This window comes from Notothenia rossii (genome assembly GCF_949606895.1).
Source record: "Notothenia rossii genome assembly, chromosome: 3".
Taxonomy (NCBI): Eukaryota; Metazoa; Chordata; class Actinopteri; order Perciformes; family Nototheniidae; genus Notothenia; species Notothenia rossii.
In genome coordinates this window covers 49017794-49080697 of record NC_136901.1, presented here as the reverse complement: position 1 = coordinate 49080697, position 62904 = coordinate 49017794, and the positions used below count along the sequence as shown (strand labels likewise).

At 42.7% G+C, this 62904-nt stretch overlaps 3 protein-coding genes across 3 annotated transcripts; all 3 read right to left on the bottom strand.

The window, feature by feature from the left end:
* Positions 1-17661: 17661 nt before the first annotated feature.
* LOC307032948 (uncharacterized protein) lies at positions 17662-34984 on the bottom strand (the record flags this gene model as incomplete). Its single annotated transcript, XM_079671221.1, has 6 exons — positions 17662-17986; positions 18140-18297; positions 26935-27106; positions 32213-32340; positions 34610-34712; positions 34840-34984. The coding sequence occupies 6 exons, from the start codon at positions 34982-34984 to the stop codon at positions 17739-17741; spliced, it is 954 nt and encodes a 317-aa protein (XP_079527347.1). The 3' UTR covers positions 17662-17738.
* On the bottom strand, positions 19140-22235 carry LOC307034525 (uncharacterized protein; the record flags this gene model as incomplete). Its single annotated transcript, XM_079673351.1, has 5 exons — positions 19140-19719; positions 19921-20089; positions 20811-21516; positions 21656-21885; positions 22025-22235. 5 exons carry the CDS (start codon positions 22233-22235, stop codon positions 19590-19592), a joined length of 1446 nt encoding a protein of 481 aa, XP_079529477.1. The 3' UTR covers positions 19140-19589.
* Positions 34985-35656: 672 nt separating the features above from the next.
* LOC307033291 (general transcription factor II-I repeat domain-containing protein 2B-like) lies at positions 35657-38054 on the bottom strand. The gene is made up of 2 exons (XM_079671689.1): positions 36283-38054; positions 35657-36159 (listed from the first exon to the last, which is right to left on the bottom strand). Coding segments are annotated over exons 1-2 (1068 nt in total). The 5' UTR covers positions 37350-38054; the 3' UTR covers positions 35657-36158.
* Positions 38055-62904: the final 24850 nt, after the last annotated feature.

The window sequence follows — 62904 nt, the reverse complement described above, 5'->3', positions numbered from 1 at the left end:
TGTGTCTGTCACTTTGAAAAAAGTATTGATAATCCATAATTCAATTTGTATGCAAAAATCGGAAGATAAAAATTAGCTGCTAATGGTAGCCACTAGAGTGTCACAACTCCGGTTTTGGCAACACGTCACTCTCACTCCTTATTTGGTAACCTGTGTGTGTATGTGGAACTTCCCCTTCGATTATATTGGCTCTGACGGTTAGAAAGAGATGTCAATCAGCAAAATCGACCGAGGGGGCCAGAGATATGGAAAATCCACCCAAATGAACCCAGAAGTGTTTGTTTTTTGCTAAATCTCTATAAAGGTCAAATATCAGTTGTTTTGCATCAATCTTGATACAGGGTACTTATTATATGTTGTACTTTGGATTCCTAAAGCTTTTAGTCTACCATACCATCATCCAAGGATGGTTTTCACTATAATAAAAAAAAAAGTTTTAGGACGTACACTATAATTTGCAGTTTTTTACTACACTGAACAAAAATATAAATGCAACACTTTTGTTTTTGCTCCCATTTTTCATGAGATGAACTCAAAGATCTAAAACATTTTCTATATACACCAAATAACCATTTCTCTCAAATATTGTTCACAAATCTGAAGAAATCTGTGTAAGTGAGCACTTCTCCTTTGCCGAGATAATCCATCCCATCTCACAGGTGTGGCATATCAAGATGCTGATTAGACAGCATGATTATTGCACAGGTGTGCCTTAGGCTGGCCACAATAAAAGGCAACTCTGAAACATGCTTTATTGGGGGGGTCTGGGGGGGGTTCGAAAACCCTAGGGTTAAACCCTAACCCTAAAATGTCACCCATTGAGCATGTTTGGGATTCTCTGGATTGGCGTACGACAGCGTGTTCCAGTTCCTGCCAATATCCAGCAACTTCGCACAGCCATTGAAGAGGACCAACATTCCACAGGCACCAATCAACAACCTGATCAACTCTATGCGAAGGAGATGTGTTGCACTGCGTGAGGCAAATGGTGGTCACACCAGATACTGACTGGTTTTCAGACCACCCCAGTCCACCCCCAATAAAGCAAAACTGCACGTTTCAGAGTGGCCTTTTATTGTGGCCAGCCTAAGGCACACCTGTGCAATAATCATGCTGTCTAATCAGCATCTTGATATGCCACACCTGTGAGGTGGGATGGATTATCTCGGCAAAGGAGAAGTGCTCACTATCACAGATTTGTGAACAATATTTGTGAGAAATTGTTATTTTGTGTATTTAGAAAATGTTTTAGATCTTTGAATTCATCTCATGAAAAATGGGAGCAAAAACAAAAGTGTTGCATTTATATTTTTGTTCAGTGTATGTTCAATCTGAATTTTCTTTAAAATAAGAAACATCTATATTGATTCTGACTCTTCTACATCCAACTCACAGGTTTATCATTACTTTGAGAAAAAAGATTATTAATTTCCCCCATTTAGAAGTGAAGATATTATGGTCATTTTTTGGGGGAATGTCATTTTCGAGCCTGAGACCTGAACAACAGGGATGGGGTTCAACAGGTTAAATGCTGTTAACTTTTAAATGAGCTTCCTTGGACTCTTTTCAGCTAATCCTGCTCTCTGGGCTAAGAATTATTTACATTGGTTTGTTTTGGAAGGAAGTGATTGGTTCCGATAGACCTACTAGCTCCAAGAATATTTTAGCCAGGATCACATTTTATCCTGAACTAACCATATCTGTTTATCAAATGTTGCAAATAAGCTACAGCACAATGTGTAACTTGCCAAAAAATACAGTATGTTAATTTGGACATTTCGTACGAGACCTTCTTCAGTCCAAACATTATTACTGAAACGTCACAAATAAATATATGTTGTTGCAAGCTAGACATTGTTCGAAAGCTTATTTTGCAATTCTTGACCTATGAGCTTGTAGCTGCAGTCAGTGGCGTAACTATCGACGGTGCACCCATGCAAAAAAAATTATGTATTCTTTTATTTTGTAATATATATATATTTTTTCGGGGCCCCAATTTCATTGGCCGGTTAACGCAGTCTTCAAAGTAACCAAGCAACCAAAATGTATTTGTCAGGCAGCAGCAAGTTCGGCAGCATTATACACAATTAAATAGCCTGCAGTTATAATCAGGGTTCCCGCGGGGTCTTAAAAAGTCTTACATTTGATAATCAGAATTTAGGGCCTTAAAAAGTGTTAAATATGATCAAAAAAAGAAGAAAGGTCTTAAATATGATTTAGGTCTTAAAATTGATCGGATTTGAAATGTACTGATGTGTTGCGATCGCGTCTAAATGTGTTTTGAGGGAAATGTCCGGGCTGCAAAGTAACCAGTACGGTAAGAGCCTTTCAGTTCCCCCCAACAATTTGTATTGAAATAAATCAACATGGACCCAGTAATCATTAACTTTGTTTCCCCCGGCCCCTTATCAGAGAACACCCAGCTAGTAACCTAGCAACCAAGCTTCAGCTAGCGGCAGTCAGAAACTCAGGTATCTTCGAATCTACTTTAAAATAAATATGGGGAAGTTTAAGTTCAACCGTATTTGGTTGGAAAACATCGAATTTAGTGTTTGGTTGAAACCAGTGGAGGGCAGCGTGTTTGAAGCCCGCCGCACCTTTTGAAAAGAAAATCAGCAATTGTTTTGCTAATGCAGCATTAGCTAGTGCAGCGTTAGCTAGTGCAGCAGTCTACGTCAACCCTAAAAGCGGAGGTTCTGTGGACGCTAAATACCGTAGCTAAACACCAATCATACAACAGCATGAAGGCAGCAGAGCTCTGAATATAGCTCTTGTCACTCACACACACACATACACAGAAACACACACACTTTTTGTCTAACACGCTAACACAGTTCTGTGTACTGTTATGTTCAGTCATCGTTCTTATGTTGAACATGAATACATTTACTTTGTAAGTAATTATGGGACGTATTTCTTCTTTCATAGCAATTTTCCTTCATACTTTCTTGCCGTGAAATAGGTCTTGAATTCTATTCAAAGTGGTCTTAAAAAGTCTTACATTTGAGTTGATGAAACCTGCAATGTACAGCAAACCAAAGCACAAGGGTGGCGCTCAAAGAGAAAAGACAAGAGAGAACAAGGAGATGTAACGTCTAAACTGACGAAATTAGACTGTTTTTTTTGTCATACATCGTCCTCAAAATCTCGGTTAATTCTCGAAAGTGATGTGTGATTAGTTTGCTGTGCCGTTGTCAGGCTGTTGTTGATAGCCTACATGTGGCGCTTCTGAGTGGTTGTGTGTGTCCGTGCGTGTGAGCGCATCAGCGTGCGCTTATGTTTGGGGCGATGGGGGGGGGGGGGGCAAAACCATATTTGCACCGGGGCCAATCACAACCTTGTTACGCCACTGGCTGCAGTACTGTCTATGAAAGTGACCCTGCTATTGTCTACCGGAACGCAGCTTACGGTTCTGTTAAAGAGATAGGGTGAGAGACAAGGAGAAAGGCGGTGAGAGGTGTGGGTAAATGGGAACAAAGACTACGTGATAGCAGAGATTGAAAGAGAGGTGGAAGAGGTTGAAGAGAATGCAGATAGGGGGAGAGAGCGATGAACAGAGGGGAGATTACGTTTCAGGGGGTTCAACTTCCTGTCACCTCAAATGGAGATAAATTATTAGTCTAGATGGGTGAAAACAAATGGATGGGTAGAAAAATTAGAGACATAGAGAGGGGGATTGGGTGCAGGAGATAACTAAATGGATGGACAGGGGTTACATGAATGATGGAAGCGAAGTAAAATGGCAGGGAGTGAGCAATGGGTGGAAGGTAGCAGAGAGGAAAGGACTTGTTCTGCATGTAAATGAAGAAGGTGTCATATATATATATATTAGGGCTGTCAGTCGATTAAAATATTTAATCGCAATTAATCGCATGATTGTCCATAATTAATCGCGATTAATCGCAAATTAATCACACATTTTTTATCTGTTCTAAATGTAGGGATATTTTTCAAGTTTGAATACTCTTATCAACATATGAGTGGACAAATATGCTTTATGCAAATGTTTGTTTATTATCATTTGATCAATGACAAATATTCTCATGAATATTAAACACAACAACCTCTGAACATTCAAAATATCCGCCTCAATTCAACCTGGAACCTCTCTCATACAATACTGTGTGTGTGTGTGTGTGTGTGTGTGTGTGTGTGTGTGTGTGTGTGTGTGTGTGTGTGTGTGTGTGTGTGTGTGTGTGTGTGTGTGTGTGTGTGTGTGTGTGTGTGTGTGTGTGTGTGTGTGTGTGTGTGTGTGTGTGTGTGTGTGTGTGTGTGTGTGTGAGTGGGTGTGCGCGCGCGCGTGTGTCGGCTGTTGGGGCAGAATCTCTGCTCCGCGCCGTTCCTATATGAGCGGGTTCTCAAAAGAAGGAACAATTCAAAGCAGCCAGGATAAGGGTTAAACAATAATCTGCTTTAATGGCAAAAACATACAAATACATCACCTAATCACGAAGCACTCTGCAGAGTAATCCGGGCACAGGTTCTACCACCGTGTGAGACACGTCTCAGGAACGGCCAGTCAGAAACAAGAGCGCCGATCTTCAAAATGATCACAACATTTATACACAGAGTTCACTTCTGAGCGAGCCAGACAGTGAGTTGGCAGTGTTCCATTGGTCGGTTTCCCTTCTGGGCGGGATCCCAGGTAGTAAGTCCACAGTTGTTGATTCCATGTTACTTCTGTGCGTGTGTGTGTGTGTGTGTGTGTTTCTGTCCCTCTGCCCTTAGGCAGATCCCCCAATCAATGATTTGGAGTCATGACAGATGACTCTTTGACAGGACACATACTCATTCCCCCTAAACATCTTCAACACACGCAAACATCGTATCATGTATCTTATCACACAACAGTCACCTGTTTTTCTTTATGAAAGCCATATTTGTAAATATCCAAACGCCATCGTCCCATGACAGTCCCCGAATCAGTCAACCAACATAAGTTAATTGTTCTTGTGGCTTAATGGCTTCCCTGAACTTCCCTTCACCCCAACGTCAGCTTACTAGGAATGAATACATTTTATTGATAAGCTCAAAAGGACGTTTATCTTGTTTACTGATGGGTGACCCAAGTCTCAAGGCCTGCAGGATGTGTAGGAGATAAATAATTAATTCTACAAAACTTTAACTGCCTTATATCTGAAAATGTATCTGGGAATTCCCCTGTTGATTGCAAGGACTATTGATAATTAACAGAGAGACCCTAGGGGCCTCCTCTTGGTATCTGCTAGGCAGAAGTCACTCAATGCAGAAATCACAAGTTTAACACACATTCTATATAAGGTGACATTAAAATGAATATACCAGTTTGAACTTTCCTGCCATAACACGTTACTTTAATACTTCAAATAATTCAAATAATACTTCACGGCGCAGTTGTCGGCGAAATACTGCTCCTCTGTTTTCATAATTGTCAAAGCATGAGACTGAAGTTCCCAGTGTGGGTCAAAATAATGCGCTGTGACCCTGAGGTAACTGTCATTATTGAGTCCAATAGTCTTCTTAAATCCTCCTCTACTTTCGCTGTTTGGACTTCATACAAGTTGTGTATTTTTTATTCATAAGTGCAGTCGTTGGATGCGACCCGAATTATTCTTTAAAATAAAAAACATCTATATTGATTCTGACTCTTCTACATCCAAGAAGAGTGTGAGTGTGTGTGTGTGGGTGTGTGTGGGTGGGTGGGTGGGTGGGTGTGTGTGCGCGCGCGCGTGTGTCGGCTGTTGGGGCAGAATCTCTGCTCCGCGCCGTTCCTATATGAGCGGGTTCTCAAAAGAAGGAAAAATTCAAAGCAGCCAGGATAAGGGTTAAACAATAATCTGCTTTAATGGCAAAAACATACAAATACATCACCTAATCACGAAGCACTCTGCAGAGTAATCCGGGCACAGGTTCTACCACAGTGTGAGACACGTCTCAGGAACGGCCAGTCAGAAACAAGAGCGCCGATCTTCAAAATGATCACAACATTTATACACAGAGTTCACTTCTGAGCGAGCCAGACAGTGAGTTGGCAGTGTTCCATTGGTCGGTTTCCCTTCTGGGCGGGATCCCAGGTAGTAAGTCCACAGTTGTTGATTCCATGTTGCTTCTGTGCGTGTGTGTGTGTGTGTGTGTGTGTGTGTGTGTGTGTTTCTGTCCCTCTGCCCTTAGGCAGATCCCCCAATCAATGATTTGGAGTCATGACAGAGGACTCTTTGACAGGACACATACTCATTCCCCCTAAACATCTTCAACACACGCAAACATCGTATCATGTATCTTATCACACAACAGTCACCTGTTTTTCTTTATGAAAGCCATATTTGTAAATATCCAAACGCCATCGTCCCATGACAGTCCCCGAATCAGTCAACCAACATAAGTTAATTGTTCTTGTGGCTTAATGGCTTCCCTGAACTTCCCTTCACCCCAAAGTCAGCTTACTAGGAATGAATACATTTTATTGATAAGCTCAAAAGGACGTTTATCTTGTTTACTGCTGGGTGACCCAAGTCTCAAGGCCTGCAGGATGTGTAGGAGATAAATAATTAATTCTACAAGACTTTAACTGCCTTATATCTGAAAATGTATCTGGGAATTCCCCTGTTGATTGCAAGGACTATTGATAATTAACAGAGAGACCCTAGGGGCCTCTTCTTGGTATCTGCTAGGCAGAAGTCACTCAATGCAGAAATCACAAGTTTAACACACATTCTATATAAGGTGACATTAAAATGAATATACCAGTTTGAACTTTCCTGCCATAACACGTTACTTTAATACTTCAAATAATTCAAATAATACTTCACGGCGCAGTTGTCGGCGAAATACTGCTCCTCTGTTTTCATAATTGTCAAAGCATGAGACTGAAGTTCCCAGTGTGGGTCAAAATAATGCGCTGTGACCCTGAGGTAACTGTCATTATTGAGTCCAATAGTCTTCTTAAATCCTCCTCTACTTTCGCTGTTTGGACTTCATACAAGTTGTGTATTTTCGACACAGTGGTGGCTCTGGAAAGCAATTCATAAGTGCAGTCGTTGGATGCGACCCAAATTATTCTTTAAAATAAAAAACATCTATATTGATTCTGACTCTTCTACATCCAACTCACAGGTTTATCATTACTTTGAGAAACAAGATTATTAATTTAACCCTTTTAGAAGGGAAGATATGGTCATTTGTTCTGGGAATGTCATTTTCGAGCCTGAAACCTGAAAAACAGGCTTGGGGCCCAACAGTGTAATGGCAATTTCCTTGTTCCAATGTCCTATATATTTGCCATTACTTTACACAGGAGGTTTTCAGAGTGATCCTGACGCAGACACGAACAGATGGATTTCTGGCCTTTTGCTGCAGTTTAGAATTATGTTTATTTAGCTTTACATACCAAGGTTTAATTATGCTGTGTCAGAGAATGTGGTATGAGCATCTGCTGGGCTGGTGCCAATCTGTCGTTCTGTTCTTGCTGGTGGAATCGGTATGCTCTACCTCCTGTGTCCATGTCATTTCCTGTCACCTGTGACCAGTGTTGGGCAAGTTACTTCCAAAATGTAATATATTACATATTACTCATTACTCTCTTTTGAAAGTAATAAGTTACATTACAATATTACTGTCTCTGAAATGTAATGAGTTACACTACTTTAGTTACTTTTTAGTTACTTTCACCAAAATAACCGCAAAAGAATAGCTAGGTATTTTAAATGCTAAAATGTAGTTTAGTGCAGCTCATTATGCATCCAGTGAAGGGCGATGTGGTAGCATAACAACTGTGTAGGCCCTTAAGGCTACTAACAAATTGTATTACAGGGCTTCGTTGAATACTCGATTCTGATTGTAAATTCTTAACATGTGACATGTTGTTAATACAGCAGTACAGACCGCTGTCAAGGACTATAATGAAGGTTAACATATTGTAAATCAAGGCAAATATTATTTAAACCATGCTCATGGTTTGAAATGGCAAACATTGAAAGGCAAAAGTATTATTAAAACCATGTAGCCTACTACATCATCACCTTGGTCCCATCATATATGCTGGGAAGAGAATATTTACTGTGCTTGAAAACTGGTATCACATCATCATGTGAGGTTGAATTTGTGACCTGGAGAACATTTCAGCTGCAACATCAGCTCGTTGATAATAAGCTTGGGATATGAGATATTTTTGTAGCCATTCGTGGTGAAGGCATCTGTGCTATTGTCATACTTGCCAACCTTTAGACCTCAGAAATCGGGAGCATTTCAAAATGCAAAATTGGAGGGGGGGGGGGGGGGCGGTGCTAGTGGATCGCCGGAGCTGTTAGATTAACATTAACATGCTTATTGTAGTTGTAAGTGCACTGCCTTGCGGCCTGTAGCACCATCCTTGATGGAGCATATGTGTGGGTTGGACCTGTATTTTTACAGGAAAGGAGTGAGCAGAGAGTAGAGTAGTTGTTGATTCTTGTTCTGTTTTCTGTGAATATCTGCCTCACCCTCTCAGACTTTGAGTTGCGCGCGCTACTAAAGAGACGTGTTACCATGGAAACCAAACAATGGTGTAGCTGTATTAAAGTCGGAGTGGAAACAGTCGTGTTTAAATCAGATTTTGTCAGAAATCGGGAGAAATGCGGGAGAAATATGACCCCGGGAGGAAACCGGGAGAGGGCAATGAAATCGGGAGTCTCCCGCGAAAATCGGGAGGGTTGACAAGTATGGCTATTGTATGCATTATTTTTGACCCAACATTTCTACAGGCATGTCAGAATATGGTACTATTTTCACATGAATATTCTAGCCATTGTCTATTTTTATACCACAAGCTGCAAAATGACCGCCTTACCCCACTGTACAGGCGGGTAGTTGTTTAGATATACCTGGCACCTGCGGGCCGCAGAGGGGCGGCGTAGTTTCGGGCGACGAAGACTGCTGCTCCGGGGCTGGTGAGTCAGGCGGGAGTAAGCTAGTGTCCACAACGGAGGGTAACGTGATGTCCGCATCTCACCTGTTGCTACTGTCTGCAGTAGATGCAGTGTTGCTGGCGTTTAGTGATGGTTGCTTTAACCATTTTCGTATAAATGATTATCCACAGATCAGATGTGTGTCACTGCTGTGGAAGCACTTTGGAAATGATGCACGCGCAGCGGAGCAGGTCACGCGCACCTGACACAATTTGTTGTTTGTATTTTTCGCTACGTTCTCTTTTTTGAATGGTTGCATAACGTTCAACTTCCCCGAAGATCTCGACGCGAAGCCTGAAGGGTAAACACCAGGTTTACTAATCGACCCGCACAATTTGTCCGGTGTCGGAATGTCTCGCTATGTTAATACATTTCTTAAAAAACAAAACACCATTTAATTTCGGGTTAAAATGTGTTGTAACTGCGTTACTGAGCATTGTAACGGGTAATATATTACCCACATTTCATTAGTAATGCGTTACATTACTTCGTTACAGCAAAAAGTAATATATTACTGTAACTCCGTTACTTTTGTAACGCGTTACACCCAACACTGCCTGTGACTGCTTTTATACACCCGGTGCAGCTAAACCCTGCCATCAAGGGTTCAAAATAGTATTATAGAATAAATATAAATAAAGTAAACTGACATAACAACAACACCCCTAAATGGCTCCTACATCAAGAATACATGGAGAAGCTTACAGACTTTAGTGTATATTTCTTATGTTGCTGCACTTGGCAGTTGGTCCTTTAGATGTTCAACATGAAGCCACTGATGATTAATTCATCTAAACTCCTCATGTTTGGCATAGAGAGCCGCAGTGACGCGTCGTAAAACCCGGAAGTAAGTTAGCATTTTTAGCACTTCTGGTTCTTTCCTCAAAAAGCAATGCATTTTTACCATAGGGTTTTGGAAAATAGCTCGAAATAAGGTCTATGGTTGACACAAATTTAAGAGGTAATTGACGTTTTGTTCTACGACATTAAATACATCAGCAGTGACCCCACTGGGGATTTTTGAAGAGTTTACGTGTCTGAAAAACGATGGTTGTTACCGAGTGGCTGAATAGGACTACAGAAATTGTCGAGGCCGTTGTACGTCATTACGCCGAACACGTAAACACTCCCGCTAGGTTTGTTTTCCCCTGTGTGCTGCTTGAAAGCAAGTACATGCATATCTTTAGTATCTGTATATATATATCTGACCATTAGAATCTGTATTTTTGAAATTGTCTTTTTTAACACCGTAGTTTTACAAATTATAGAACAATTAATTACCAGCATTTTCCAATTTTACTCGGCAGTTCGTTTCGTTAGCTAACGTTAGCTAAAGCTAGCGCTACTAGTTAGCTACGCAATGGTTTATTGCTTTGCTCCGGGTTGCAGCCACAGGTCTTCGCATGGAACGTGCTCGTTCTATCGTTTCCCGGACAATGTTTCCCAAAGGAGAGTCTGGATTCGTGCCATGAGGTAAGCTGACGTTACATTTTTGTCCATGTCACGGTGAAATGTAAATGATGGGTAGTGACTGTATCGCCGTTTTAGAGATGGCGCTGCTGAAAAGACCGCAACATAAGTAAAGATACTGAATACATCCTATTAAAACCTGTGTGGCTTATATGATAAGTCTAATTAGTACAAGCAGCATAACGTTTCACCATGTAACTAAAGATTGTAGTCAGGGAAATCAGTTTGACATATTGAACTAATAACAAATCACCTCTGGCTGGCAGAGAACTCCCTGCTCCATAGCTTCTCTTGGACGTAAAATCACATGTACATTTTACATTTTTATTCAATTTAATATCCCATCCCTCACATACTTTTGTATATATAATAACTTATATTTTCTTTTTCTTTTTATGCTGCTGCAACACAAACATTTCCCAAATTGGGATCAATAAAGTAATATATTATCTTAATTAAGAAATATAACTATTATAATTAGTGTAGCAGCTGACACATATTTTCAGTATGGATTAATTTCCCATTTATTTCTTTAGTTCAATTTTGATCTATAAAAATGTCAAAATAGTGAAAATGTTCACGAGACTTCAAAGTGCAAGGTTATATATTTAGGTGTTTTGCTTTAGCCTATGTACTGTATGTCTTAATGCTCTTATATGTGACGGTGTGACTTCCATGAAACTAATATTTTATATCTTCCCAACAGACGAGCTGACAGGAAGCCCAATGCCTGTTCCCGCATCTGCAGCTGTCATTTTTTTTTTACAAAAGAGAAAAAGGCCTGTTTCATTTGAAGCACAGAATGTAGAAGAGCATTCCTACTGTCTGAGAGGGATAATTGATGGAATGGAGGAAGAAGCTGCGTGTCTAATGACTGAGGAGGAAGCAGGTCCATCAACACAGGCGGCTGCTAACGAAGATCCTCAACCACTATCTGAGAATGCCGAGGAGCAAGCAACCACGGTAGAAGAAAAACTTCAATCTCAGCAAAGACACATAATGCAGCTAGAGATCCAGCTAGAGGAGTCCAAGGCAAAGCAGAGTTACTGCCGGTGACAAGTATTCTGCCTCTCAGCTGAGTGAAAAGGTTCTTCGGATGGAGACAGGATTGCCAGATAGAGACACATTCAGTGCTGTGTGTGAGTATGTTGCTCGTTTTGAGGGTTCCATTACATACCCAGAAGGTTGGTTCCCCAAAGCACTGAGTCTTGAAGACCAAGTTTTCATGACCCTCATGAAACTGCGTCACAATTACACACACCTTCATCTGGCTGCACTCTTTCACTGTGGTGAAAGCACTGTCAGAAATGTGATTGTAACATTTATAGAGGTTCTCCACAAATTACTTTTTAAGGACATAATGAGTACTGTTCCCAGCCGGGAGAAAAATAAAACCAACTTGCCTTCTTCATTTCGGCACATCCAAAACTGCAGAATGATAGTGGATTGTACGGACATCAAAATTGCTATCCCCAAGCAAATGGATATCCAGAAAGAGACCTACTCTGCTTACCGTGGCATGCACTCCTTCAAACTACTGCTCGGGGTAGCACCAAATGCTGTGATCACATACTGCAGCAAACTATACCCAGGATCAACAAGTGACAAAGAGATAGTACGGGATTCTGGTGTTCTTCAGCATTTCAAACCTGGAGATCTGATATTGGCTGACAAGGGATTCTTAATCCAGAACATTCTTCCTGAAGGAGTCACTGTCAACATTCCCCCATTCCTCTGTCATGGCCAACTGACACACAGCGAAGCACAGGCTACAAAGCTTATCGCACAAAATAGGATTCACGTCGAGAGAGCAAATGCTCGTTTGAAAGAATTTAGGATCCTAAAGTTCATTCCATCTCACCTGAGGCCCTTCGCAGATAAACTGGTGCAGGTATGTTGCACACTAGTGAACTTCCAACGTCCTCTCATAAAAGAGGTGGGAGAAAAATAGTGTCTTTTCACATGTAAACACATATGTTTCATACACATCTTTTCAAATCTGTAAGCCCCCTTCCCCCCCTCTCAATCAACTTCCTCTTGACTGACTTTTCTGTTTATTTTATTTTACTATATTTATTTGTTTGCCTGTCCTTGTTTGTCTGCCCTCCCTCATACTGTAAAGCGTCTTTGAGTTGTAGAAAAGCGCTATATAAATAAAATGTATTATTATTATACTTTGTTTTACATTTTGAGTTCATCATTACACTCAAACTGTCATTTCATTGGGTGCATTTTATTTCTTTTATTTAGATTCTGCTTTTTAATCAATCCAGAAACATGTTTCATACTTTGTTTTACATTTTGAGTTCATCATTAAACTCAAACAATGTCTTTAAACTGGGTGCATTGTATTTCTTTTATTTAGGTTCTGTTTAATACACATATTAATTTGACTCAGATGTGCTGATAATATCTGCAAATATACATCTTTAAACTGTCTTTTTACCTTGAACAGTCTGGCCTCTCGGGGTAGGCTCATGTTTGTTTTTCTGTCTTTCTCTATCAAAAACGTTACTCCAAAGAATGGTTTGTGATTTGGGATTCAGAGGCAGGCTTGAATCAAGAAACCACAATAGTTTTCTGCATGGACTGCCTTTTTATATTAAGAAATATTATTTTGTAAATATGTTATTCTCTGTAGTCAGAAACCTAACACTCTAACAACCACAACATTTCAAAGGTGAGTAAATTACATTTAAAAACTATTCACAATTTCTTAAAATTACTATATTTGAAAATGAGAGATTTATGATCTTTTTCATCGAACATATGAACGACTCAAACAAGGATCGCAGCAGCTACAAGAAAGATCTTCAAAGGGGAACCATAACATCCTGAAGCTGAGTTTTCTCTAAAAGATTTTTTTTAATTTTAACAGCAGTGCTCTCTGAACTCAGAACAAGTAAATTAATGCCTTTTTGTTTTTCTGTCTTTTTCAGAAAAAAACCACAACAGTGACAAAGGTGATTATTCCGGCAGTGCCAGCTTTGGAAGCATGTGGGCCTTGAAAAAGTCCTCAAGAGCCAACAGGTTAGGCTGCCAATTGTCATCTCGGGCTATCGGAATGATGACACTGTCTTTCGTAGTCCAGACCACAAAGTAGCAAGTCTCTCTTGCAGTGAGGTGAAGCTGACCTTGCACTTGGTGCCAGTAAGGATGTTCCTCACGCAGGCTGAATGTTTCTCCTTCCTAACTGACACAGAAGCCCTTGATTTGCAATGCTTCACTAATTGTCATTTCCCTGGCTCTGTAGGTACACTTTACCTCCAGCACAGCGGAAGACCCTACCAGACCATTTGGAGATGCCCCCAACACTCCTGATTGGGAGAGCCACAAATCTGACTCATGGACCTGCATCTGGGTTGCAGTGGTGAATGCCCTGACGCCCTCACATTCATTCATAGTCCCCCACTGTACAGACAAAACACCATCAAGGGCCTGTTGTTGCCCTAGCACCCTGGCAATAAGGGAAGCAGTCACACACTTTGACCTCAGGACAGCTCCAAAGTTGCTGGCAGTCAACCTTCCTTTCCTGAACAAATGCCAGTTTGGGTGGGTTCGCTGACCAGTGGTAGCCACCTGAATTGCCCTCTGTTGCTCTTCAGACAATGCCATGCTTGCCACAATTGCCTCAGGTCCTTGATGCCCAACAGATTTGAGAATTTCAGGAACAGTATGTTTTTCCAAGCTGTGGTGTTCCTCTTCTGGCTCGGGGGAGAGAAGCCAAGAAATTCCTGAGAACCTGCCCCCGAGTCTGTCCCTCAGCCAGTCACGATCTTCGGAGGTGGGCTCTCTTGTCAGCGGGTTGAATGAGTTATTGGTTGGAGGAAATAGCTCCTCCACTGAATGTGTACGTTTAGATGCCTTTGGCTTCTTCCACTGACAGGGGGTGTCAGTGCAGCTGAAATTGTGGATGGCAAAGATGGATAATGCAGCCGCATGACTGCATTTCCATTCTCCACGTGGGCATTCACAATTTGTGGAGAGAATTCCCTCTTCTCCTGTAGATACCTGTGCTGGTGGGATTGTTTTATTATTTAAAATATATTTACATTTGTAATGCCTTCCCAATTATCCCTTTAATTGTTTATAGCCTACTGTATGTTTATTTCATGGATATTTCTGTGTTTTCTGGTGTATAATATTTGTAATAAAGATTTCATGTGACAAATAAAATGGATTTGTTGATGGGAATTAATGTGAATAAATTAACTCTAGCTTAATGGTACTCTCGCTATCACTACTCACCGACACTCTATAAACCTTGTCCCTCATGCTAGCTCTGACAACACCGGTAAGCACACCTTCATCTAGGCTGCACTGTTGTACGTGTCCTGACTTGTAGTGGTTCTCTCCTCTATCTACACTCTTCTTGTCATCTTTGTAAAATGATATCAGACTGGTAATTGACACAGCCATGACTTCTAGTGAAATTCAGTGTGGCTCAAATGAAAAGCTTTGTTAAAATATGCAAGTGCGCGAAAGTCAGTTGAAACGATCTTAAGTTGGCGTGACGTTGAAGTCGTGCGACCCTGCTGCTGTACTGGCTTGTAGTTCGTTTATAGCATAACGTTAGCATTTTGCTTCTGCCGACTAGATTTATTATTCAAAAATTATAAAAGTAGGGTTGACATGTGGATATTATCCGGCTGAACAAAACGTGATCCATCTCTTAAATATGTGTCAACCACAGATCTTATTTCGAGCTATTTTCCAAAATCCTATGGAGAAATTGCATTGCGTTTTAGACGAAGGAACCGGAAGGAGTTTACTTCCGGGTTTAAGGACGCGTCACTGCGGCTCTCTATTGTCTTAACACGATTCCAAATCCTGATTCAGACAGCGGGTGGCCTTGACAAATTGTCATTCTTTTCAAGTTCATGTCACATCATTGCCGACACATAGTCAGGCAACAGAGGGAAGTTTCTCCTGAGAGGAATACACAATGCCACCTCATTGAAAGATTGCATCTCATCTGATTTCCTCCCCATAGACGTGTTTTCTGTCAAGTTATGGATGACAAAATGCCATTTCTGAAAGGAAGGAGCAGTAATGCTCCTGTGACCTTTTCCTGATTATTGTGCTTAGTCAGGAGCAGATGCTATGCAAGTCAGGGAATATCTTTCATTAATTTGCATTGGCTGCTGTATTTGGTTCAGCTTCTGTTAACTGTAGCTCCATTAACATGGCTTAAGACGGTTAGCTTTGTAGTACTCTAGCTGGATTTTCAAGGCAAAAGACTAAAATCAAATGTTCTTTATTCACACCTTCAAAATACAGAAACCCAATGGGAAACCAAAATGCACCAACTCAAGCTGAAAATACGCAAATTAACCAAACAATTAAGTTCTTTGAAAATAAGAGAAGAGAAGATAAGATGGTACTTTATTGATCCCAACTTGGGAAATTGTTTTTGTTGCAGCAGCATAAAAGACAAGGCATTTTACAATAAAACAAAACTAGAAATAAACCATAACCACTTAAAGGTCCCATGTCATGGCCCTTTCTACTGATCATAATTCCATTGTTGAGGTATACTAAAATAGATTTATACTGTGCAATTTTACAAACTCACATTGGTTTCTCATACAGCATCTCTGTAAAGTATGTGTATTCACCGGTATTCACTCTCTGTCCTAAACGGCTAGATGGAGCTCTTGCCCCCACCTCCCTGTGAGCCCACTGTGCTCCGATTGGTCAGCTCGGCCACTCTGTTCTGATTAGTCAACCACCAGAGAGGCTCCGCCCATGTCTAACACAGAGCATTTTTCGGCTCTGAGCGGAACATCAGTATTACAATGGCGTCGCTACAACCATATATGTTTGAACCAGAGTCCGATCCTGAAACTGAGACAGACCAACGTGATAGACCTGATCCCCCGTCCACTAGACTAGAGCAGACGGTTTCACAGTGGTACGTTTTTAATTTAGTATCGCTCTTACATTTCAGATTTCATCATTTATCAACATCACAGTAACACGTTTGTCCGCTAACTAACCAAACTGTACCTACAACTGTTGTTATTTAGGTGCAGTTGTGGAAACTGCGCCATGATGCCAAGCGAAGGGGAAAACGTCTGCTGCAAGGAAATTAGAAAGGTAGCCTAGCTGATGAAAGCAATTCTAGAACCCTGAAGGCAGGAGAGATTCAAAAGAGTCAAGGGAAGCTTATAATAGTTAACAGCATTTAATTACACAAAAGATTTGGTGGTGTACAAAATGAAATGTGCGAGTGGAGGCGCTCTCCACATCCAACGACCGGTCAGTACAGGTCAGGGGGTAGAAGAGATCAATTCTTGGCTTGCTCTTCCTGTTGTCATCTGAGGTCTTCTCCTATTGGCCGGCGTTGTCGGGGGGCGGGTCCAATGCAATTCCTGCCTTTTTCTGTAGCTAAATTGCATCATTCTGGCGTCTGTGGTTATTTAAACATTCCCTGCTACACATTATTCAGCGTCAATACATGAGTGCTAATCCCAGTGTGCTCAGTGTACAACATCACATGTCATTTCACCTTGGTTCAAGGTTTGAAATCGTATGATTCCGCCAGATGCTAAATGCTAACCGGAAGTGACAAATTTTCAGAATAAAAGTGTTAAGCTAATAGTGAGAACTTCCGGTTTTTCAGAATAAAACTGATCTAAATCAAATAGTGTATTTAATTCAAATTACGCCATATCAACATTGATTCTCATTTCTAACACTGACAGTTACAACATTATGTAGCCAGCTAGCCGAAAACACCAACAGTAGCACACAACATTATATGCCAAGATATACACCATACATATTTTTCAAGTCAATAGACTATTATATGCACTTTTATTACTTCCTTAGTAATTTTATGTTTATTTTGTAAACCTTGCCATAGTTGGCTTAATTGCTAAACGTGTTTTGTAACACATCTTACCTTCCTATAGGTTGTAACACAAATGATGCAAGTCCCAGCGCCAATTATGTGCATGGTACAGCACCCAGGACTAGAGCCAAACTGTTTGAACCCATACACCCTGCAGAACCTCCATAATATTTATCAATTTGATTATGGACCTTTGAGGCGTGGAACGGAAGAAGAGTAAGTTATTGTTACCTGTAATAAACTACTACTGTTTGATGAAAAATCTAATCATGGTTTGCTATATATGAATGATATGTTATAGGAGCAAATAATTCAGGGAAGAAAGGCTACTAAGTATTTCCATCAAACTTTATTTTTAGAAATGTACAAAATGTGTAAATATACACTGTACATAATCCATTCCTCTCCTTATAGGCGTTTTCGACATCTTGCGTCTTCTCCCAGCTTTGTAAGCTGGTGCTGGGGATACTTAGGGCGAGGCATCAGAGTAGTCATCCCGTCGTGTGTTGTTCGCCAGATACGCCAGGAGTTTCCGCATCTGGCTGGACAATATGTTGGCTTCCGACCTCCCTTGGATTGAAACGGGAGACATGGCGGGCAACCAGTTCCTCCTTTGAGGGCCTGTCAAATTGAGTTGACAGGTCCTTTGGGATGGTGATTCGGTTCATCTCCTCCACAAAGGGTGTTTGGTCCTCAAAGACTTCCTCAAACACAAGCCTCTTCAGCTCACCCACGTAGACTGAAAAATAAAGCATTTATGTAATCATTTATTATTTTAATTAACTTATTTTATTTCATGTAACACTTTCATTGTACGTATAATTCAGTGTGGCTATAATCATTTAAAATGTAAGTTCTGTTTGTAATAAAACATAAATATTTCACAACTTACTGTATGTAGGGTCCTCCTTTACAGGCTTTACAGCACATTCTCCCCTCTTTGATTTAGGATAAGCCACTTTGAAGACATGTTGTCCTGCAGCTGTTGTGGCTTGCTCACGGTCAGCATTCTCATTGTGATGCATGGCTGCTAGACACAACCTATCTACACTGTAAAAAAAAAAACGTTGTTTTTACGGTAAAAACCCGGCAGCTTTGTTGCCAGAATAATGATGTAAAAAATATGGTAAACTGTAAACAACTTTACAGAACAACGTGTATATTTTACAGTTTAAAACAGTTGTAATTTACATTTTAAATCTGTAATTTCAACAGCCCTTTTCTGCTGAATTAGCATGATCACGTTGCTATTAAACTGATTATTTCAGTAAGATTTACATGCAGTTGTTGTCTATTGTACATTGAATCCCATTCAATTTTACAGAAAAATACCAAACAAATAACACTGTTTAACTGTAAAAGCATCAGTGTAATGCTGTAATTTAACTGAATTTTCCCGCAAATTGTAATCAAAAGTTGTGTATAATTTAGTGTATTTTGCCGTAGTAATGACGAGTTTTACGGTGAAAGCAACCTCTAACTACTGCAATTTTAATTTTCTGTAAAATTTATTTATTACAATTAAAATGCAGCAAAAACTGTTCTATGAATAACAATCTCAAATATATAGTATAAAAGCGCCTGTAAGGATTATTGCTCAGTGGAAAAAAAATGTTTTTCCTATACATTAGTTAGATTGAAAGATTTCATTTAAACTACACTGCCTTCGTATATATATATGTTTGACTATTACCAGAAATGTGAAGAATGTAATCCAGGGTACACAGATTAAGCATTTAAAATTAAAAATGCAAAGCTAGATAAACCTCAAGAGCCACTGTATTAAAAATTGAAAAAATTCCAACAAGAACTTGCCTTTCCAAGAATTTATTATATATATATATATATATATATATATATATATATATATATAGCAGTGATCAAAAACATATGTCATTTCTCAACATACATATTGGTAAAACATACAAACTAAGGCTGCACAATAAACAAACTTCAAGCTGAACAAAGTTGAGAGGTTACTTACAAATGATTTATGGGAAATAATGTTTATAAAACAAAAAACAAAACAAAACCACCCAGTGGAGTGTAACATGTCAACATTTTTACACTCAACAGTGATGTCCTGAGCTTTTACATCCACATAAACCAACCGAAGATTGTTTAAGCAACTTCACTTTGTAACAGCAAACCCCAAGAGTGGCTACAATGACCTTAAAATAATAGTTTGACATTTTGAGAGTTACATATTGCATTTTTTAAAATTAGTTAAAAGAACAATTTAATTAGAAAAAAGGCACTTCAAATTTTAACTACAATTTAAACAATCAAACAAACTGTAACTTGGGCACATCGCCACATGCCATTGATCTTACTGTCCATATTCAGACATCACGCCACTCATGGTCCGAAAGTTCCTGTATCAAGGTGAGGACTCTCGGGTTCACCTGAAGACGGGATGCGCGTGTCTTCTCCACTTTGGTGCCCTTCTCTGGGTTGATGGAGAAAAAACACCTTAAAATAGAAAAACAAACAAACAACAGAATTAATAATGAAATAGCTTGCCTAACAACAAAAAAATTCACATCAATCTTATTATTTTGAAGCCAAAATGACAATTATCTTAACCCCCAATTCACTGAAGCAGCTGCTTTAGATTTGTTGCAGTTTAATGAAATAAATTGTTGGATAAAACCCATCCCAAAAAACACATACCTCTGGACAAACTCCAGGGTGGATGCCAGCTCTGACGGGTAGGCGATGTTGAAGCAATAATAGCTCCCAAACATCATGGACAGGGCAGAAACCAAGGAGGGGATGTTGTCCTGTACTATGTTTCGATCCACACTCAGCATGTATCGCTTTGAAGAATAGCATGATCGTCCTAAAAAAGAAGAAAAACACAATTCAAACTAAATTAAAACAAGACTTGTCTTCCTGAAACATTTCACAAAACAATTTTAGCACATATGTTATTACATTTTAAGGTCTGTTAAATTGCTCTCACCATCAATACAAAAATGTATGTATGTGTATTTGCAGGTTAAGGGGAGATAAAGGGGATAGTTTAGGGGATAGTTCATATTGTTTGAAGGGGGGTTGTAGGAGCTACAGTTTGGAGAAACAGAGAGGAGAACCAGCAGACAGCTAAGCAATGCACTGCTGTGGACATAGTTAAGCCACCAAAAAAACTAAAACAATATTACTCTTAGTGTATGCTATATTAAAGAATATTTTCAAAGCTCTACCTTGCTGTCAGACAGCTATACAGTCTGTTTCTGATAGGGACTGAAGCAGCAGGGTACATTTGTGACAATATTCTAAATATAGCGTACATGTAAACTGAATTTTTACGTGGCTAAAATACGTTTCGCTGCTGCACCCATCCACAGCTTTACATACGTACCCGTACTCCTGCCTGTTCCTCCAAAGACATGCAAGTAATACACTGACTATGGATAAGTATCCATAAGCATCCAAACTAGCCCTTTACGAGCTTACAGTAACAAAAAACATTGTGCAACATAAACGTCTCAAATTAGACAGAAAAGAGAGAAAGAAGTGGCAGAAAGAACAGAAAAAAAGTAGTGAACGTTTTTACTTACCACACACAACAATGGTGGGAGTCAACTGAACTTGGTCCATCTGTACTTCCCCTGCCAGGCATGTGTCCTCCACATAACAGAACATCGTGTCTTCCTTCTCATCATAGTAGGACAGTAGAAGCAGCACCATGTCTTTGACGTCTTCAGAACAACCACTTAGCTCTCCTCTCATCACTTTGAACTTGGTTAAAGCCTGTAGCAACCTTTTGCTCTTGTACACAGCAACCGTATTCATGTAGTTCAGGAGTCGTTTCCCCTTCAGATCCAAATTCCGTGTGGAAGTTTCTTGAAGCTCACTTCCTGTGAGTTCCTTGAAGTGGACTGCCATGCCAAGGTCGTCGAACCAAAACGGCCACTCTTGCAGGAGGGATTTTATATTTGTCCCCTGGTTGACTTGTTTACGCTGCGTGTAGAACGTTGACTTCATTAGAAGTTTGACCTCCTCTGGATTTACATCAGTTTGCTTAGACATTACCCTCAGTTTTTCCTTTTTCTCCTGCTGGCTCTCTTCGGTCTCTCCAAGGGGCAGGAATTTTGAATCCCATTTAATGCACCCATAAGTGTCCTGGATTGCTGCTCTCTGTTCTGGAGGGACTTCATCTGTGTCTGACTCGTCGGTGCCATTCTTTCGTTTTCTTATTTTTGGGGTCGTGGATCGCTTCACATTCTCTATCCTATTTTGCAATTGCTTGACCAGAGTGATACCCTGGCCCGATCACGTCTCCCTCTATTATGTCTTGAAGAGACGTAGGATACTTTGCCACTATCTTTTTTGCAACTTCAATAGTGTGTCTTTTACTTAAGCAAGTACTTTTTCGCTTCATTTCACACACCAGAATCCATACCATCTCTCTTCTCATTTGTGGACTAGGTCGTTTTCCTCTGTCCAGTGTCTGCATCAGTTCCTCTGGGAACTTATCCCACGGTATCACAAAGCTATCCATCCAGTCTATATCAGGCCTTTTGCAGCTGTCGGAAGAGGTTGAGGATGAACTTCTGGGTGAATAGGACATCAAGGATGCAGAAGGTCCTGGCGAGCCACCAACAGATGAGCTGCTGGATTCAGGAGTCTGGCCTGCAAAACACACACATATTAACAAAAAGAGTTATGAGGAACACAGTTTTAATGTTTCTATATTTCTGATGTATCTTTTATGCAGGCCACTTTGGGCACTGGTTGCATCCTGTACTAAAATAGTCACAAGTATACATACATCTCAGCTTCCAAGCAGCAAGGACTTTTCTGGCTTGAATTGGCCTCAAAGCTGACAGCAAATCTGCTTCATTAACAAACTGGAAATCCTCATAGGTCTCCACCCCAAGGGATTGTAAAGTCTCTTCCAGAATATCTTTTGTCATCTCTGGAAGGTCAGGCAAGACCTCAGTGATGGCACTGCATATAAATGTTTGCTCCATGTCTGTCATCTCTGGAATCATGGAAGAACGACACTTTTCGGTTTTCAAAATTACAAATGAAAGACAAAGATAATTAGACATTTAGTCAAGTAATACTGTACATACATTATATACAGATAAGAGTAACCTCTAATTTGAGTATAGGGTGTGATTGAGGATGTATACTTTTTATTTCTGTACATTGCAGAACAAAAACTGCTGTCACTTTAATATTTTTCAAATAGTATTTTATCATTTTCCCTAAGCATACATGTGCATTGTTAGAATGGTTTCAACACCACAGTAGCCAATATCGTGTTTATTTTGACAACACACTGTGTTTCAGCGGGATGACTTGGTGCCCGTTAACAATGTATGATGGTAACGGATAAAAATCTACCAAGTCGTTAATGTTAACACATTGCAACCTTGCATTCTGTTTTGTCACAGAGTACAGGTGGTATTCAGAATGATAGTCAGTTTTATGTATATCCATCACAAAATACACAGCTGAATCATTTTTGAATTAAAAATAATGAGCAGTTCTCCGAACTCGTCATTTTTGGACACAAGGAAAAGCCCTTTTTTATATGATGTACCTTTATACTGTATGTCTGTGGAAACACTAGTATTGTTTTCTGAAAAGCCAAACTCTCTCACTGCATGTTTGATTGAATCACTGTAAAGACTGGAGTAAAAAGTACAACTGTCTTTGACTTGCAGAAGTTGACTGCATCCTGGCCCAGCTGAAAGATATGCTTGAAACATCTGATGTCTTTCGGATAAAGTTAGGCAGATGTTTTTAAAGTTTTTCAAATGCCTGGCACATCTCTTGAAGTAGCTGTGTTTACTTTCAAAACGCATTGTCCATACTCTAATCAAGGGGCCAAATTTCAAGATGAGTGCCGGATAGTGTCTCATGAAATGGTGCTTTGGTTTTAGTGGACTCTCAGGAAAGAAACACTTCCTTGTTTCCAAATATTCTTGGATTGTAATGTCAAGATAGGCTACCTGTGACAACGAAATCTTTTGTGCACAAATCAGATCAACAATATCTTTAAGCTGAAGAGTCAACTGCCACACATCATCTTCTGGATTTTGCACTTTGTCTCCAATTAATACAGGCAGCAATCTTAACAAATTCCAGTTCTGAATGGCTTGACCTGAGAGCTTGAATACGTCAGAGTTGACAGCACAGGGCTTAGTGAGAGCATCAGATCCTTTGTACTTGAACTGTTTTATGCGCCGGTTCAAAAGTGAATATGTAAACCATTTCTTTTTCTTAATAAAATACTTTAAGTACAGTGCAACATCGTAGGATAAGACACCCTCAAATATGTCATGGCCTAAACAAGGTGGGAGACCTGGCTTGCAAACATGAAAAGATGTCAGAGCATTGAAGACAGAGTTTGCCTTTATGCCTTTGATGTGTGGACTGTCTTCAACTTGTAGATCAGCAACAGCAGAATCGTAACCTTCGGGTGTGCGCTGTGGCCCACATACATTTGGATCATCACTCTTAAACTCACTTTGTGTGATTTCACAGTACCTGCAAAAGTACTTTGAACGACTAAAGTTTTCAGTGAACCCACCAATACCGTGTGAACCCAAGTTATCACCCGCAATGCAGTACAGAGCCCCTTTGACCATGTCTCCACCTGTTGTAACTATTCCATTTTCCTCCAAATCTTTTAAATCCACTAACATCTCTGAGAACACCTTAGCAAATCCAAATTGTTTTAGGTCATTCTCTCCACACAATAAAACCAGGGACATGTGATCAGTATTAGAGCACACATGAGCAGGTAGATTTGCCACAGAAAGATAGACTGCAACAACTTTGTGTTTTTTCCTAGCAGAGCCAAGGGGGTTGACAATTTCAAAAGCATCCTGGTACAGAATTAGCTTCAGGCATCCTGGATTTTCAATGAAGAACTGGTTGGACTTAAAGTTGTGTCCATCACTTATGTCACCAAAAACATCTGAGTCTGTTTCACATGACTGCTGTGACATTGAATTCTTCCAAAATTCTGATTCTAATAAGCCACTTACTGTTTGTTTCAGAGGTATGTAGTAAGCAAACCTTTGTGTCATATTTTCATCATTTCCTAATGTTACTTTTTTAGGCTCTATGTATTTGAACATCTTTTTGAATGTCTGAGCTCTTGAATATGTTGTTCTCAGTGGTCCCTGGTGACAGACTGAGAACAGATCGGAATCCTTCACACAATCACAGATTTTAGCAATAGCATCATCAGTTAGAGACATGTCATCTTTTAAAAGTGAACGTAGTTTACTTAAAATGTAATCCTGTCCCAACTCATGCACATTTTGCATCTCTTCGACAATGGTCTGTATTGTTGAAGCTGGAAGAAGGAGCTGCCCTTGCAATTTTAAGTAGAATAAGCATACATTCCTAAGATAGGTCTCATTGAAATGCTGTGTCAAATCAGTGCTTTCATTTGTTGTTGCATCATTTGGGCTCTGGGAAGCATCTTCATGTGCAGAACACGGAGAAATGGCTTCCCTGTACATGTCACTTATGCTATCAACAGAACATGCTCTGTGTTTTCTGGACATATGAGCAGTAAATGACGATTTCACAGTGAAAGTATTTGTACAACCAGTTACTGGACATAACACAGGTCGTCCCTCCACTATATGATCTTTTAAGTGGGATATAAGTTCTTTCACTGTTTGAAATTGGCGCGCACATAACGAAATTGCACATTTCAAATCTGTAAAAATGGCTCTAGCAGTGGCTGCAGGCACATTGTGAATCCGATAAAAGTGAGCTTTAAAAGATGCGTAAGTACAAAATGTTCGCTTGCAGTTCGTGCCAACACATTTGAAAAAACACTGGGGTTCGTTCCTATGCACTCTAGAATGCAGCACATAATCCTTCAAAGTCTGTAGCGTTTTGCTGCAAAAACGGCAGGTAATCATTTTTAGGGGTTCCTATGCAATGCAGAACATAACCCCTCAACGGTTAGCTTACCAGTGCTACAGATGTGATCCTCCGCTCATGTGCACACAGCTCCACGTGGTCCGTGGCAGGCAGACTTGATGCCGACTTGGCCGCGTAACCGTTAACCTGCAAATACGGCAGGTAATCATTTTTAGCACGCTAACACGACTGCCCGTTAACTTTGAACCCGCTCAGATGTAGCTTCAAACCCCCCGCTTCACAACAGCATGAATTAAATGAAAATAAAGAGTTCAGCTTTTAGCATGATACTTCAATAACGTTACCAGACTATTTAAATTAACTCCCGGTCAGTAGACGTTATAAGTATGACTGCAAAATGCACTCAATCACAAACAGAAGTTAGTATTGTCCTGACAACACACCGTGTTATAATTGAAGTTTGAAAAAAATAAACGGTTAGCTTACCAGTGCTACAGATGTGATCCTCCGCTCATGTGCACACAGCTCCGTGGTCCGTGGCAGGCAGACTTGAGACAGACTTGGCCGCGCACTGAGCCGTAACCGTTAACCTGCAAAAACGGTAGGTAATCATATTTAGCAATAAAATAATAATATAACTGCCAGTTAAATTTGAACCCGCTCAGATGTAGCTTCGAACCCCCCGCTTCACAACAGTATGAATTGAACGAAAATAAAGAGTTCAGCTTTTAGCATGATACTTCAATAACGTTACCAGACTATTTAAATTAACTCCCAGTAAGTAGACGTTATAACTACTATGACTGCAAAATGCAATAAATCACAAACAGAATTGTCCTGACAACATACCGTGTTATAATTGAAGTTTGAAGAAAATTAACGGTTAGCTTACCAGTGCTACAGATGTGATCCTCCGCTCATGAGCACCTGCACATAGCTCCGTGGTCCGTGGCAGACAGACTTGGCCGCGCACTGAGCCGTTAACCTGCAAAAAGTGGCTGCTCCCGCGATAATTAAATAGTCCAATGAAATAACAGAAACAAACTCTACTGCTCAGTAGGCGTGTCTCAGTTCAGCGGCCGTTTCCTTCGGAGGCTGCGTTCGTTGACCGCTTGCGTCACTTCCGCCGAGAGGCTGTCCCAATTTAAAAAAAATACAAAACTCAAAAAGTAGATTTACCACTGTGTGGACGGGCCGTTAGTGGCGCGTTCGATTACTGTTTGGGCTGTCTGCCGTGGGCTGCATTCCACTCCAAATAGCCGGGCGGCCCGAGAATCCAAACGCCAACTGTTTTATGGATTCTCATTTAATTTCCAAAAATGTCTCAGTACTGGGTTATTTCCAATTTCAAAATAAACATATGCATTAAAAAAATAGAAATAAGAAGTAAGTATATTATAGTATATTCAAGAATGAAAAAATATTAAAAAACATGATTTTAACACTGTCATGTTGTCATTTTAACTGTATTGTATTGTTTTATGTATTACAGTTTTTCTGTGTTCAAACCAAAGTAATCTGTAAATTATACAATGAAATATAATTATTTTTAACATATTCTTAATGTGAATTTAACAGTTTTGTTTGGTTCAGTACTTTACGAAATATTACTGTAAATTAAACACTGCTTCATTGTTTCTCTATTTACAGTTTTTTGATGTCGTGATTTTACAGCTTTTCCCTGTTAATTTCACAGACTTTTTTTACAGTGTACCTAGCTAAATAAAATGAGACTTTGTGTTATGACAGAATAAAACCCTCATGCCACTAAACAGTGACTGTGTTATAAGATGCTACAGAATAAATCATACAGTGTATTACCTGCACAACATTCCCAGGAAGGAGAAATCCACATTTTTGGGGGCAAACCGCAGAATTAAGTTGTGAAAGGATTCCAGGGATGAGGTCTGGTAGTGATGGCTTAGCTTTCTCACATCTTTGAGAACTCTCTTGTTGTTGAGTATCCTTTCAACTTTGGCGAGTGTTATTGACCCTTGAGTAAAATGACAAAAACATTAGGTAAATCACCAGCCCATTAGAACATTACAACAATAATTTGCCATAACAACAATGTTATATTTACATTCTATATTGTTGATCTTATGAAGGAAGTGAAGTGTTTTAAAATGTTTCACTTGTTATTTGAAATATTGAACTTAACGGGTTTTAGCCATTTATTTGCATCCCTTGAGACTCTTTCAGGATGTAAACACTTGGGGAACAGGGGGTCGTCATGCACGTTAATGTTTTGTAGGTGGTTGACCACTGACGTCCACCTTGCCACCAGTGGCGTTTTCTCCTGGAGGCCAAGGGAAGCCAGGCTTCCCCTGTTTTTTCGGATTGTAGTTATAATTTTAATAAATAAATAAAAACACTTCGTTTAGTTTCGGAAATTCTTTGTTTTGTGTTGCTGCCGGCCCGTCTCTCCCCCATTCTCATTGAGTATTTTACAAAGAGTGAAACAGCGCCCCTCTAGATGTTATGGTGAAACAGTAGATGGCACTCTCTGTTGCGAGAGGAGGCCAGCCGAAATTTGCTTCCCTTGGTGAAAAAAAATTGAGGGATTGACCAATCAGATGAGGCCCACGTCATGCCCCTGCCAACCTGTGATTGGTCAGGGCCATGCCAAGGGAAGCCAGAGGCGGCTGGCTTCCCTTGCCTCACAATCCAATCAAATCGCATCAACTTAGTGGTGCAGTGACGCGTCCCAAAAAGCGGAAGTAAGCTGCGCTCGGTTTCCCTCGACAAAATAGCAATGGGATTTGTCCATAGGATTTTGGAAAATAGCTCGAAAAAAGGTGAGTGGAAAATGAACCTGTTACGTAAATGCACGTTTTGTTCAGTCGGATAATATCCACATCAGGGGCGGAGCTTCAGGGGGGGCTGTAGGGGCAGGGCTCCCCGGGCCCGGGACGGTCGGGACCCAATGGGGGCCCGTCGCCGAGGCAGCAGGCTCCGCCCCCGAGATATTCGCCGGCGGGCCCTGCTGCCTCGCGCCACTGAGTGCACTGACGTTCCTGGTCATATTAGGTATAAAGCATTGTAGCCTATAATATGAGTTGAACTTGTGCTGCTATTTTCACACTCACATTTAACATTAAAACATGAAAAATTGCAAGTGAATCCCTTCTATTGTCTCCAAATGTATTTTGGGTAAAATCGTCATCAACAGCCGTCCATCGACATCATACGTAAATGAACGTCAACGTCATCATCAATCACTTGTCATTCAACAGAGCACTGTCTAAGCATGAGCAGTTATAAACACAAAAGTGGAGCTACAAAACGCAAAGAAAAACATAAAAAGTACCAAGGAAAAGCCAAATTGTCCAAGCTAGATGGATATTTTTTTCGCCCTACTCCTCCTGCTGCCGGAGATGAACCTGAAGTTGTTGCCACTGCCAGCCGTGTTTCATCCCCGAGCCCCAGCCCGCCAACAACGTTAGTGGGGGTTAGCCAGATTTACAGGTAGGCTACAATCACGGACACACACTGTCAACAAGAAAATGTGAGTTTGTGGTAAATGTTGATATCATGGTTGTTGTTACTTCGTGTAGCTCGGCCGCCTAGCTTATTTCCTTTTCTGTTTCTCGGCTGTAGTGATGATGATAATAATAATAATAATAATAATAATAATAATAATAATAATAATAATAATAATAATAATAATAGGGACGACTCAGCAGCTGCTATCTGCTCGTCTAGAGGAGAGCCAGGCCTGACGCTTGACCAGCCGCACCCCTCCCCCTCCGGCTCCTTACCTGCTGCGCCGCAAGGTGAAGAAGTACCGGACACTGGGAATGAAAGCAGCAACAGGTCTCCTCCTCACGCTACTCCTACGGGTGAAACTCAGACCACGGATCATGATGTGTCCTGCAATTATCCTCTGGAGCGTTTTCCGACTGATCGGGCAAACTATTTTTGAAAACATTGAGGACGCCAATATCAAAAGATATATCCTTAAAATGGGCCCATGCAAACCCAAAGGTCCATTTCCCAAAGACAAGGATAACCGTTGCTTTTCAGAAAGCTATTACACCTCCACCACTAAAGTTGGGATGAAATTTCCACGCAGCTGGATGTGCTATTCCCCAAAATTGGACTGCTGCTACTGTGAGCCTTGCTGGCTTTTTGCCAACCGAAAGACACCGTTCTACAAAAATGCATCGGTAAACGGAATAAAAGACTGGAAACATCTTTCTACTAAAATTGAGAGGCATGAATCCACTCAAATACACCTTGGTGCATGCATAGTATATGAGCAGTGGAAAACCAACGGCACAATAGACGCTGACATGGAGAGGAATGTGCGTAATGCCGCCCAATTTTGGAGACAGGTCGTGGAGCGCATTGTTAATGTAACTCTCACTCTAGCTTCAAGCAACTTGGCATTCAGGGGCCATCGAGAGGTTCTAGGTCAGGGAAAAGCTGGCAACTTTTTGTCAATAATAGAATTATTGGCTCGCTACGACCCTGTTTTGAAAGAGCTAATCAACCGAACAGAAGGGTCAGTGAAATACCTCAGTCACCAGATTCAAGATGAGATTATTTACATATTATCTCAACGCGTGAAAGCTGACATCATTGATGAAATAAATGAAGCCCCATTTTATTCCGTCATCATGGACACAACGCAAGATATGTCAAAGATAGACCAGTTGAGTCAGGTTTACCGCTACATAACTGTTGTTAAGAACGACATGGATATTGCAACAGATATACAGATCAATGAAGTCTTTTTGGGTTTTGAAGTGACTAAAGGTTCATCAGCTTCAGAGCTTGAAAACAAAATCCTTGGTTCTATAGAGAAAAACGGATTAGATCTGTCTAAATGTCGCGGACAGGGCTATGAAGGGGCGGCTAATATGAGTGGTGTGTATTCAGGCGTGCAAGCAAGAATAGCCGAGAAGGAGCCCCTTGCCCACTATGTTCATTGCGCTGCTCATAATCTCAACCTAGCACTCAACGACTCTGTTAAAAATGTCCCTGGAGTGAAGCAGTTCTATGACACTGTAGAGACGCTCTACAACTTTTTTGGTCACAGTATCAAACGATGGGCATTGCTCAGTGAGTTAATCACGCCAGAGAGCAGAACTATCACATTAAAACGCTTATGTCCCACTCGCTGGTCATCTCGCCATGATGCGCTTGTTGCGTTAAGGCACAGATATGGAGACATTATAAAAGCCCTCGTCAAAATATCCCTTACCAGTGACAAAAAGGATGAGCGCAATGAAGCAAGTGTACTCAAGAGTGCCATAAGCAAATTTAGCTTTCTATTTTTGGTCAACATGCAGACGAAGATTTTGGAAAGCATAAATTGTGCTTCACAGTTAATGCAAGCAAAAGACGCGGATATTCTCAAAGCATCTACTCTACTGCAAAATGCCATCAGTGTTTTGGTGGAGTATAAGGGACAATTTGATGAGGCGAAGCAGCCACTCTTGCCCTGGCTACTAAATGGGGAAGTCAAACACAGTTTGAAACAACCAGGGCCAGGAAAGTTAAGAAACACTTTGATGAACTTTCTGAAGACAGCCGCCTCACTGACGCAGAGAGCAACTTTCGGGTGACCGTTTTCAATGCATGTCTCGATATAATCATCCAGCAACTGTCCCAAAGATTCACCATCTTAAATGCAACTGTGAACATGTTTGAGGCAATTCACCCCAATACACTACTACAAGCAAAGGATGAGGATTTACACCAAGCTGCCCAGCGGCTTAGAGAGCACTACAGTCGGGACATCGCCGCCAGCTTCCCTGGCCAGCTGCTTTCTTTCAGAACCTGTTTCAGGGACAAAATACAAAAACTAAAATCTGTCGCGGATCCGGTAAAAATGCTCATTGTTTACAACCCAGCAGTAACATCTACATTCAGTGAGGTTTGCACAGCCTTCATCTGATTTCTGACTCTTCCTGTCACCGTGGCAACCGCCGAGCGCTCTTTCTCCAAATTAAAACTCATCAAAAACTATTTGAGGAGCACGATGGGACAGGAGAGACTGAGTGGACTGGCCTTGCTGTCCATCGAAAGTGACCGAGCCAAGAAATTGGACATACAGCGGATTGTGGACGAGTTCGCGGAGCGCAAGGCTCGCCGAGTGCCCTTCAAGTAGTGGGGAGTACACTTCAAATTTGATTTGTACAGTAGCCTACTTGTACGTGAATGTATGGGCCGCCGTGCCAATTTTACACTGCTGTGCTCTCATGGTGGCGGCTGGCTGTCCATGGTGAATGGTGTGTCAGAAATGTAGTCATTTTATTAGGCTATGTTTTCGTTGTCCTTGTGGTTTTGTTGGACTTTATGTCATGTTATATCATTATTACCTCTGATATATATTTCGTTTCTATACCCTTTGCAGAAACGGAATCTTAAATATTACACCTTTTCTTTAGTTACTTTTCTTTCAAACATTGTTTTAAATTTTAATCTTACTGACTGAGCGACTTTTTACGCACGAGCGTCAGATTACCATACCCCGGACTCCCGATATTTTTGTCAAGCTTTATTGGGTTTTAAGGGCCCGGTCATGTGGCACCGCCCCCCGGCCCGGGTTTGATATGTGCTGCCAGTGATCCACATGTCTACCCTACTTTTATAATTTTCGAATCATAAATCTAATCGATAGAAGATAGCGTCACTGCACCACTCTCACCGCCGTTAGAAAGTAGCAAGCAACTGAAGCAAGTGCAATTATGGAGGGTGGAGATTTGGAGTATTTAATCAAAAATAATTGGACTAAACTTCCGCTGCAGCAGCAACAACAAATACAATCTGATGACAGGCCAATGCCCAAACTGGAGCTGTGTACAGCGATGAACAAAGGAGCGAACCGGACGTAAAACGTTAAAGGTCTCCTGATTTAGTTTGTGAATGAATGCTTATTAGAGTTTCGGATTGAGAGTGCGTGCGGACCTGTCGGTCAGATAACAGGCGTGTGTAAGTCCTGCATTTGTATGATACAAATGTGTGTAAAATGATACCGGGCGCTGTAATCACTCATCTGGTTACATTATTACATTGACCACCACACCCAAAAGAAAGGACGTATTATTGACTTCCCCTCATTTTTTCCCCACGCCACGCTACTGCTTGCCACCTTCTCTGGCCCCGAGGTTGTGCTCGTCGCACTCCAGTATACATGGTTTTTTATGCTGCGCAGCCACCTCTTCAACACCTTGCAGTCCTTGTTCTGTGAAAGTTTCAGACGTTTCTTGGGCAAACCTGATTTTAAAAAAAGCACATGCACAAGTGAATATTCAAACCATAGTGTGGAAATGATGTGCTGTGATGGACAACATTCAAGATTCAAGGGTGTGGTACATACATATGATAATTGCCTGACAATGGTCAGTGCGACAACCTTCTGTCTGGAAACCTCCATACAGTGGGGCAAAAAAGTATTTAGTCGGCCACCAATTGTGCAAGTTCTCCCACTTAAAAAGATGAGAGGCCTGTAATTGTCATCCTAGGTATACCTCAACTATGAGAGACAAAATGAGAAAAAAAAAATCCAGAAAATCACATTGTCTCATCTTTAAAGACTTTATTTGCAAATGATGGTGGAAAATAAGCATTTGGTCAATAACAAAAGTTAATCTCAATACTTTGTTATATACCCTTTGTTGGCAATGACAGAGGTCAAACGTTTTCTGTAAGTCTTCACAAGTTTTTCCCACACTGTTGCTGGTATTTTGGCCCATTCCTCCATGCAGATCTCCTCTAGAGCAGTGATGTTTTGGGGTTGTCGCTGGGCAACACAGACTTTCAACTCCCTCCAAAGATGTTCTATGGGGGTTGAGATCTGGAGACTGGCTAGGCCACTCCAGGACCTTGAAATGCTTCTTACGAAGCCACTCCTTCGTTGCCCGGGCGGTGTGTTTGGGATCATTGTCATGCTGAAAGACCCAGCCACGTTTCATCTTCAATGCCCTTGCTGATGGAAGGAGGTTGTCATTCAAAATCTCACGATACATGGCCCCATTCATTCTTTCCTTTACGCGGATCAGTCGTCCTGGTCCCTTTGCAGAAAAACAGCCCCAAAGCATGATGTTTCCACCCCCATGTTTCACAGTAGGTATGGTGTTCTTTGGATGCAACTCAGCATTCTTTCTCCTCCAAACACGTCTAGTTGAGTTTTTACCAAAAAGTACTATTTTGGTTTCATCTGACCATATGACATTCTCCCAATCCTCTTCTGGATCATCTAAATGCTCTCTAGCAAACTTCAGACGGGCCAGGACATCTACTGGCTTAAGCAGGGGGACACGTCTGGCACTGCAGGATTTGAGTTCCTGGCGGCGTCGTGTTACTGATGGTAGCCTTTGTTACTTTAGTCCCAGCTCTCTGCAGGTCATTGACTAGGTCCCCCCGTGTGGTTCTGGGATTTTTGCTCACCGTTATTGTGATCATTTTGACCCCACGGGGTAATATATTGCGTGGAGCCCCAGATCGAGGGAGATTATCAGTGGTCTTGTATGGCTTCCATTTTCTAATAATTGCTCCCACAGTTGATTTCTTCACACCAAGCTGCTTACCTATTGCAGATTCAGTCTTCCCTGGTGCAGGTCTCCAATTTTGTTTCTGGTGTCCTTTGACAGCTCTTTGGTCTTGGCCATAGTGGAGTTTGGAGTGTGACTGTTTGAGGTTGTAGACAGGTGTCTTTTATACTGATAACGAGTTCAAACAGGTGCCATTAATACAGTTAACAAGTGGAGGACAGAGGAGGCTCTTAAAGAAGAAGTTACAGGTCTGTGAGAGCCAGAAATGTTGTTTGTTTGTAGGTGACCAAATACTTATTTTCCACCATAATTTGCAAATAAATTATTTAAAAATAAGACAATGTGATTTTCTGGATGTTTTTTTTTTCTCATTTTGTCTCTCATAGTTGAGGTATACCTAGGATGAAAATTACAGGCCTCTCTCATCTTTTTAAGTGAGAGAACTTGCACAATTGGTGGCTGACTAAATAATTGGATTGTTTATATATACAGTGGGGCAAAAAAGTATTTAGAGTTATTCAGTAATAACTTATATACTTAACTCTATACAAAACAATACATGTTGCATTCTTTATAATATTAAGTATTTTTATAAGCACACAGAACAAACTTATTTGCAAGGAAAGCAAATATCCAGTTGTACCGAAATTCTTATGGCTTTCAAAACCTACCAACATACTGTATAAATGTAAAAGTAGAAACCACCAAAGTTCTTAAAAACTGAAACATTCACAATCAAAATGATTGCAGCTCTAAACGTCACTGCTTGTCTAGAGAGCCTTTCCATTCTGCTATGGTCTGTCCAGATGCTGGACAGTATCATTTACCCTTAAGCTGGGTATGGCCAGTGTTCTTTCTTTTAGGCTGACCACAGGTTTTGCACTGGTAGTGGCACTCCTGTTTTATTTGTCGCTTCTTCGGTGGCTCCCCTCTTGCCGCAAGCCCCTGGTCCTCTATTGCTGACTTTTCATGCCGCCATTTCCTGCGCCTACTTAGGTCGACAGATGATTTGTTGACTGAGGAATGCTGAGGAATAGGGGATGGTACTTGCTGGTATGGCGATGAAGCCAGAAATGCGGGTGGCGGCATAGGGAACTGCCATGAGTCAGGAGATGGGGCTTGTGGAAGGTGACCCTGTGTGTGTGATGATGAAGCAGGAGAGAGGCCTGGAGGCACGGGGAACTGCCATGAGGCAGGAGAGAGGCCTGGAGGCAGGGGGTACGAGTTAGTACTGGAGGCACGGGGTACTGCCATAAGGCAGGAGTTAGTGCTGGAGGCATGGGGTACTGCCAAAAGGCAGGAGATGGGGCTTGCGGAAGGCGACCCTGCGTGTGCGATGATGAAGCAGGAGAGGGGCCTGGAGGCATGGGGTACTGCCAAAATGCAGGAGATGGGGCTTGTGGAAGGTGACCCTGCGTGTGCGTTGTTAAATATGTTCTTTATTCTCGCGTCCAGGAGAGAAGCTTTAAAATGAGACTAAATGGAGTCTCTGAAAAGATTCAAATGGGATACTTTAATTAAAAAAGGCGCGGTAGTGTTACAGACAGAATATTGTTCCGGCAGAAAACAGCTGTGATCTGGCTCTCCTGAGCAAGAAGAGAAGGCCCATCCCCCGTTCGGTGCCGTTATATATCCTCTGCTGGCTCCTCCCCGCCAGCCGGCTCGCCTCGCCTCTAATGTCCGTTGTTGCATTTAAACAGAGGATTGGTACTTTTCACCTTCAATATATGCTTAACACGCCTTTTCTCCTCATATTCTCTTTCATCACTTTTCATGTAACACATTCTAAACGCTGTAATCAATACTCTAAAACAGGGGTGTCAAACTCATTTTCACCGAGGGCCACATCAGCATAATCGTTGCCCTCAAAGGGCCAGATGTAACTTATAAATGTAACTAAATGCAATGTAACTAAATGCAATGTAAAATAAATGTAACTACTCCTTAATGTTAAATAACTGAATTTATTACTTATTCAAGTTACAAATATTACATATATATTTGCATAGATGTAAAAAATATGTTTGCTTGTTGCTCTGTTATTATAACATAAATCCTTTTAATTTGTCAGGTTATGAAACCCATATTACTCCATCAATCAACGATCAAACTATCCAAGTGAATAAAGAAAAATAACATCAAACACAAGTTATGACATTAACTTTGTTCAAAACTTGAAATAACAAATAACTGTAAAACCAACAATTGTGAGCTGCTAAGAACATGTGTGACAGATGTAGCATTTTACAAAAACAAATGGCTGCACACAGCCTTGCAGGGGGCATACATCCAACTCATGAGAGATGGTTTGATTACAGTAAACACTTGTTTGCAGAAACACATAAAACCTGCAAACACTAAATACATTGCTACACATATAAAGTAGTATATGTAATAAACTCAAAATAACAAAATAAGGGTTGTCTCAGTCCACAACTATATTGGTCAAGTTTTTAGGTTAGTTTTTGATGAGGAGATGCTGCCTGTCCTTGAACACACCATGTGGATCCCCTCTCCACCATCCTCATCCATTGATCATGTTCTGTAAATAACAAACACAAAACAAAATGCAAACACAATCATTACATTGCACATAGTTTAACTATTGTTCTTCTTGGTTGAATTGCATTTTATTATATATTATTAGGTTTTTTCAAATGCTTACCAATGTGTTTTCTGACCAGATGTCTGACACCGTTTTTCCGTGGCCAGTGTGTCAATGTCTGGTTTTAGGTCCTGTGCTGTAGCAATCCGTAGAACAGCGTGGAGGTTGTCGTCAGTGATGCGTGATCTGTGCTTGTTTTTGTTTAGATTCATTATTGAAAACATCTGTTCGCACAGATAGGTGCTCCCAAACATAGACAGAACACGGCCAGCATGAAGTCGAAGCTGTGGCATGAAAGCAGGGGGCAGTAGACGGTAAAAGTCCTGGATTGTAACATCCTGGAACTTTGCTCTCAGGCCACTATCGCTTTGAAGCTCTATTAACTCCATCTGAAGTTGTTGGGGTGCAGTGCACACGTCGGTGGTGAAAGGACTAGCAAAGATGGCAAATCCAGAGTGCTGTGGTCTGAAGTCAGAGAATCGCCGATCAAACTCATTCATCAACAGGCTCAGTTTGGTAGCTAACTGAGCACATGAGAAAGTACCGGGACATGAGGCTGAGATGCTCTGAGAAACAGGAAAGTGGGCAAGATTGTCCTGTTTCACTTGGCACATCCATAGGTCAAGTTTACGCTGGAAAGCCGTGATCGTGTCGGACATCTGCGTGATGACTTGTTTGCGTCCCTGCAGCTTCTGATTCAGTTGGGCGAGATGTTCGGTTATGTCACACAACATAGCAAAGTCACACAGCCAGTTTGGATCTGACAGTTCAGACAAGGGTTTTCCTTTACTCTGCATGAAAAGAGCAATGTCTTCCCTAAGCTCAAAAAATCGTTTGAGGACTTTGCTCCTACTCAGCCACCTTACTTCTGTATGGTACGGCACGTCTCCGTGCTCCGAGCCCATCTCCTGCAAGAACAGCTGGAACTGACGATGATTCAGGCCACGCGCCCGAATGAAGTTCACTGTCTTCATGACCGTGGTCACTATATCATCCATCCCCAGCACCTTCCCGCACAAAGCTTCTTGATGGATAATGCAATGATACGTTATCAGAGGCGTGTGACAGTTACTTTCTTGCATTTTCTCCTTCATTAGTCCAACCAAGCCCACTTTTCTTCCACACATTGCAGGTCTGTAGTTAATCCCACCAAGTTTTCCCAGGGCAATGCGTTTTTACTGACGGACTTCTCCACCGCATCAAAAATGTCCCGTCCCGTTGTGGTCCCATGCATGGCAGCCACATCCAACAGCTCCTCAGTGACAGAGAGGTCCGACTTCACGCCTCTAACAAAAATAGATAGCTGCGCTGTATCCGTGTTGTCTGTGCTTTCATCAACAGCTAATGAAAAAGCTATGTAGCTGCGTGTCTCTTCGGCCAGCTGTGTTGCCAGGTTTCCTGCTAGTTCCTTAACTCGGTCCGCGATGGTGTTTCTTGATAAACTGACATTTTTAAAAGTCTGTATCTGGTCGGGACACACCTGCTCACAGACCTTCAGCATGCACTGCTTCAAAAACGCTCCCTCTGAAAAAGACTTTGAAGCGCGGGCGATTTCTTCAGCCACAACAAAGCTAGCTTTCACTGCCGCGTTGTTTTTGGTTGTGGCTTTCGCGAACACATTCTGCTGCGATCGCAGTTTGCCTTTTAATTCTTGGGCAATTTGTTGTTTTTCTTGATGGCTAAATTTGGCATACTTACCTCCGTGTTTGGTCTCAAAATGCCGACGTAGATTGTACTCTTTGACAAACGCCACCGCCTCATAACACAAAAGACATACCGGTTTTTCTCCTTGAAGCACAAACATGTATTCGCCTTCCCATCTTTCTTGAAACACCCTTCCATCTGCATCAAATTTTCTCTTCCTGGACATTTTGGGATCATTATTTGTATTTCTCAATTCCACTTGTTGGGAAAATCGCATCGATGTGGAAACACTGCAGTCTAGTGGCGGGATGCCGTCACTTCGCGGGTAACATAATCGGCATGTATTGTGGGAAATGTAGTTTTTGGTCACGGCACGCATTTGACTTATTTATTTTTAGACAATCAGACCTATTAAGAAAAAAAAAAAATTAAGAAAAATTAAAAAAAAAAAAAAAAAAAAAAAAAAAAATGCAATGTAATGTAATTAAGCTCTCGCGGGCCACATAAAATGACGTGGCGGGCCACATTTGGCCCGCGGGCCTTGAGTTTGACACGTCTGCTCTAAAACATACAGAAAATACTTCACGGCTGGTTTGGTTTCCGGATGTTGTCACATGCTACTCTCGTCTGTAAACAATAATGTATTCAAATAAACTGTACTTACATTTAATATTCAGCATGGTAGTATCTCGACATCTATAGTTGTAGTGTTAAATCAGTAGGTTTCGGTTTGCACCACTCCATGTCATTTCGCTACTCAATTCACCTCTTTAGGAAATCGTATATTAGCCACATGCTAAATGCTAACCGTAGATGAAGGATTTTCAGTATAAAAGCTTAACTGCTTGTGCACAAGAATTTCTGGTTTTTCAGTATAAAAGAGCGTTTAAACTGACGGTATGTTTAAGCTACATTATACCATCAAAACATTGATTTTAATTTCTAACAGTCCCTCCTTACACACCTAAAAGGTGTGTATAATACTGAAATCAATGAGTTCTTCATCTGAACTTCGCATAGTACATATCTCATATTACAAACATACAATCTAAATGGAATGGTTCAATAGGCTTAATTTTACAAAAATACAAAATAAATTATTTGCCTGGTTCAAACCTAAAAGTTGTCCCTTGTGTATAACTTCTAGTGTTTGCATTCAATATCATTCTTCAAAATAGCAGCAATGGCTTGGTATCAGAACATTTCTTCCTCAATCCTTTCACAGAAACCGTTCTCATACCACGCTCAGTGTTAAGGCACTTGTTTTTACAAAGTGAAAAGAAACAAACCATTTTAGAATAGCAATGATTTATACAACATGAAATCTACCATATTAGAATATTATAAAATAATAAAGTCAAATAAAATGGACTATCTTAGAATAGTGTAAAATTAATTGGAATAATACAAATATACTATCTTGGAATAGTATGAAGTAAATTGAAATGGATTCACTCCATTTTAATTTTATTTTGCTCACTTCTTCACATGATATCATTTAAAGAATCACATCGGCTGGACATTCATTGATCAATCTCATCTCCGAACATCCATATCATTTAAACTAACTCATCATTGTCATCAACATCTGTATACGGGGGTGGGTCGTCTTGTTCTGCTAGCATTTGTAACTGTCTCCTCATGAGAAATTTATCCTCCCTCCTTTCATACCATTTAAGGTATAAAAGTAATATGTTCTCTAGAAGGGGCCATCGTGCATTCTACTCTGGGGTACGGCTTTCTAGACAGTCATTTCTGGGAGAAAATTTTGGTCAGTTACAACAGTTGTAGAATTTCATCACTTAAAAGTTCCTACTCAGTACCTTTGGGTGGTCTGTTCTAATGCAGTGATAAAGTCCCTGAAATGGTGTGAAAACTCGTGGAATATCAATAACGTCTTTTTTAATTTATTTTCAATTCTGGTCTACTTAAATAACTATGCTAACCCCTTTAACAGTGTGTGGAACCTTGGGTGCCCGAGCATGTGATAATTACTCCCTCCTTTAACAAGGATTTTAAAAACAGAAGTCATTTCGTTAATGGTTTGTAGTTTAATTCAGGAATTTACACTTATGGCAGATATGTTTCTCCTTTAAATAACATCTCTAAATGTCAGGTCATCTGGTGAATGGATGACCTTTAGGAGCTGGTGGCGCTTGTCTTTTAAAACTCATACTCTAGTGCCGTGCGCTCCATGTGAAGCTGCAAGTAAGATTTAAAACATCTGCAGGGTGGGTTGAGCGACCCCTTCTCCCTGAACGATGTTTGTTGTAACAAATATGCACCATCACAATGAGTGCTCCAAGGCCCTGCATGTATTCCTCCCAACTACATTAGTTTTTAAAAAATTTAACTTTGCTATCGCTCTCTGCCCAGTGTCTTTTTAAAACTCTACATCTTGGACGAAAAACAAATGTTATTTCCACCTTAATCTTCCCTCCTGAGTTAATAACCATGCTACAATGGAGAAATCAATACTTTAGATTGGAATACTATCTGTGGCTTGGTACTAGCTCTACCTTTAACATTTTCCATACAAATAAAGATGTGTCTGCTTTTATAGAGTGGTTACTAAAACCATCCCTTTAAACTGTAGGTCTATACTGTAACAAATTAAATCTTCCCCAAATTCAAACATGAATAAAAATTTCTTAAAGAATAATTTGTTCATATGATGAAAAGATTGAATAATATGTTCTACCCTCAGTGTGTTTTTAGGGTTATTTAATAGTTTCCTCTTTCTTTCTTTATAAATTCACCAATTGATTAATTCATGGCTAATAAATCTTTTTCTTTACGTATCTCTCGTTGGTGAATAAGTGTGTTTATGTGTAAACTCACTCACTCCCGTTTTCCTTCTCTCCCCCTCTGGTTGTCAAGCCACGACCCCCTCACGTTCTGCCGTACCATGCCAACTCCTCCGTCCTTTCCTCTCCTCCGTCCACCTTCTCCTCAGTCCATCTGCTCTTAGATCCTTCCGCTGTAACTCTTTTGAGTGGCCCAACTGCTTTGCATTTCTTCTCCTCCTTTACAGTCTCTACTGGTTGCATGGAGGGCGTATTCCGCTCTCATGTCCCACACTCTGCTCTTGTGCCCAATCTTGTGGCTCAGCTTGGAACTTCATGTCCTGTGGGGGACCGATGAGAGTGTGCCTTTTTATGTCACCTGTAGTTCTGGATTCCTCAGGTGGAGATGGTTCAGCTCTGCTTCTCTGTCTGTTCGATGGAGGAGGAGGAGGAGTCTTCCGTGGTGAGGTCTTTTGTCTGCTTGGAAGTTGGGGTCGTAGCGGTCTGACAGGCGGAGAGAGAGAGAGAGAGATCTCGGAACGCATTATCTATAGTTAATTCTAACACACTTGAGGTAAAATAAATCCAACCTTTTCCACTCTATTTTCCTAATCATACTATCTATCTTAGTTGTTAAATGTCATCTAAACACAATTCATGTCTACTAATAATTTTACCATATCCTTAAACATTGCTTTCACCCACTGTAACATGTTTACTCCAATTAACTCTTTCAGGAAACCATTTCCTTCTATAAATTTAAATACCTACATGTTTCAAGCACCACATATTTCACACACTATAAAAGAACGTCTCCATATTTTCTCCATCACTTTAATCTCACTGTTATTTAGAACCGTAGTAACTTTTGTAACTGGACATATCTGCAATGTCGCCACTATCTGCTGGGGAATCTTGTTCATAGAGTTTGTACATACAAAGCTGTACTTGTGGGTTAGTAGCCTGTGTCTAACAATCATTTTCAATAATTGTGCTCAGGTCACCGATCGGTTGTTCATAGCTTAACAGGGGGTGTTTCTGGTACGGACTAAAACATGGATCCAGTGTATTTAGAGATTCCCCTAATCTGTAAATCCCCATCACTTACATATCCCGATCACTAAAACCCATCTCATCATTTGATACAAGAACTACATATAGGGGGGGTGAATCATCTTGATTATAACCGCCTCACCTTTGGGAACGAGTATTTCTAACTCGTCCTTTTGTTGCTCAGCTGATCTTTTGGCTCTGGGGATAAGTGAAAGTCTGTGAAACACAGCTGGAGTCTTGTTAGTGATGTGGGCATTCTCTATGAGTGAACTAATGGTTCCATGTTTTACTTGATATTGTACTCCCCATCCAACCAGAAAGGTGCCAAGTGTAATGAGCACAATAAACAATGCTATTCTGCCTCTTATCCCTAGGGGACCCCACAATTTGTTTGGCTTTGTTCTTGTCATCATATCTATTTTATCCCTGGTTGTGTCCGTTACAGAATTTAAATAATGAGTACAAACATAACATAAACAATTAGACTCTTTTTCAGATGTAAAACAAAAAATAGGTTTTCACATTAATGTACAATCTATAAAAATCTATATAGACAATTTGTCTTTTGAGCTGTTTCTATCTTTATCTTATTTCTATTTATTGTTTTGTTCCAGCTCTGCCAAATCAGTCCTAACTCCCAATAATGTTCTGGAAGTTGCCAGTGAAGGGTGACAATGTGTGAGGTGGTGTCAATTTGCTCCTTTTTCTTTACGTTTAAACCGGAGCGTGTGTGAAGTTTGTTACAACTTTTCACGCTTCCGTCCACCGGGGATGAGCCCACTGTCTTTTGTGAACTTTCACCCTCACCCAATCACCTGCCCGAACAGGAGTCTCTTCTGGTGTCTCGTCTGGTATCTCTGCAGTTTTCCTAGCCTGTGTAGACAAAACTTGCATAATATTGCTCAGAGTTCTGACATATTCATTCACTTCTATTTGTCTAATATCTAAAACTAGACCACTCTCTCATTGGAGAAGGCCCAAGCTTCGGCATACCTCTTGTTGTTATGAGACCTATTGTTGACTACATGTTATTATTTATTAACTACAACGTCACTGAAATCAACATATCTGTATAATCATGACACTCCCTCCTTTGAGCATAAAATGCTCAATTAATATTGCAATGATTACCCTATTCTGAACAGGACATGTACAACCCATAACGTTGCATTAAATAAATATAACTTCTCCGTGTACCCACAAGGGGTACAAAAATATCGTATGATTTATGGTTTTCTGATGGTATAAATGAATATTCACAACAAAAAAAACAGCAATTAGCACTTCTAATAGTTTAATTGTTTCAATAATGGCTTTTGTAATGGTATTATGCATCATCGTTGCTGCGAAAAACAATACCCCTGGTGTCGCTAATGCGTCTCAATAATTCTAGGATTAGAGGATTGGTTGACACTGCTGAACTAACATATGATAAAATAATCTTTCTCCAAACTGGAGGGAAAATATGAACTATTCTCACAGAGAGTGACCTGCATGAAGGGCTGGTGCCCCTCACTCAAATGAGATATTGCCTTACGCACTACACTATAAATCAGTAAAGTTACTCAAGAATAAATAAGTAAAGACTGATTCTTGAAACTGTTGTAAAAACCCTACAACTTCTTCATCCAAGCTCTCAATCAGTGTTATGTTATTTAATCTGCGGCTCATGCCTTAAAACAGATACTTCAGACCGATTATAAAATTGTGTTTATGAGAAAAATATAATCTGACTCCATAAATCACATGAACACACACACACACACACACACACATAATATTGACTAAAAACTGCACTTCTGGCTAACAATAAATGAAGTTCCCCTTTAAACACAGCCCATGTCTTCTGACGGGGTCTATCTATGTACTGGCTGGAAAATGTTGGGCCAGTCTCTGTAGCTCCGTCACTGTTCTCCCGCTAACAGTCACTCTCTAGTTCAGCTGGGTTCTTGTTGACTTCTTCACTGGTTTGAGACAAGCGACCCTATCGGACACCTCCCTTTGTAGCCAGACTTCACCACAGCAGAATCGAGTTTCTGTTTTCAGGTCTGGACAGCTTCACGTCAAGTGTATCACCGCCCCTTGCATATTTTGGGTGGAAGCCCGTCTTCTTGACCTCACTAGTTGTGTGGACACAATAGTTTTCTGTGTGGGGGAACAACATCACTCGTAATGTATTTTCCTTCTCATAATTACAAAAATAGTCTGCTAAATGTTCTACTCTGCTACTTCTAATCTGTGGATGCTCTGTGTAAATGCAATATTCTACTCACTATCTTTTAAATAACATTCAACCTCTCCCTCCTGTGGTGACATATGTGGCTCTATGTAGCTGGATTTCAAAATACTCTAGTGCTGAAGATGCATCACCTGATGGTCTGATCCTCTAAGCTTCCTCATTGTTGTGGTTGATACCAGGCTGTCAGTGGCATTTGGTTCATGTTTGGAAATCCTGTATGTCTTTGACATCTCTGGGTTGCTTGGTATTTCATATCGTGGTAAATGAGATGTTTTCTCCATTCTTCAATGGGTATAGCGTCTAATGCCACCACATCTCCCAGGCTTGCCTGCACTGATTGGGGAAGGGCGTTAATGACCGCGTTCTTCCACAGCATTACGACAGACGGTGAAACGTCATGTCGTTCTCCAGTGCAGTCCTCCCACACTCCTTCACATCTCTTCAGGAAGGCATACATGTCTTCCCCCGGTTCTTTTCTCAGGCTGTTGAGGGCATGTAAACTCCGTGTTGTTGGGTAGATTTGACGAATGGCAGCCCAATACCTCGACCTGACTTTGTTGAAGAAAATGTAATCTGGAGAGTTGGTGCATTTGGCCTTGGAATCCACTGCTCTTGCCTCTAGTCTTCCTTCTATCCGTCCAAGCAGTGCCCTCATGTCTCCCAAGCACAGGTGGTCTTGGACTGTGTATTTCTCCAGATCATTCACCCACTTCTGACCTCCTTGTTTAAGTGGAGGTAGTTTTGCCGCTAATGCTTCCATGTCTCTGTGAGTCCATGATTGGTATTTCAATCCTCCTTCTCCAGCCGCTATCACCGGTAGCGTGAGTGTTGAGCAGTTCTTGAGTCTTCCAGCTTCAGTTACGGTTGTGGTGTCTGGAGAACCTTCGCCTTCTCTTCTCTTGAGTTGTGCTTCCATACGTTTGCTGAGTTCTTCCATCTTTCTGTTGAGCTCCTCTTCCATTCTTATGCCTAGTTCTTCCAATCTTCTGTTGAGCTCACCAGATAGGAGTCTTACCTCATACTCCAAGTCTTTGACACGTGTAGCTGTGGGGAGACCGTCCAACTCCAATACTCCTCCTAAAACACCTAGAGTTGGAGCTTGTATTGGGGGTTGAAAGAAACTGTATTCTTCTGTCATGTAGGGAGGAGGCGCATCTGTCAGGCTTGGAAGGAGCTTTGAAGGTTGGATTACTGGAGCTTCTTCTGTCTTTTCTTTCTTATCTTCCTTTGCTGTGAGCACTGCTCCTTGAGCCACATACATGCCGTTCGTTGATTCTTGGCTGACATATTTTAGATGGAGTACCAGACTTGTAACTCTAGATTTTCTTTTTCCAGCTCTGTTTATAGCGCTTTTAGCAGGTCCATACCAAGGGGGTTGTCCGGCTTTGATCCATGCTTGTTGTTCTCGCAGGTATTTTCAATTTTCATGGTCAATTACTGCTTTTCTATGGGCTTTCGTTGGTGTTGGTTGATCATCAGCTGGATACAGTCCTCTCGTTTGCCATTGTTCCAACAGTTTCTCCATGTGGTTCCATGTCTTTTGTCTAAGATTTGGAACTGTTAAGCATCTGATCTGATTTGTATCCTTCCCTTGATATCTGCTGTTGAGCCTGGCCCTGCGTCTAGTCTCAACTTAGTTTGTTTTGGTGACATGTTCTCTAATTATTTATGAACTTATCAAAGATGAAGCACTAATCTTCTGACTAGCACCTTCGTTGCTGTTCGTCCGAACTTTAAATCTTTTTTTTTTTTTTTTTGCTCAAGGTTTTATTAATTTTTTTTAATTATAGATTTTTATTTTTTTTAAGTTTAAGGTAAAATATTAATAAAGTTAATTAATATATAAAAAATATGCAAAATTAAAATATGAAATGTTAAAATAAAGTTGTACCGTGTATGGTTTTGACTTTGAGATATGAATTTGGTTCAAATCCAAATCTCCTGTGTACAGTGCATAATGAAATGTATGAAATTATGCTAATGTCACTACTTGTGTTAGCTTCAATAAATTGGTTTTTGAAAAAGTATTATGTAAATGTTCTTCTCTTATAATTAGAAACCACTTGCAATTCTGTCTTGGCAATCAAGCATGTGTTTATTTATAACACTTCAAATTATACTTCACAATGTTATGGTGTTTCTTCTATTTGGGTATCAATTCTGTACTACCACCAGAGTGCGCTATTTTAATTTCCAGCTTAATCCACTAGGGAATAGCTGTTGCAAAACTGACTCGTTTTTAACATGGAGAAACTTAGTTTCCTTAAAAATATCTTTAAAATAGGAAGAAAATTACACTATGGTTAAACAACACAGCACATAACCGCCAAAACACATTTGCAAACAAGAATATTCACAAAACCGCCAATACACTTTTATCAGCAGAAGTACTTCCAATAGTTCTAACTCTAACAAGAAGTATGGTTCTTTACTAGATGGGATGCCTAGCCTCAGTGTGTTAAAGCAAACAGAGTACTTCAATTAGCATTTCATGAAATGGCGACTGCCGTGTGGCTCACTGTGAACATGAGGTCAAGACAAGATGGCAACTGGTTTTCCAACCTTTGACCTGAAGAACAAAGGGGTTTGAGAAAACACCTGGAGTTGAAATAATGGTGAGGTGATATTTTGTCTAGTAAATTCAACACACAACACTGTAGTTTAAAATAACATTTCTATTTAGTTTACAATGATAAATGGGCCTTATACCCTTACGTCATAGCCCTCTACCCATGTACGTAAATGTTTTGACTTTAAGAGCCAGTATGGTCATCTCTTCTGTTTAAACACGCTATTTATGGGACAAAATGGGACGCTATCCAAACACAATAGGAAGAATATCGTCTATCTAATGCACGAATGTCGCACTTCCTGCCGTAATCAACAACGCAATGTCTTTTTGAAAACAGAAATAAAGTAACCACTGAAAGCTTCAAACTCCTCAGGCCTTTTCCTTGAAAAAGGACTTTTTTAAAACAGCCTCACACTGTTGTTAACACAAAACACTCACTCCAATAACCTTAGCTTCAAACTTTGGCTGTGTCTTTACCTCAAGCAGTCCCGACTGCTTAGTGGCCTAAAACCATTCACGTAAAACGTAAAACGCAACAAAAGACACCTATATAAGTGATTGGCCTCTAGCCGACATGTAATAACAGACAAACGAATAGCATGCAGGGTTAAATAGAAAAAAAGAAATTGAACTCACCCTGCCTGTAACAAAGCAACGCCACGTGGTAGGATACCAATGTTTATCAATTTAGGCTTGTTTTAACTTAAATGTAGGCAGTCTTTCTCAGGTGTCCAACTTACCAGACAGACACACACTCCTATTGTTCACTATGTAATCTATTGAAGATTTTGAATAAACAGGTACTTCTTTACCTTTCTGTATGGGCCCGAGTGTATGTCTGCCAGCATTGTTCAAGCTCCTTTGAAAACTGCAACTGCTCTCCCTCTGAAACGAGATCACGTCCGGGTCCCAATTGTTAAATATGTTCTTTATTCTCGCGTCCAGGAGAGAAGCTTTAAAATGAGACTAAATGGAGTCTCTGAAAAGATTCAAATGGGATACTTTAATTAAAAAAGGCGCGGTAGTGTTACAGACAGAATATTGTTCCGGCAGAAAACAGCTGTGATCTGGCTCTCCTGAGCAAGAAGAGAAGGCCCATCCCCCGTTCGGTGCCGTTATATATCCTCTGCTGGCTCCTCCCCGCCAGCTGGCTCGCCTCGCCTCTAATGTCCGTTGTTGCATTTAAACAGAGGATTGGTACTTTTCACCTTCAATATATGCTTAACACGCCTTTTCTCCTCATATTCTCTTTCATCACTTTTCATGTAACACATTCTAAACGCTGTAATCAATACTCTAAAACATACAGAAAATACTTCACGGCTGGTTTGGTTTCCGGATGTTGTCACATGCTACTCTCGTCTGTAAACAATAATGTATTCAAATAAACTGTACTTTCATTTAATATTCAGCATGGTAGTATCTCGACATCTATAGTTGTAGTGTTAAATCAGTAGGTTTCGGTTTGCACCACTCCATGTTATTTCGCTACTCAATTCACCTCTTTAGGAAATCATATATTAGCTACATGCTAAATGCTAACCGTAGATGAAGGATTTTCAGAATAAAAGCTTAACTGCTTGTGCACAAGAATTTCTGTTTTTTCAGTATAAAAGAGCATTAAAACTGACGGTATGTTTAAGCTACATTATACCATCAAAACATTGATTTTAATTTCTAACAGCGTGGATGAAGCAGAAGAACCTGAGTCAGCTCTGGCACTGCGGCGCTGGCGTATCAATGCCTCACCCTCCCTATTGTCAGGCTCCTGGATTTCTAGGATAACATGTCTGTGCTGTACATGTTCAGTAGGGAGCTCCCTTGGTAGTGGCAAGGAATCCTCAGCTGCCGTTGCCTTTTCGGGAAGCTGCACTCCTTGGAGCAATGAGTCCCGACCGGTTCTTTTTTGTCTTTCGTGTAACCTAGAAAGAAATACAAAATATTGAGAATTGTATACAAAGTGAATCCATCTAAAGTGCAGCTGTTAAAGAGAATGTAGCCAAAATATCTTACCAACAACACACAGTGGTGTTGTTTATAGTGACAAGCACCAAGTCGGTCTGCTCCTGTATGACGAGGCTGTCTTCCAGCAGTTGTTTTATGTGGACGTATGATTTCACCATAGACTGTGGAATAGGCAAGGTTTTACCCTTGCTGACTTTTGGTCGGTTTCTTGCAAGCTCAAACTCTTTTAAAAGCGTGAGTGAAACACATTCACATATCCGGTTGGCGTCAGGTCTCAGAGCAGCCTGACCATGGGTCATGAATAGTCTGTGAAGGAGAAAGACAATTTATAAATATTATACGGATATTCAGTACAACCCCACTTCACAAATTGACTATACCAGTTCATTTGTCTGAATCCATTACTATGAGTCTAAAATGCTGTGAGGGTTAGACATACTAAACAGCTACTTACTACTAACAATAATGACAATTAAGATATATGTGAATTATGTAATGTGTGCATCCACTATAGGTCAGTTCACCTTTCAGCTGCTTGTTGGCCTGGCGTAGAGCCACTTCGTTTCCTGGAAGCTCTCCATGGTCCAGGCAAGGTTTTTTTTTTGCACTTCAGGCTATAGGTTGTGGGTTGCTTGTCCATTTGATGTAGCTTTGAATACAGCCTCACAATCTCATCCGTCTTGCCTACTGACAATGCCGTTATTGTTCTGTTTAGTTGAACAAGATACTTGCCCAAGTCATCCACAGCCTCCCATCCCTCAACACCTCTAGAATCACAGCGGGTATTCTGAAAAATGAACAACCATTGACAAATGATTGATAAATGGTCACATGACCTGAGCCGATGTCCTGGGCGCAGAGAAGTTTTTGTCAGAAGTACACATCTGGCAGCACTGTGAGACATCACCGTGCTATAAGCACACAACACCAATTGACTATTTGAAACTTAATGAAACAAGTTATTCATAGCATGTGCGGAGCAATAATGAATCCTGAAGAATTTCAAAACAATGTGATTTTACAATTGGTCAGATTACCTGAGAGGTTGTGTAAGTGAATGCATCGGATGAGTCAGCAGGAAGAGAAATACTCTGAGTGGATTCAGGCTGGGGCTCTTCAGGTGGGCTCTCAGCTGCATCACTTTGGGGAGATATTGCCAACGACTGTACAGCCGTACCGGCCATGAGAGACAAACAGTTGACTAAAAATATCCTTTAAATTGATATGGCCATAAAAATGTATCTAAATGCATGCAACACAAAAAGACAGATGTAACCTATGCGATAAAAACATAATTCAAAGCATGTAGAGTGAGGCAAAAAAGTATTTAGTCAGCCACCAATTGTGCAAGTTCTCCCACTTAAAAAGATGAGAGAGGCCTGTAATTTTCATCCTAGGTATACCTCAACTATGAGAAAAAAAATGAGAAAAACAAATCCAGAAAATCACTGTCTGATTTTTAAAGAATTTATTTGCAAATTATGGTGGAAAATAAGTATTTGGTCACCTACAAACAAACAAGATTTCTGGCTCTCATAGACCTGTAACTTCTTCTTTAAGAGCCTCCTCTGTCCTCCACTTGTTAATTGTATTAATGGCACCTGTTTGAACTCGTTATCAGTATAAAAGACACCTGTCCACAACCTTAAACAGTCACACTCCAAACTCCACTATGGCCAAGATCAAAGATCTGTCAAAGGACACCAGAAACAAAATTGTAGACCTGCGCCAGGCTGGGAAGACTGAATCTGCAATAGGTAAGCAGCTTGGTGTGAAGAAATCAACTGTGGGAGCAATTATTAGAAAATGGAAGACATACAAGACCACTGATAATCTCCCTCGATCTGGGGCTCCACGCAAGATCTCGACCCGTGGGGTCAAAATGATCACAAGAACGGTGAGCAAAAATCCCAGAACCACACGGAGGGACCTAGTCAATGACCTGCAGAGAGCTGGGACCAAAGTAACAAAGGCTATACCATCAGTAAAACACTACGCCACCAGGGACTCAAATCCTGCAGTGCCAGACGTGTCCCCCTGCTTAAGCCAGTAAATGTCCAGGCCCGTTTGAAGTTTGCTAGAGAGCATTTAGATGATCCAGAAGAGGATTGGGAGAATGTCATATGTTCAGATGAAACCAAAATAGTACTTTTTGGTAAAAACTCAACTAGACGTGTTTGGAGGAGAAAGAATGCTGGGTTGCATCCAAAGAACACCATACCTACTGTGAAACATGGGGGTGGAAACATCATGCTTTGGGGCTGTTTTTCTGCAAAGGGACCAGGACGACTGATCCGTGTAAAGGAAAGAATGAATGGGGCCATGTATCGTGAGATTTTGAATGACAACCTCCTTCCATCAGCAAAGGCATTGAAGATGAAACATGGCTGGGTCTTTCAGCATGACAATGATCCCAAACACACCGCCCGGGCAACGAAGGAGTGGCTTCGTAAGAAGCATTTCAAGGTCCTGGAGTGGCCTAGCCAGTCTTCAGTTCTCAACCCCATAGAAAATCTTTGGAGGGAGTTGAAAGTCCGTGTTGCCCAGCGACAGCCCCAAAACATCACTGCTCTAGAGGAGATCTGCATGGAGGAATGGGCCAAAATACCAGCAACAGTGTGTGAAAAACTTGTGAAGACTTACAGAAAACGTTTGAACTCTGTCATTGCCAACAAAGGGTATATAACAAAGTATTGAGATTAACTTTTGTTATTGACCAAATACTTATTTTCCACCATCATTTGCAAATAAAGTCTTTAAAGATGAGACAATGTGATTTTCTGGATTTTTTTTTTCTCATTTTTGTCATAGTTGAGGTATACATAGGATGAAAATTACAGGCCTCTCATCTTTTTAAGTGGGAGAACTTGCACAATTGGTGGCCGACTAAATACTTTTTTGCCCCACTGTATGTTCTTCTAGAATTCATATGCCAGGACAATAAAACAATAATCAGATTAGCTGAGATGATGTGTGAGGTGATGTGTTGTGAGATACAGGGAGCGGAAAAGTATTGCGGGGTGCTGAAGTGTCCACTTCCGAGGGGCGCTGACTGAGGATCTCCACTGCATCACTGATTGTGATGTCAAAGCACTCCTCCTCCTCCTGAACTTCAACCTGGCGGTCTGGAACAATGGTGCCACGTTCGCTGTCCTGTTGTGGACCCAGCAGATCTCCTCTGTCAGACTGAGCCAGCAAATACTCCACAGCAATACGCTCACCTGCCATAAAATAAATTATGAAAAAGAAAATGTTAAATTTGGAGGAATAGACAAGTTGCAAGTAGACAAGAAAGGCCTAGTTGCAGTGAAAATGGGGTGTCCTGAAGTGACTTACCAGTGGGTTTCCCAGGGGGGATGAACCCTGGTAGTAGCGCACAACCAAGAACTCGCTTGCTGAGGGGCATTTAAATTACTCTTCAGTCGGACATCGTAGATCCTCGTTTGTGAAGCACCACTCACATGTACAGCTGCATGGGCTCGATTCATGTTCCATCTGGAACTGATGCCGATGGAAGCTCTCCACAGAAGAGGAACCTCTGCCACATCTTAGGACATCCAGAACCTCACTGCCCTTTTGTAGACCTGATCCAACTTTTGTTTACAGTTCCACACCAGAGGGATCCTGAATGCATGGCAAATGTTTTTGTTGAACCTCCCACACAAGTGCCATGCTCTCAGGATTGATATGCCTCAAACCTGATGTGTCAGTGAGCTCCCACATTGATTTGAGCAAATCCTGGATGAGGGCCCGGCTTTCCTCTATCCCACGAGTTCTCCTCCTGCAGTGTTTCGCCAGTTCGCTGGAGCTGATGTTGGCCAGAACTTGCGCTTCTGAAGGAGTATGACCAGCATGTTATTTCTTTAGCTCTGAACTCTTTGCTTCTTTCAGATGGCTGATGTCATCCTTGTCCCACTCAAAAATGCAGCTCGACGTTTTGGAACAGAAAGTGCCATACAGGGGATGGTGTTCTGTAGTGAGACCAGTTGTGAATCGCCTCATGAAGTGGAAAATATCCAATTTAGCCTTTGTTTTTAGAACCAGGGTTAAACCTGTGCAAATAAAAAAATAAGGTGTGAATGTAAGCATGTTATTAAAAAAACAAATGTAAACGTGACTGATGAGGGAAGACCAGGTAAGTAGTTGAATGAGCAGAATGTCAGGTGTAAAAGCAGGAGAGCATCTGATTGAAAGGAAGGGAATGGCAATTGATGGTTTAGAACAGGGGTACTCAAATAAGAAAAAAATATAAGGAGCACTGCTTAAAAGGGTATGATGAAGTATCAAAAAGGTGTTCATTGGAATCCAAGAAATGTGTGTGGTAGAAAATATTAAAAAGGCTTACCTGTAGGCCACTTTTGAAAACCTCCAGTTTCCTCTGGAAAGCACACACTGCTGACATCAGCTCACACACTGTGTTGTTGTTGTAGGTCATTGAGATGAGATGTTATATCAGCCAAAAATACAACAGCTTCCATCGTCTCTTCATTTTGCATGAATTCCATGAACTCTTTTGCTTTTGCACTCTTTTGCTCTGACAGAAACACTTGCAGCTCTTTCCTAATGGACCCAAAACGCTCCAGGACCTTGCCTTTGCTCAGCCATCTGATGTTGTTGTGCAGGAGCAAATCATCAAAAGTTGCATTGACCTCTGTCAGGAATATGCGATGCTGCAGTGAAGATGATGCTCTCAAAGGACAGACTGGTGGAGTATGCAGTGGTATGAGATCAGGTCAGGGTGGGGATCTTTCAGGCGCTGAACCAGTCCTCTCTCCCTCCCCATCATGGCTGGAGCTCCATCAGTAGCAATTGACACCACTTTCTTTAGATCTATCCCTCTTTCATTCAGCATTCCCATTATTGCTTTATAAATGTCTTGCCCCCTTGTGTGTCCACTGAGGTTCGTCAGGCCCAACACATCTTCAACAAACTTCCTCTTTGCCTCATCATAAAAACTCACAAACACCAGCAACTGAGCATTGTCAGTGGTGTCAGTGGACTCATCCACAGCTAAGGAAATGCACTGTGCATTTTTTATTCCATCACAAAGCTGATTAATCAAATCACCAGCCAGTATTTATGTTCTTCTGGTTGCTGTGGATTCTGAGAGGGGGATTTGCTTGATTTGACATGTTATTTCCTCTTTTTGTTTGCCTTCAAACATGGTCTACATCACTTCAGTCATGCATTCTTTTATTATTTCTGCATCAGAGAATGGCTTCTTGTGTTTAGCCAACACCCATGCCACTCTGAGTGAGGACTCAGTTGCCTTTTCTCGTTGTGACATAGATGTAACAAGGATCCTGCTTGCAGCTTGATATGAGGATTTCATCCCATATATTTGTGTGGTTCTTACCGCTGAATTTTGAGGAAAGGTCGCTTCAAAAAGAATTGTGTTTCGTTTCATAGTGCCGTTTCAAATTGCGACTCTTCACAAGAGCTACCGTTTCTTGGCATATTAGGCACATTGGGTTGGTGCTCGCTGGAGGGAGGATGAACGCATATTTTTCAGTCCTTTCATCTTTGAATTGCAGATGTTCACTGTCGTCTTTTCTTTTACTGGTCATCTTTGAACATGCCAATTTCTTCTACTAGCTACAATAGGCTACAGCTGAAACTACTAGCTACATGTAACTAGATGCGCTGTCAACTCTCGCTCTGACTTTATTTTATTTTTTTAAACTCTCGCTCTGACTCAGACAGGTTGAAAGAGACGACACACGCATTTTCCCCACCAGCATTCCGCGAAGACCCGCCCTACTGTGCCTCTGATTCGCAGATGGTTGGTGGGGGAAAAAACGCTGACGGGATGCTGAATGTGATTGGACCAATGCGTTGACAGACACACAGAGACAGTGGAACAGTCGGACATGCAGAGCGCTGTTTGCAGTGGACATAGCGGAGTATTTTGACTCGTTGCATTGTGGCGATGTCTCGCAGATAACACAGATAATACATATGAAAAGTATAATTTGCTCAGAGTCCAGAGACAGTGGTGGTTCAGTCCGGAGTCCGGACTTTGAGGATGCCTGGTTTAGAAGAAGTGGGAATATCATCATGGAAAGAGCCTTCTTATTTGTGCCTCCTCGTCTCATCCAGGACACACACATATATTAAGTAAGTAAAAGTAATAATATTAATACAAATGTTGGTAATATGTAATTGTCACGTTATGCCACGTTATAGTTTGAATACAAAGTAAACAATATACATAGATACAATACACATATGATGCTGCATAAAACATAATCAAGTCTAACTCATGACAATCAATTAAAACATAGAACATTAACAAATATTTTTCTGCACCTTCTTTGTGGAGTCCAGTTTTAAGATCCTGCCATATGTGGATGTGATTATACCCTTCATCTCCTCCAGGATCTCATTGGCATGGACCGTCTCAAACCACTGTGCTAGAGGTAGGGGGCTGAAGCGCGGTGGACGCATATAAACTGCTACATCAGATTGAGTAATTGTGGTCCTCTTTTTGTGGAGCTCACAGTCAGCCAAGTACTCTATTGTATGCCTTGCCCACTCCTTGCTGATGACTTCCTCCAGTGCTTGTTGCAGGTAGCTGGAGCTGTTCCCTACAGTCCGAGGTTTAAGCATGGTCACACACTTCCTGTCCAGAGCCAGCTGTGCTGTGAGAACTGCAGGAAACCTGTTCCTGTGAGCAGGATCTAACTGAACCAATAAATCCGCACTCCAAGGACACACAGGGATCATGCACTTACTGCACCGAGGATAGTCACCACCGACCAAGTAGTGCCGTGAATCAAGGTCGATGACTTCCAGTACCTTAGTGTATATCTCTGAGTCATGCATCTTCCTACCGCACTGAGCGCACTTCAGTCTAATACCCCACATCCTCATCGGTGCCCACAGAAACATCCGCTGCCTGTAGTAGTTCATGGGTTCAGGTGGAGCAGTTGTATGTTTCGGTGGATTTGGGGGATGGAACCAGTTCTGGGAAAACTGTTGCCTAAGCAGTCCTGTGGGCTGAGACACATCGTAATCCAGTCCCGGTCGGCTGGTTTGATGACCCGCATGAACTGTTCACCTCCGGCGGCCTCAGATGGACGAGATATGGAGATGTGTGAAAAAGAGGAGGAGGTTGTGGCTGTTGCGGTATAGGAGTCTGTTGTTGTGGTGGTGGAGAGGTGTGTTGTGGTGGTGCAGAGGTGTGTGTTGGTGGTGGTGGTGGAGAGGTGTGTTGTTGTGGTGGTGCAGAGGTGTGTTGTGGTGGTGCAGAGGTGTGTTGTGGTGGTGCAGAGGTGTGTGTTGGTGGTGGTGGTGGAGAGGTGTGTTGTTGTGGTGGTGCAGAGGTGTGTTGTGGTGGTGGTGGAGAGGTGTGTTGTGGTGGTGGTGGAGAGGTGTGTTGTGGTGGTGCAGAGGTGTGTGTTGGTGGTGGTGGTGGAGAGGTGTGTTGTGGTGGTGCAGAGGTGTGTTGTGGTGGTGCAGAGGTGTGTTGTGGTGGTGGAGAGGTGTGTTGTGGTGGTGCAGAGGTGTGTGTTGGTGGTGGTGGTGGAGAGGTGTGTTGTTGTGGTGGTGCAGAGGTGTGTTGTGGTGGTGGAGAGGTGTGTTGTGGTGGTGGTGGTGGTGGTGGTGGAGAGGTGTGTTGTGGTGGTGGAGAGGTGTGTTGTGGTGGTGGTGGTGGTGGTGGTGGAGAGGTGTGTTGTGGTGGTGGAGAGGTGTGTTGTTGTGGTGTTGGAGAGGTGTGTTGTGGTGGTGGAGAGGTGTGTTGTGTTGGTGGTGGAGGGGTGTGTTGTGTTGGCGGTGGGGGGGTGTGTTGTGGTGGTGCAGAGGTGTGTTGTGTTGGTGGTGGAGAGGTGTGTTGTGGTGGTGGAGCAGAGGTGTGTTGTGGTGGAGGTGGAGAGGTGTGTTGTGGTGGTGGTGCAGAGGTGTGTTGTTGTGGTGTTGGAGAGGTGTGTTGTGGTGGTGGAGCAGAGGTGTGTTGTGGTGGTGGAGAGGTGTGTTGTGGTGGTGGTGGAGAGGTGTGTTGTGGTGGTGGAGCAGAGGTGTGTTGTGGTGGTGGAGAGGTGTGTTGTGGTGGAGGTGGAGAGGTGTGTTGTGGTGGTGGTGCAGAGGTGTGTTGTTGTGGTGTTGGAGAGGTGTGTTGTGGTGGTGGTGGAGAGGTGTGTTGTGGTGGTGGTGCAGAGGTGTGTTGTGGTGGTGGTGCAGAGGTGTGTTGTTGTGGTGTTGGAGAGGTGTGTTGTGGTGGTGGTGGAGAGGTGTGTTGTGGTGGTGGTGCAGAGGTGTGTTGTGGTGGTGGAGAGGTGTGTTGTGGTGGTGGTGCAGAGGTGTGTTGTTGTGGTGTTGGAGAGGTGTGTTGTGGTGGTGGAGAGGTGTGTTGTGTTGGTGTTGGAGAGGTGTGTTGTGGTGGTGGTGCAGAGGTGTGTTGTTGTGGTGTTGGAGAGGTGTGTTGTGGTGGTGGAGAGGTGTGTTGTGGTGGTGGTGCAGAGGTGTGTTGTTGTGGTGTTGGAGAGGTGTGTTGTGATGGTGGAGAGGTGTGTTGTGTTGGTGTTGGAGAGGTGTGTTGTGGTGGTGGTGCAGAGGTGTGTTGTTGTGGTGTTGGAGAGGTGTGTTGTGGTGGTGGAGAGGTGTGTTGTGGTGGTGGTGCAGAGGTGTGTTGTTGTGGTGTTGGAGAGGTGTGTTGTGATGGTGGAGAGGTGTGTTGTGTTGGTGGTGGAGAGGTGTGTTGTGTTGGTGGTGGAGAGGTGTGTTGTGTTGGCGGTGGGGGGGTGTGTTGTGGTGGTGCAGAGGTGTGTTGTGGTGGTGCAGAGGTGTGTTGTGTTGGTGGTGGAGAGGTGTGTTGTGTTGGTGGTGGAGAGGTGTGTTGTGGTGGTGGAGCAGAGGTGTGTTGTGGTGGAGGTGGAGAGGTGTGTTGTGGTGGTGGAGCAGAGGTGTGTTGTGGTGGTGGAGAGGTGTGTTGTGTTGGTGGTGGAGAGGTGTGTTGTGGTGGTGGAGCAGAGGTGTGTTGTGGTGGAGGAGCAGAGGTGTGTTGTGGTGGAGGTGGAGAGGTGTGTTGTGTTGGTGGAGCAGAGGTGTGTTGTGGTGGAGGTGGAGAGGTGTGTTGTGTTGGTGGTGCAGAGGTGTGTTGTGGTGGTGCAGAGGTGTGTTGTGTTGGTGGTGCAGAGGTGTGTTGTGGTGGTGGTGCAGAGGTGTGTTGTTGTGGTGGTGGAGAGGTGTGTTGTGTTGGTGGTGCAGAGGTGTGTTGTTGTGGTGGTGGAGAGGTGTGTTGTGTTGGTGGTGCAGAGGTGTGTTGTGTTGGTGGAGCAGAGGTGTGTTGTGTTGGTGGAGCAGAGGTGTGTTGTGGTGGTGCAGAGGTGTGTTGTGTTGGTGGTGCAGAGGTGTGTTGTGGTGGTGGAGAGGTGTGTTGTGTTGGTGGAGCAGAGGTGTGTTGTTGTGGTGGTGGAGAGGTGTGTTGTGGTGGTGGAGAGGTGTGTTGTGGTGGTGCAGAGGTGTGTTGTGGTGGTGCAGAGGTGTGTTGTGTTGGTGGAGCAGAGGTGTGTTGTTGTGGTGGTGGAGAGGTGTGTTGTGGTGGTGGAGCAGAGGTGTGTTGTTGTGGTGGTGGAGAGGTGTGTTGTGGTGGTGGAGCAGAGGTGTGTTGTGGTGGTGGAGAGGTGTGTTGTGGTGGTGGAGCAGAGGTGTGTTGTGGTGGTGCAGAGGTGTGTTGTTGTGGTGGTGGAGAGGTGTGTTGTGGTGGTGGAGCAGAGGTGTGTTGTTGTGGTGGTGGAGAGGTGTGTTGTGGTGGTGGAGAGGTGTGTTGTGGTGGTGGAGAGGTGTGTGTTGTGTTGGTGGTGGAGGGGTGTCTTGTGGTGGTGCAAAGGTGTGTTCTGGTGGTGGAGAGGTGTGTTGTGGTGGTGGAGAGGTGTGTTGTGGTGATGGTGGAGAGGTGTAATGTGGTGGTGGTGGAGAGGTGTGTTGTGTTGGTGGTGGAGAGGTGTGTTGTGGTGGTGGTGGAGAGGTGTGTTGTGTTGGTGGTGGAGATGTGTGTTGTGGTGGTGGAGAGATGTGTTGTGGTGGTGGAGAGGTGTGTTGTGTTGGTGGTGGAGAGGTGTGTTGTGTTGGTGGTGGAGATGTGTGTTGTGGTGGTGGAGAGGTGTGTTGTGGTGATGGTGGAGAGGTGTGTTGTGTTGGTGGTGGAGATGTGTGTTGTGGTGGTGGAGAGGTGTGTTGTGGTGGTGGTGGAGAGGTGTGTTGTGTTGGTGGTGGAGATGTGTGTTGTGGTGGTGGAGAGGTGTGTTGTGTTGGTGGTGGAGAGGTGTGTTGTGGTGATGGTGGAGAGGTGTGTTGTGTTGGTGGTGGAAAAGTGTGTTGTGGTGGTGGTGGAGAGGTGTGTTGTGTTGGTGGTGGAGATGTGTGTTGTGGTGGTGGAGATGTGTGTTGTGGTGGTGGAGAGGTGTGTTGTGTTGGTGGTGGAGAGGTGTGTTGTGTTGGTGGTGGAGATGTGTGTTGTGGTGGTGGAGAGGTGTGTTGTGGTGATGGTGGAGAGGTGTGTTGTGTTGGTGGTGGAGATGTGTGTTGTGGTGGTGGAGAGGTGTGTTGTGGTGGTGGTGGAGAGGTGTGTTGTGTTGGTGGTGGAGATGTGTGTTGTGGTGGTGGAGAGGTGTGTTGTGTTGGTGGTGGAGAGGTGTGTTGTGGTGATGGTGGAGAGGTGTGTTGTGTTGGTGGTGGAGAGGTGTGTTGTGGTGGTGGAGAGGTGTGTTGTGTTGGTGGTGGAGAGGTGTGTTGTGGTGATGGTGGAGAGGTGTGTTGTGTTGGTGGTGGAGAGGTGTGTTGTGGTGATGGTGGAGAGGTGTGTTGTGGTGGTGCAGAGGTGTGTTGTGTTGGTGGTGGAGAGGTGTGTTGTGTTGGTGGTGGAGAGGTGTGTTGTGGTGGAGGTGGAGAGGTGTGTTGTGGTGGTGGAGCAGAGGTGTGTTGTGGTGGTGGAGAGGTGTGTTGTGTTGGTGGTGGAGAGGTGTGTTGTGGTGGTGGAGCAGAGGTGTGTTGTGGTGGAGGTGGAGAGGTGTGTTGTGTTGGTGGTGCAGAGGTGTGTTGTGGTGGTGGAGCAGAGGTGTGTTGTGGTGGAGGTGGAGAGGTGTGTTGTGTTGGTGGTGCAGAGGTGTGTTGTGGTGGTGGAGCAGAGGTGTGTTGTGGTGGAGGTGGAGAGGTGTGTTGTGTTGGTGGTGCAGAGGTGTGTTGTGGTGGTGGAGCAGAGGTGTGTTGTGGTGGAGGTGGAGAGGTGTGTTGTGTTGGTGGAGCAGAGGTGTGTTGTGGTGGTGGAGCAGAGGTGTGTTGTGGTGGAGGTGGAGAGGTGTGTTGTGTTGGTGGAGCAGAGGTGTGTTGTGGTGGAGGTGGAGAGGTGTGTTGTGTTGGTGGTGCAGAGGTGTGTTGTGGTGGTGCAGAGGTGTGTTGTGTTGGTGGTGCAGAGGTGTGTTGTTGTGGTGGTGCAGAGGTGTGTTGTGGTGGTGGTGCAGAGGTGTGTTGTTGTGGTGGAGAGGTGTGTTGTGGTGGTGGTGCAGAGGTGTGTTGTGGTGGTGGAGAGGTGTGTTGTGTTGGTGGTGCAGAGGTGTGTTGTTGTGGTGGTGGAGAGGTGTGTTGTGTTGGTGGTGCAGAGGTGTGTTGTTGTGGTGGTGGAGAGGTGTGTTGTGTTGGTGGAGCAGAGGTGTGTTGTGGTGGTGGAGCAGAGGTGTGTTGTGGTGGAGGTGGAGAGGTGTGTTGTGTTGGTGGAGCAGAGGTGTGTTGTGGTGGAGGTGGAGAGGTGTGTTGTGTTGGTGGTGCAGAAGTGTGTTGTGGTGGTGCAGAGGTGTGTTGTGTTGGTGGTGCAGAGGTGTGTTGTTGTGGTGGTGCAGAGGTGTGTTGTGGTGGTGGTGCAGAGGTGTGTTGTGGTGGTGGAGAGGTGTGTTGTGGTGGTGGTGCAGAGGTGTGTTGTGGTGGTGGAGAGGTGTGTTGTGTTGGTGGTGCAGAGGTGTGTTGTTGTGGTGGTGGAGAGGTGTGTTGTGTTGGTGGTGCAGAGGTGTGTTGTTGTGGTGGTGGAGAGGTGTGTTGTGTTGGTGGAGCAGAGGTGTGTTGTGTTGGTGGAGCAGAGGTGTGTTGTGGTGGTGCAGAGGTGTGTTGTGTTGGTGGTGCAGAAGTGTGTTGTGGTGGTGGAGAGGTGTGTTGTGTTGGTGGAGCAGAGGTGTGTTGTTGTGGTGGTGGAGAGGTGTGTTGTGGTGGTGCAGAGGTGTGTTGTGGTGGTGCAGAGATGTGTTGTGTTGGTGGAGCAGAGGTGTGTTGTTGTGGTGGTGGAGAGGTGTGTTGTGTTGGTGGTGCAGAGGTGTGTTGTGGTGGTGCAGAGGTGTGTTGTGTTGGTGGTGCAGAGGTGTGTTGTGGTGGTGCAGAGGTGTGTTGTGTTGGTGGTGCAGAGGTGTGTTGTGGTGGTGCAGAGGTGTGTTGTGTTGGTGGTGCAGAGGTGTGTTGTTGTGGTGGTGCAGAGGTGTGTTGTGGTGGTGGTGCAGAGGTGTGTTGTTGTGGTGGAGAGGTGTGTTGTGGTGGTGGTGCAGAGGTGTGTTGTGGTGGTGGAGAGGTGTGTTGTGTTGGTGGTGCAGAGGTGTGTTGTTGTGGTGGTGGAGAGGTGTGTTGTGTTGGTGGTGCAGAGGTGTGTTGTTGTGGTGGTGGAGAGGTGTGTTGTGTTGGTGGAGCAGAGGTGTGTTGTGGTGGTGGAGCAGAGGTGTGTTGTGGTGGAGGTGGAGAGGTGTGTTGTGTTGGTGGAGCAGAGGTGTGTTGTGGTGGAGGTGGAGAGGTGTGTTGTGTTGGTGGTGCAGAGGTGTGTTGTGGTGGTGCAGAGGTGTGTTGTGTTGGTGGTGCAGAGGTGTGTTGTTGTGGTGGTGCAGAGGTGTGTTGTGGTGGTGGTGCAGAGGTGTGTTGTGGTGGTGGAGAGGTGTGTTGTGGTGGTGGTGCAGAGGTGTGTTGTGGTGGTGGAGAGGTGTGTTGTGTTGGTGGTGCAGAGGTGTGTTGTTGTGGTGGTGGAGAGGTGTGTTGTGTTGGTGGTGCAGAGGTGTGTTGTTGTGGTGGTGGAGAGGTGTGTTGTGTTGGTGGAGCAGAGGTGTGTTGTGTTGGTGGAGCAGAGGTGTGTTGTGGTGGTGCAGAGGTGTGTTGTGTTGGTGGTGCAGAAGTGTGTTGTGGTGGTGGAGAGGTGTGTTGTGTTGGTGGAGCAGAGGTGTGTTGTTGTGGTGGTGGAGAGGTGTGTTGTGGTGGTGCAGAGGTGTGTTGTGGTGGTGCAGAGATGTGTTGTGTTGGTGGAGCAGAGGTGTGTTGTTGTGGTGGTGGAGAGGTGTGTTGTGTTGGTGGTGCAGAGGTGTGTTGTGGTGGTGGAGAGGTGTGTTGTGTTGGTGGTGCAGAGGTGTGTTGTGGTGGTGCAGAGGTGTGTTGTGTTGGTGGAGCAGAGGTGTGTTGTGGTGGTGGTGGAGAGGTGTGTTGTGGTGGTGGTGCAGAGGTGTGTTGTGTTGGTGGTGCAGAGGTGTGTTGTTGTGGTGGTGGAGAGGTGTGTTGTGGTGGTGGTGCAGAGGTGTGTTGTGTTGGTGGAGCAGAGGTGTGTTGTGGTGGTGCAGAGGTGTGTTGTGTTGGTGGAGCAGAGGTGTGTTGTTGTGGTGGTGGAGAGGTGTGTTGTGGTGGTGGAGAGGTGTGTTGTGGTGGTGCAGAGGTGTGTTGTGGTGGTGCAGAGGTGTGTTGTGTTGGTGGAGCAGAGGTGTGTTGTTGTGGTGGTGGAGAGGTGTGTTGTGGTGGTGGAGCAGAGGTGTGTTGTGGTGGTGCAGAGGTGTGTTGTTGTGGTGGTGGAGAGGTGTGTTGTTGTGGTGGAGCAGAGGTGTGTTGTTGTGGTGGTGGAGAGGTGTGTTGTGGTGGTGGAGCAGAGGTGTGTTGTTGTGGTGGTGGAGAGGTGTGTTGTGGTGGTGGAGCAGAGGTGTGTTGTGGTGGTGGAGAGGTGTGTGTTGTGTTGGTGGTGGAGGGGTGTGTTGTGGTGGTGCAAAGGTGTGTTCTGGTGGTGGAGAGGTGTGTTGTGGTGGTGGAGAGGTGTGTTGTGGTGATGGTGGAGAGGTGTGTTGTGTTGGTGGTGGAGATGTGTGTTGTGGTGGTGGAGAGGTGTGTTGTGTTGGTGGTGGAGAGGTGTGTTGTGGTGATGGTGGAGAGGTGTGTTGTGTTGGTGGTGGAGATGTGTGTTGTGGTGGTGGAGAGGTGTGTTGTGTTGGTGGTGGAGAGGTGTGTTGTGGTGATGGTGGAGAGGTGTGTTGTGTTGGTGGTGGAGAGGTGTGTTGTGGTGATGGTGGAGAGGTGTGTTGTGTTGGTGGTGGAGAGGTGTGTTGTGTTGGTGGTGGAGAGGTGTGTTGTGTTGGCGGTGGGGAGGTGTGTTGTGTTGGTGGTGGAGAGGTGTGTTGTGGTGATGGTGGAGAGGTGTGTTGTGTTGG

Bases quoted from the DNA above. Each gene is read 5' to 3' on its own strand.
- LOC307033291 (XM_079671689.1), bottom strand. From the start codon at position 37,349: ATGTGTGGAAGAAAAGTGGGCTTGGTTGGACTAATGAAGGAGAAAATG.